Genomic DNA, 72,089 nt, shown 5'->3' with positions numbered 1-72,089 from the left:
GGGCTTGACAAAGCTCGAAGTATTTGACTCTATTGCAGAAAAGCAAAGGCAAAGAGGGGATGCCGTAGCTTCTTCTCATACTTTGTATACTCTTTGGAAGAAGAACTTTGGATATGTTAAAATCCCAAGGAGGCAAAAAATGTCAAAGTGCAATGTCTGTGATGATTTAAAGCAAGCGATTGAGAGTGCAACATGTCCAAATCAAAGGGAATTATACAAAAAAAACTGAAAATCTCATCATGACCTTATTTGACATTCCAGACAAAAATATGCATTTTGGAAGGAGCAAGCTATTTCGCATCCCGATGACTACATGTGCCTTATTGTAGATGGCATGGATCAGAATACAACAACATTGCCTCGTTTTGTTGCCACTCCACCTAAATTACAAGGAAAGCACTTTCTAAAGACACATCTATGTGGAGTGTTAGTGCATGGAATTAAGTTCTTTGCAGATATATGGATTGATTCCTTGCATCTACATGATAGCAATCAAGTTGTAACATCTATTATGAAGGCAATTCGCAATGTACATGCAGAAAAAGGTCGCCTACCACCGACTTTGAGAATACAAGCTGATAATTGCTGGCGAGAAAATAAGAATGTACTCATGTTTGCATTCTGCTCCATGCTAGTTGCTCATCGAATCTTCAATGAGGTCGAATGTGGATTTTTGTATGTTGGGCATACACATGAGGATATCGATCAGGTTTTTAGCACAGTCTCAAGGGAGCTTAAATGCAAGGATGTGGAGACAATAGATGACTTGGTAAGAAGATGTGGTAGGCAAGTTGGTGGTCGTAAGGAAAGTACAGTATGTGAGAGACTCGAAAGAATGTATGATTGGAAGAGCTTCATTCTACCTTTCATACAAACGGGTGGTGATGCATTGACAGGTCATACCAATCCACACTACTTTCGTTTTTTTTTTAAAGATGAAAAACCCGTAATGCAATGGCAACAGTATTCTCATGATACAAAATGGGAACCTGAAGAACCTTACGGTCTCTTAACTTCAATTCCCAGCAAGGAAAGGTATCCAACATGGGCTCCTATACAAGAATTCAATGAGAGGTCTAACTGTGAAATAGAAGGATTAAAAACATTTATTACATACAAAGAGGAAATGCTCCGGAGATATCCTGATTCGAAGCCTACTTGGAGAGAACACACTACCACTGTAATTAACAAGACACGAAATTTAATAAAGGACTTTGAGAGAATGCGAGGCTCAAAGGATGTCAAGGAAGAATGCAATATGTTTTGGCCAAATGTTCATAACGATTTGCGCCCAGCTCCAGTCTTTGAAAATGAATTTGTATCATTACTCCCACGTCCATATTGTGGACCGAAGAAGAGAGAGTTTATGCCACAAGTAGATATAGAGGTCGATTGTTTTGTTGTGGTTCGGCCATCGGATGATGAATATGAGAATGTGAAGTTTTGGGTTGCAAAAGTAGTTGATGTGCAAAGAGATGACCAAGGGAGAGCTACAACATTTATAGCGGTATGGTATGAACCAAAGGGCAGGAAGGAGAATATGGATAACAACACATTGTATACTAATTGTATAATGAAGGAGTGGGTCCCAAATGATGAAGCGGTCTCTCAAGTTTTGACGGAGACAATCATAGTGTCTTGGCATTCAAGGGCAAAGAAATCAAAGAAGCGCATGGGATATGAGGTAGAAGGAAAAATAAAAATACCACAGCAAACTATTTTGCATATACACGAATTTTTAAGGATGCTTGCCATGGAGGAAGTAGAAGGAGACAGCGCAAATGAAGAATGTCCATGATTAAAGCTTTGTATTGAAGTCCATTGAAGGATTTTATTTGGGTACTAGGCAAGAAGCCAATCCAAGACAATTATAATCAGAGTCATCACCTCCTATGTCAAATGAGAGTCAAAATATGCACTGGATGTCACCCAAGGGTCAATGCTTGCCAAGACAATAGGGAGTCAATGCAGATGGCACCTGGCAAGGGACTATCACATTGAGCAATAAGACACTGGGGAGTCAATGCACCCAAGGGGCAAGGCTTGGCAAGATAACTTGTGGGAGTTAATGCAGATGGCACCTGTATTTTACACAGGATGGCACCCAAGGGTCAAGGCTTGGCAAGACAATAGGGAGTTAATGCAGATGGCACCTGGCAAGGGACTATCACATTGAGCAATAAGACAATGGGGAGTCAATGCACCGAAGGGGCAAGGCTTGGCATGACAAGTGGGAGTCAAATTATGCAGATGGCACTTGGCAAGGGACTGTCATGACATTGAGCAATAAGACAATGGGGAGTCAAATTATGCAGATGGCATGAATTGAGGCTCTTTAAGAGCAACAATTTAAATTGTAAACATATGTTTAATCTATATCATTTTGGATATAAAGACTCTAGCTGAGAGCAACGTCTCTCAATGTAATCATATAATAATAGCTATAATTGCTATTATACCTCTTTGGTTCAATACAAAACTTGGGTCTTATGGCATCATGTCTTTTTTCTATTTATTAAAAGTTTTAAAAATTTTGTGCATATTGCGAGTGACAATGTTATTTTCATGAAATATTTAAGTCTCCTCCCTTGGATTTATAAATTTATCACGTCAAGGAAAAACGTCAAGGAAAAATATTTAAAATAATTAAATTAACAAATAACTTAGATATAGCTAGAATTTCTAATATAGGAGTATTTCAAATTCTTGCATGTTGGTACAAAAGTATAGATTGAAAAAACAATATTTTTATGTGAATATGATAGTGCCACAAAGTGAACTTTTGATTTGGGAAGAATATTTTCAGAAAGTAAAATTTTAATTTGGGAAGGATATTTTCACAAAGTAAAGTTTTCATTTGGGAACGATTTTTGGGCTTCGTCCAAAAACAACACAAAAGTCCAAAATTAATGAAATAGGTGTTATTTGAGGTTTTCCATTCTAATTCCTCATCAAAGATTACATCTCTAGAGATAATGACCTTTTAGTTGATGGGATTATACAACTTGTGTGCTTTGCTAACTTCACTATAACCAACCATTATGCATTTGCGTTACTTCGCATCCAATTTCGTGCAATGATTGTCATGTATGTGGGCATATGCTATGCAACCAAATATGCAAAGATGTCCAATGCGTGGCTTGTGTTCAGTGAATGCTTCATAAGGTATCATACCTTGAATGGGTTCGGTCAAAAGCCGATTAAGCAAGTAGTTTGTAGTGGCTATTGCTTCTGCCCACCAATACTAATTCAGAAGATGCTTCTCACTAAGCATTGCTCTAGCACTGTCTGCTAAACTACCATTCTTCCTTTCAGCTCTTGCATTCTGCTAAGGAGTATCTGCACATGTGAATTTTCTTCGAATGCCATGACTTCCACAAAAGTTCATGAATGCTGAAGACATGGATTTGCGTCCTCTGTCTGATCTCATGACTTTGATCTTTCTGCATGTCTGGTTTTCAACCATGGCTTTGAATTCTTGGAATCTAGAAAACACTTCAGATTTCTCTTTCAAATTTTAGACACAACAATATCTGTTGTAGTCATCGATGAAAGTCAAGTAGTAAAGTGAACCATTGATGCTGCGGGTCTGGCCATATCCCCATACATATGTGCGAATCAAATCAAGAATACCTCTAGCTCGAGAGGTGCTTCTGTCAAAGTTGGTTCGCTTTTGTTTGCCAAAGTAGCATGCTTCGCAAGCTTTTCCAAGAAACTATACCTTTGGAATTCCAATTGGCATATTCTGATTCGTGAGCTCTATCAAGCTTTTGAAATTGACATGTCCATATCTCTTGTGCCATTTTGCAAAAAGTGGCATTTGTCATGGTTGAGCTAACATGGCATGCAAATTTGGTATTGTAGCTAGCATTCTGAACAAGGATCCTTCCTTGACTGCTTTTCCTACTAGTTGATATCCTCTGGATTTGTCTCTGATCGTGCATTCATCTCCATCAAAGATGACTCGGTAGTTGTGTTCGGTCATTTGACCTACTGAGAAGAGGTTCTTGCTGAGCTTCGGAACATAGAGTACATCTTTCACCAATCCTTTCATACCAGTGAAATTGTTCATAGGGACAATGCCTTTCCCTTGAACTAGATTCAGTGTGTTATTTGTCGTGTAGATGACATTCTTCTGACCTTCTGATGGTTTCATCTCTATGAACCATTCCTGATGCTTTGTCATGTGAGATGATGTGCACCATTGTCAATGTACCGAGGATCTTGATCTGCTTGGTCGACGTGATAACTAAAGCCCTTTTTTGAATTGCAACTAGTGTCAAGATACACTGTATCAGTCTTTTGCATATCCTCGCTTGCAAGGAACATATTCTTAGGTTCATTTGCATAATGACTGTGACATAAATGCCCACCACGATGATTTCCTCTTTCGTGAGAATTTCCTCGTTGCTACTGGATTGACCGCCTTGTTTGTATTGCTTCTTGCAGCTATCTCTTTCATAGTGTCCAAACTCATGATAGTAGTTGCACTGAATGTTTGACACATTGGTGGATGCATTCCCTCATCCTTGGAATCTTCCTCAATTGGCATGATTTCCTCTTTGGGCTGATTCTGATGTTGCTGAGGATGATGCTGATGTTGATTCAGACTTTGATGCTGACTTTGTTGCTGATGATGACCACTTCACTAGAATGATCTACCTCTACCTCTACCTCTACTTCTATTTGAAGCTGTGAATGCTTGATCATTGGAATGACCTTTGTGTGCATGAATGACTTGCGTCCTAAGTTCTTCACCAAGTAAAACTGACTAAAGTTCTTCTAGTGTCAGAATTTGCCATTGGATGAAAATACTCTGGACTAGATTCTCGCATCCCTCTCCTAGTCCATTAAGGATGACTTGATCCGAGGAGGATTATTTTCTTTAGAATTTGGCTTGGGCTTGGAATCGAGGAGGATTATTTGGGTTGGGCTTGGAATCGAAGGGGATTATCCTTTATCAACCACCATATGTCTAAGTATGCTAGCAAGTTCATTGTGGTACCTTCATCACTATTGTTGTTGCCATGCAAGGAATCCGAATTCTTGGAGCCATAGTGTTTGTTAGTTTACTACTGCTTTCAAGAGTTCCTTACCTCGCCCTCCTTGTGATGAGGCATCGATTGAATCTCCACCTTGGGTTTCTCAATAGGGCCCTTAGACTTGATGTGTGGATTCTTTTGTGAAAATTAGGGTCAAAGAAAAGATGGCATTTTGTTTTATGGGTTTTGGGGAAGTAACACAGACTAAGCTAATGAATCCATAGGAGAAACCATATCAACACATAAGGGGCAAACAGAAAGACAACTTTGTCTATTCCAAACCATTGTAGGTAAAACATTGAAAAGGAAAAAGAACAACCCATTGCTTTGATGAGTGCTTAACCAAAAATTGAAGCTCAAAGTTGGTAATCCTCATTTCAAAGATTGTCAAAGCCGCCTTCCAATCGAACTTGCTAAAGAGTTGATAGGAAAATGCATAGGAAAGGCCATATTGAGGAGAGGGGAAGCAAGGTGTATTTGTGGACAAAATCTAGTTCTTTAAGCTTATTTTTGCAAGGCGAAGGTTAGGTTGTGTTGATTTGTTCCTAATGTTGCAGGTGATTTGATAGTCTATATGTAAGGAACTATTAGCCTTTGGACATTTTCTATCAATGCTCATCTTGTCTCCTACTGCTCCTACACTCATCTAGTCTTGTATTGCTCGTGACATTCAGTGTTCTTCTCTCAATCATCAACCTACAATTCTACCCAAATTTTCACCATCAATAACCCCTTGCTCGGCTGCATTTCTCCATAGAAAATGACGTGCACTTTGCATCTCTCCACAAAAATTTGCTAGGTGCTCATGAGCAACTGCCTTTGTTGACAAAAATTCTCCACAATTTCATGCTCTTATAGCCGCTGATTGAAAGTGATCCAAGGCTAAGCATTGCTACATTGCAAGAATAAAATCACCATTCGCCTTGCAAAAATCTTAGTATCAAAATCGCTATCTTTGCCTTTGAAAATTTGCTCTTCCTTGCCACAATTGATAGCCTACACAGCTTTTTCCTTCCCTTCCCGTATGTTTCCCTCCCATCTTGCCTCCCTTGTTTGCTCCTCACTACTCCAATTCCAAAGGTATCTACATCCCTATCACAACCACCGCATCCAGAGTGTTTCAAAGTGCCTCATTTTTTTTTGCACGGATAGAAAGCCAAAACGAAAAGTTTCATAGCCACAAAGTGTGAATTTTGGGAAGGGGAAGGGCAGGTACATTGGCGGAGGTCTCTCTATTGAAAGTCCCATTTGTGATCGAATCCAGTGGCTGATTTTTGTACCATCTGATTTTCGAGTCCCAGTCTCAATTGAACGCTTTGAAGTTTGCACATTCCTCAGGTCGCAATTGTCCCTCTGTTCATCTTTTGGACATAAACTTTGGACTTCTCTTAGCATGCATAAGTTTTGAGTGAATGAAAAGGAGGGTGTACACAAAGGTGTTGGTAGCAGCATAGGAAGTTGAGAAAGAGGGGGAGGGGGAAGGGGAGCGAAGGGATTGAGGGGAGTCAATGAAAAGCTAGCATTTTGGGCCTTGGTTCTCCCCTTAGTTGCCTACCTTACACCCCGCTACTCACATGCCATAACATGTCAAACGTCTTATCCCTCCCGCTCATGAATGGTGCTAGCATCTACTATGAAGATGTAGAGGGTGAGAGGGGGCTTAGGCGTGGCAAGGGTGGCATACCTAGCTTGATCTGTCTGACGAAGGATCTCTCATTTTAAGCTTTTTGGTGGGCAGTCTTCATTCCTCTGACGATGTCGCTCATCTAATGCTAGCTTGCAATAGGGCTTGCTACTTTCTATCTCGCTTGCCTCTTCAGCAATGCAATCACTATGGGTGCTTGGTTGTCATACACAAAAAGAATTGGGTTGATGTAAGAGATAGAAGGTAAGATGTGAGGCTTCAACGTGCCATGATGCTTCAATGCGCCATCATGTTCAACACGCCATGGTTTCAAAATGAAGCTCCACTCCACTCCCCTCCATTAATGATCCACTTCACTACCCTACAAGATCCCATTGCCTCCCAGTATTGGTTGCGTGACACGTGGCTTCCCTTCATCCATGACACGTGGTACTTTGTTCCTTCACACTCTGCTCATCACTCTCCAACCACGACATGTGACGCTTGGAGGTTCTCCCTTGAGTGACACGTGGCAACCTCTTGTGCCTCCCACCCTCCTCAATAGATAGTAAGAAGAGGGAAGCCCTCCACATGTGATTGTTCCTCCTTGAGGAGCTAATCTTCTCCTAATCTTATAAGAAAGACAAACAAATCATGCTGCGAAGTGATGTGCTTTCTATCTCCACTATCGAAATACCAAACATTCACATTTGAAACTAAACGACATACATCATGAATAGAAGGATTGTGATTGTATTACACAATATATGCCAGTCATCTTATGCATAATTACATGACTCCTCCTTTCTCCACTAGATGTTGCTACTTTGGTCATTACCAAGCCAGCATCCCTCTTCTCCTTTTTGAGCCTCTTTCTATACGCATTAAAAGGCATTCAACTAGGCTTATGATAGAAATTGCATTGTGCCTTTCTTCTTGACCTTCTCACCTCTTTCCTAGCATCCTTGAAAAAAGAATAGGCTGACTTACCCTTGGTCTTGCTCGCAACATGTGAATCCTTCATTAAATGCAAAGTATGCTTGGACTAGATATTTTTAAATATTTTTACATCTAATGTGTACTATCTTGGATTGATGTATTGGACAATGAGGGGGTAACTAGATATTGGAATTGACAAACACAACAAACATGAGTAGAAGACAACATTTTCAACTTGCATGTTGCAAAATACAATAGCTCAGTTTACTTAATGCCTTTCAAATGTTGTCCTCCATTTACTTGATACTAAAGTATTTACCCTCAAGATCTTTGCAGGGATTTTGTGTTTTTATGGACATGTTATGATTGCATGTTGACACTTACTTTGGTTTATAATTTTGGTCCATTTTTGAATGGTGAGAGTAAAGCTAGTTTATCACGAGTTCCTAGTTTAAATTTGGTTACTATTGTAGAAGTTTCATGGGAATCCAAGGGATCCAATATTTCATATATAAATGATATGCCAAAGTGTGGATTTTTGAATAGTTATGGATTTTATTACTCTTGCTTGCATAGAAGTAATTATAGAATTTATCTTCTAGTAACTCATGACATCATACATTTTAAAAAAGTAATAATGTAGGGCACTGGGATTGACTACATGAGTCGATATCCGGTCCTATTTGACCTTGAAGATGCTTGGAGTTGAAGACCTAAGGGGGTCTAAGCACATGGGAAAGTGTGTTTGCTCTTGAATCGGAGGAAAGTGGTGGAACCTACAAAATTGTTCCATGATGGGGAAATGTGAGAATGGAAGGCACGTGAAAACTTGTTCCATGAAAATCGGGGTCTAAAGTTATCTAATTTGCAAATTGACATGCAAATATTTTTCGGGGAGGTCACCATTGAACCTTGTTAATTTTGGTATTAGGACCTTGAGAATACATTATTAAAAAAACATCCATTATGTGCACCTAAAAGTTATTTGAATTTGATGAAAAAGGATTTTGTGAAGAGTGCTCTTATTTAGAAGAGTCTAGATTGGAATGTGTTAAGAGCTGATGCACACACGAGAGCTCAAATGAATTTAGACTCAATGTCAAATGCATAAGTGATATGCAAGCAAAATGTACCTTTTTGTCATGTGATCTAATTGGGCAATGCCAAGCAGGCTCTTAGAGCCTCATTAAAGGCACCCTATAGCTCTCTAACTAGTGATAGACCTCATTTCACTAGTAGTTTGCAAGAAGCTGCAATCTTCAAATTCAAGGCTTCGTTTCAATTTTTGTTGACTAAAGTGTCCTACTAACATGTCTGAACAAAGTTTTGGTGCTCTCAGAGGCATTCCCTTGAAAAGCTTGCAGAGCTAAAATGCCAAGATTTATTGAAATGTTATTGTTCCCACTCACGTAATGCTCTAAACCTACTAGTCTTGAGCAAAACCTTGCTTCATTGGAGATAGGAAAACATACCATGCTACCTAGGCACCTCAGTGCTCAAGCTTTTACAGAGCTTGCAAACGTGCCCCATCCCATCTCTGCTCCACTTTCCTTCCCTTGAACACTACCATTGACTGGCTACAAAGTGGTAGAGTGCAAGCTAGTTCTTAATTCTGTGGTAGATTCAAAGAGGTGGGACCCATAGCATTCGTGGGAACATTTGCTGGTCTATGTGGGCATGTTCCCAATAGATGGCAAGGAGCCTGGAGAACTACTGGTGGTGGGAAGTGCATCTAACCAACCACACTCTTAACACTTGGTATGTGGGAAGTGCCTTGTGGATGGCACGGAATGCTTGGAGAGCCACTCGTGGTGGGAAGTGCCTCTCCAACCATGCTCTAAACACCTGGTGTGATGGACCCGTGAGACCACTCAGAAAAAGAAAAGAAAAAAAGGAATTATAGAGTAGGTCCCGATGCTTCGAAAATCTCAGCATGGATGAGTGGAAATCACCAGTAGCCCCCTGTAAGAATCAAATTCTCACTATTGTAGAGGACAGTCCCCATAAATATTTCAACGTTGTAGAGTAGGTCCTCTGATAAGTCCCACCTTACCAATCCCTCCCCCAACGTTCACTTGGTCAATGGCTTGATGCATTTATTGCTTTGCTTTTTTTGAAAAAGAAGAGATGGATTCCAGATCTTTGGCTCACAGGGATGGCCCAACCCACCCCCTAAAACACCTTCAAATGGGCTAAAATCTCCGAAAGCGTGTCTCCTAAATTCACACAGTGGTTCAGTGAGCTCTTCCATGGGGCCCAATTAGAGGATCGAAATAACCAAACAAAGCTGTATCCTCATTGCATGTGGACCTGCTCTTGAGGAAGAAAGTAAGAGCACATTCCAGTGAAGAATCACGACGAACATCAGCTGAAACATAGCAGTAACCTTGTGGAAATAGCTTCGCGCAAAACAGTAGTTGCTTTGATGCAATAAATGCCCTATTTTGTTGGACTATTGGAGCAAGATGAAGGTTGTAGACTGCTGGCTCAAACCCCCCGGAATCCACTCCTCCCTATATTCATGGTTATCTTCACTCGCATTGCCGATGTTAATGGGTGCTTCCAATAAGAGGAAGGTGAAAATCTTGAGAAGAGACTATTCTTTGCCTATTTGCAAACTGTGGGCGTACATTTCCCGTAGGTGGGAATGCCTCTAAAAGAAAGATAGCCAAAGGTGTTTCCTCTGTCCCCACCCTCAATCTTGTTTCTTTAATTATTAATAACAAGATGAATTTCATTCATGTGGCCTGCTAAGAGAGAAAAAAGAGAGAGAGAGAGAGAGAGAGAGGGGACTCGGGAGGCCAAAAGCTCCCAAAGAAGACCGAGTCACTCAATGCATGCATTAAAAGCCCCTTAGAACAGCCTATAAACAATTCAATGGAGTATAAGTGGACCAATCACCTTAAACAAAATGAATTGTCTAAAAAACTTTTCATATCACGTGCATCTTGACTAAGGCCTTCCTATGGGCAGGCCAAAAACAAAAGGAAAAAACAAAGAGACTTAAGTTAGAGGAGAGGAGACGACAAACAAGGTATCAATGGGGATGTGTATGAGAGTTGGCGCCTATTTTCTTTTCAAATCTCTCATGGATTTCTTCATACATCTCTCTCAACTGGGAGGTCCTATTCTCTTTTCAAATCTATTTCATGGTTTCTTCATACGTCTCTCTCAATCTTGATTAAAGCATCCGTCCTTTTCAAATCTGTCATCTTTATCAATTTGAATTCATTTGGGACAGCTCGCTCAGCACTGGATTGAATTTTGCAGGCTTGCGTGATTCAATTTTTGAAGCTACCCTCTGCCTGCACAGCGAATCATTGATGCTTCCTTCCTTGCAATTCAAGCAATAGATCCCATGATCGAGTAGCTTCGACTAAGCTCTCAGCTCATCTGTTGTCACCTCCCTCCCTCTCCAGAGATTTATATCCTCGCTGCTCTCGGTTCGTTTCCGGTGACGGTGCATCTTTTACCGCGTTTTGGAGCTGCCTCTTATTCCTTTGCATTTCGTTTTGATCGCTGATAGATTTCACCAATAGATTCTGTCACTCGGCCGCTCGTTTCTAGAGCTCGGAGTTTGAAGCAAAAGCTCGACGACAAGTACGCAGACCTTCAAAGCTAAGTGCAGTTTGCTGTCATGGGTGCATCTGCGAGATGGTTCAAGGCGCTGGTTGGAACCAAGAAGTCCAAATCTAATTCGGGTGGAGCTCAAGACGATATTGTGAGTAGAAGCACTCGACGCATGGAAGAATATCAACTAAACTTCACACTTTTGGCTTTGATAGCAGTAAGGATCGATTGGCATTTGAAGCAATTCTTCATCCCCAATTTACTCTTCGTTTGTGTCAGAAAAGTTCCACAAACGGCAAATTCAAAAGATGGCTTCTTTGGAAGCCTGGATCGGCCAAGCGAAGAAAAGAGAGCGAAGAGAAGAATCTTACTTCCAGTGATGTTGGAACCATAACTCATCTTGAATCCTCAAACCAGGAAATCGTGGAATGTACTGACGTTCAAGATAAAAAGAAACCATGGGCTGCTGTGCTCATCCAGTCGGGCTTTCGGAGATTTCTGGTTTGTACAACTTCAGTTCTTTTTGTAAATTGTCATATAAGTTTTGTTCTCCAGTGTGGATGAGTCACGGACAGCATACTTTCAGCGCATCCAATGGGTTGCGGAATGAATCGTCTGAATGAATCCATGAGATGTCTGGTGGGTGCAAGCCCAACACAGCAAAGCCCTCTCTCAAAACAAAACAAAATCGTCTGCAGGAATTGTATTGCCTATTCTTTCAGGCGATTATTTTGTCCGACAAGTTCAATTGAGGATATAGGTACTGATATAGCCCTTTCTGTAATCATGATTTAGGCAAGGAGAGCATTCCGAGCCCTGAGGGCTTTGGTAAGAATACAGGCGATATTTCGAGGTCGTCGAGTGAGAAGACAAGCGGAGATTACTCTACGCTGCATGAAAGCTTTGGTGAAAGTCCAAGCTTTGGTTCGAGCTCGGTGCGTTCGTGTCTCCAGAGAGGGAGTAGCGGTTCAGCAGAAAATCAATCAACTTCGTCTGACCCAAGCTCAGCTGCAAATCTTCGAGGTGCGTTTCGGAACCCATTTTGCCAGTTCTTTCGTGTTCACACGCAGTTGCAGATTGATTTATGCGATGATGACGCAGATCGATGGGCTTTGCAACAATTTACGCATCGGAATGACGAAGTTTTGCAGATGGATGCTGATGAAATGGGTGTGAGTGCAGAAGAAGGCTTGGTGCGATTGTCAGGGAACGATCGAAGAGATCAAAGCGCGGCTGCGACAGAAACACGAGGCAGCCATGAAGAGGAAGAGAGCGATGGTATATGCGTTCTACCATCAGGTGAGCAAGCAAGCGAGCACAAATTCTCCATAATCGTCTTCTCCGTCGCCCATCTTTATCCAATCATATCACACATTCTTTCTGATCTCGCGATTTCGACGCAGAGCGCAAAGACGAGGACGCCCCGGAATCTCTTCTGCTCCAACTACAGCTTCTACAACGATTTGCGGCTCTGCTCGGCGGAGGAATGGAGCTGGCTGGAGCATTGGATCGCAGCGACGCCCAGCTGGGAGGAGCGCGCGCTGCAGCTGCAAGCATTACAGGCCGCCGCTTGCAACGCCAAGCTGCCGCCGTCAAAGAGATTACCATCGACGACGCCCCAGCAGCAGCAAATCACCATCTCCTGTTCGGGTCCGATCTTCTCGTCTTCTCCAGCGATGTGCGCGAGCGATCGTAACTACTGCAATCGGCAGATTTCTGGCGACCAATCTTTGCTGGGGTGCCAATCCGCAAGATGGAGATCCAACAAGCCGAGCTACATGGAGGCCACCATCTCCATGCGAGCTAAGTGCAGGAGCTTTAGCTTGAGCGCCAGCGACCACAGTCAGCTCCAAGCTTCCATAGCTCAATGCCTCCAGTCTGAGAGAGATGATCATCTTCGTTAGCTTCCACCATAGCTTCCATAGCTCAGTGCCTGCATTTCGTTTTTTGCATTCTGAGAGAGATCCTTCCTCTGATTTTGCTCCCGCCATATCTTCCACAGCTCGATCTTACCTGCATCCTCACAGAGATCACTCTACTCTTTAGCTTCTTTCCCCGTCATTGCCTTTCTTTAGCTTTATGTCTCGCTGCCCTTCTCATAGACAATCCCCATCTTTAGATCCCATCGCTCGACTCTATTCTCAACACTCGACTCTCCCCTTGGGCTTCCATCGCTCTCTGCCATTCTCAAAGATTTATTGTCAGTCTCTGGACCAAAGGCGATCCTCATCTTCCTACAGGGATTTCTTCTCACTCTGCTTGCATTTGAGGTGCATTACGGAATGCCATCTTAAGATCCATTTTCATCAAGACTAGCTTCTCCTTTAGCTTCCATCACCCAAGATTTTGCCTCCATCACTTTCCCAGAGGGACGATTCGTCAGTCGTGAATACTTGTAGCTACTGCGAGAAATTCTTCCGCTTTTGTTTCCACGATTCAGTGCCATCGTCTTAATGCTGTTCTGAGAGATGCGACTACCCCCTCGAGCTCCATCACTCGATACCAATCTGAGTATGAGAATTCCCCGATTGAGAGAGAATCCTCCTCGCTAGTTTCCATCAATTCCAAGATTTATCCCATCTCCTGTGACTCTCTACAAGGCTTGTTGCATCCGCCTCCTTACGTGAATATGCACACTAGTAAATGAGACTTTATTGTATATGACAAGGTTCCGTGCTATTAATAAGTGAACAATGACTACGCATAATAATAAATGTGTGTTTATAATAAATGGAACAAGGTGAATGATAATCATTCATAAGGCCTGCCCAAGATCAAAAAAGTAAACAAAAAGGAATTCACTAAATGGTGTGAGAAAGATTGAGAAGATAAAGGGGTGAGAGAGAGAGAGAGAAGGGAGGGTGTGGGAAAAAAGGTGAAGATCTTGTGTAAGAAGAGTTGAGGAGATAAAGAGGGGAAGAGAGAGAGAGAGAGAAAGTCAACCACTTTAAAGTTTTCATTGAAGTTCAATGATGAAGAGGCAATAGGAAAAATGCACTTCCAAAAAATTCAAGAAATGCTTAATTTTTGCTTTCCCAAAATTGCATTGTTGTTAAGGTTGCTCAGAGAGTGGGCCAAAAACTAGAGTCATGGAAAAAATCTCTTTTATAATAAATGTAAAAACAAGAGTCATGGGAATGATCTTTTATAAGAGCTTTTTGCAAATACATTGTTGCAAACTCAAAGAAGGAACAAATGCAAAACCTTTAAGAGATGTCTAAACCAAGGGGAAGTCTCAATGGAGAGAAAAATTTAGTTGGTCTTAAACATATGAGGGGAGATAGGATGGTAATGTATCCATCATGTTTGTGCTTACAAGAGTAAATTCCTCATGAAAAAGTACAGGATATGTGCTAGTGGATTATGAGGGATGCAAATTCTCATTTTCCTCCCCATATTTCATAAATCCACACTCTATTTAGGGGCCTTGGTTTAAGATGGATTACTAAAGTAGACAATGGCTTGTTTGTATGTTTATTTCTCATACAATAGAAAATGTTTCTAAAACCTTTTTCATGTATAAACTCAAAGTTCTTAAAAAGTGAACTTCAAAGATAAGCTTGTATTAGGGAGTTTAGTAAGACCCACATACAAAAAAGTGGTCAGCATAAGAGACTACATTGGCACAATTAAGTTCATCACCAAATTGGAAAATGCTTAATTGCTTGATGTTAGAAAGGAGTGCAATTTTTCAAGGAATCCCTTCTCATAATAGTTACACTCATGTTAAGTAATAAACTTTTACCCAATGATAGCACTTCCTTATCAACCAAAGCACCCTCACCACTAAACACCCATTGATTCCTACATCCTTAGATAGCTAGGAATGCTTATCACCTTAGATAACTAGATGTTAGCTCTTGATTAGGAGAATTCTTGTACATCCTTTAACTAAAAAAATTGCTAGTTTAAAGACTCCAAAAGCAATGCATAAGATTAGCTTATAGGCTAAATAACTCTAGACTCCTCTCATTGTAGCTCGAGACTCTATAGGGCAATCTAAGAATAAATGATAGATTTCAACAAAGTGTCACAAAGGGGCCATGAGGGGGACACTTATGCTTATGATATTCAATTATGTTACATGATGCTATGCTCTGCACTTATGCTTCTAGACACTTATGCTATGCTTAAAATTGAGCTTAGTGAGGCCCTTCTATATGGTCTCACATCTAATAGATTATACTATTGGGGCATCTCAATTGGTGTATCTCCATGATGTCCCTATTCTATTACCTATGTTTGTAATATCTGTTAGGCTTATTTATATGTGTGGTCTCTAATTTGGATTTTTATCAAACTTTTTTATGAATTTTATCACTTGCATTGTTCATACTTCCATGTGTGCTATGTGTTTATCATGTGCATGTATATCAATATGATTTAAGAAAGCAACTTAGTTGGTCTTTCCTTCCATTGCTTATGCATTGGGCCTTGCATGTCTTCTTTGATTTACATTATTAGCCAACATGTGGTGATTGGGCTCATGATTAAGGTAGGGTGATTGAGCCCACTCATTTGACATGTAGTCGAGGATGCCCCCTTAGCTCCATCTTATTTTTATTGTTACACATCAAGTCTTATCTTGAGTAGATAAGCCTAGTAAAGGATAGTGAAGTTGTAGGGCTTACAATTCTCAGTGGAGGGTAGATGATCGACATAGTCTTTTAGGTCTCTTAAGGCTTAAAGAGATAAGATACTTTTGCACGTTCTTTAGGCTTATGCATTAAGTACAAAAATCTACTCTTATAAGCTAACTAATTCTCTAGGTTTGGGATGGAATAAGCATGCCACCGGCTATTTGATTGGAGTTGACATTGATTTATAGGCAAACTTGTCATGAATCCTAACAAAAATCCATGCTAGTAAATCCTAATTTATCAGTCTACTAGCATGGATTTTTAAAGGATACATGACAAGTTTGTGTATTGGAAATCTTAGATTTGTCCTATGCATGTTCAGCTTAAAGTGGCAATCCCTTATGATTAGGATGGTCTCTTTTCTCTCGCCTTTATTTCCATGTACCTCCAATTGGATACAATAACCCATTCAATGCTATGGAAAAAGGTAGGAAATAAGCCATGGCAAACATGGATTTCTTGGGAGCATGTTATTAATCCTAAGAGGAGTGGGGGTGGCCTTATTAGATGTCCAGTTATTTTACTCACGTTTGTTAGGATATGGGCTTTACTCCAAGGTATACGTGATCTCAAGATCCATGGGTGGTAATGGCTAAAAAATTTAGCACTCATTGAGGAATTTGGACTTGTGCATGGTAAACCTAGCATTGATGGTACATGGTCTTGGCAATGGCTCTCAACGAGTTCACACTTTCTCCTTTCTCATTTGATGGTCTCATGAAAGGTGTTGGAACATACTAAATGGAATCTCTCTAATAAATTATTGTATTTGAGTCTATGGAAGGTGAGCTTCTATCCACTTCCTGACTTTTGCAATGGCTTAACAAATAGGTTGATAGGCCCAAATTCAATTCAATGGCTTCATAAGACTTAGTGGGAATTTAGGATGCTTTGTTGCCTCTTATTGCAACTTTAAAAAATCCAACATACTTTGAGGTTCCTTGTGGATATGTACAATTATGGGAGCAAGTGAGGGCCTCCCATACATTTTTTGGTGATATTCCTCAAATGGAGGCCCAACAACCTTGGTTGGATTGTGGACATTTAGCACGGCTCAAGACATAGTCCAACATACAACAAATCAATTGTACAATATCATGGTAAAGGAGAAGCATTGGCTCAATCAAAAGGCTAACCAGGTATGGAATACCCACAAGAGTAGGGCCCATTGGAAAGTACTTTTGCAAGGATAGTTCTCTAGGCTCCCATATCAAGGGAAGTTGTTTATTTGGTTCATGCTAGTGGGAGGCCTACCCATGGGAAACCAATTGTTGCAAAAGTGGTGGCTTGCTTTTGGTAATTACTAAATGCTTAGAAACTTCTGTACATATTTTCATTTTATGTCTAATGGTAGCAAAGTTATGGGATTTCATCTCTCACATTTGGAATCTATTGACCAATAGACATGTACCGGTTTAGATGATATCGGATGCGAACAGAGAATGTAGGTTAATTACTCTATTCTATGCCACAGTTCTAACGTGTGGTTGGTGGCCTATTTTGAGACCGACCTCCAGTCGGCCGGTTTTTTTTTTAGGCCGACTGGGTCGCTCCCCCAATTGTGTCTAATCGACTACGTTTGGTGGCTATATAAGAGCAAGCCCGTGAAGCCTAGCATCATCACTGGCTACAGCAACCCTGATTCCTTAGCATCCAGCCTCCATCCTCTACTGTTTCTAGCATGCCATCGAAGCTTCTCACACAGGAGCACACGACTGGGAGGCAGTGCCATCTATTTATCAGTTTTACAATAATCAAATTTTTGATTCTCCATACTATCTGCTTTTCTCTCTTGCATACGAGATCCTGTTATCTGTTGAGCATAGACGTTGTATTGTTTTCTTACATGGTATCAGAGCTTGGGCTCTAGCAAGAAGATTTGGTAGTGTGTTTCTATTTGCGAGCAAATTGTGAGAGATGGCCTAGCCCCCAAGATTGCGAATCCCACTGTTTGGCGAAAGCGGAAAGTTGGACAGCACTAACTATCCACTTTGGAAGTTCAAAGATGAAGACCATCCTAAGCACATACGAGTTTTGGGATACTGCCACTGGGGTGGACGTGAAGCCAGTTGCAAGATCGAATCTAGCCAATGCAGGACAACAAATAGTACCAACTGCGGATGAGATTCTCGTGTAGACAAGGAGAAATGCAGATGCGCTGTGTTCTATTGTCTGCAACGTAAGTGATTCTATCATGGCATTAATTCAACATTTCACCATAGCGGAGGAGGCATGGACAGTCTTGAAAAATCAATATGAGACCACGAATCAGACACGAATTCAGAATCTGGAGACTCAATTCGTGAACGAGAAACTGTCTGAGTCTGAAACGGCAAAGAAGTTCATCACCAGGGTGAAGAATTTGTGTGATCAAATGACTGCGATGGCATCACCATCACCAACAAGAATCTAGCACGAAGGTGCATACGGATTCTCCCACCAAAGTACGATGGTCTTGTTACAGTGTTGAATACGCAGAACAAAAATCCGCCCCTCAACTTTGAGGATTTTAGTGCAATGCTTCTGGAGAAGGAGATGCGTCAAAAGACGAGGACTGGAGAAGATTTGGCTTTCTAGACTGGATCAAAGAAAGGTAAGGGTAAGGACTCTAGTAAACCATCTTCTTCTAATGATAAAAAGAGAAAGAAGAAGATCAAGTGCTTCTATTGCAACAAGGCAGGGCACAAGCAGAATGAGTGCCGGAAGAAGATTGCAAATGAGAAGAACAGAGTAAAGAAAGAGTCCAACAACAGCATGTAGGTAGTACCAATAGAGCTGTTCGTAGCAATTGAGGAGATTTGCACGGAGGCAGTTCATGTACCTATGGATGAACCTTGGATTATTAACAGTGGTTCATCGTGCCACATGACCAGTTGTAAGGATTGGTATACCTCTCTACATCCGATAGCGAATGACATCCTGGTAGCAGTCGGCAATGATGCAAAATGTCTAGCAAAAGGAAAAGGTACAATTGCTCTCAAGTCAGATGGAGTTGTAAAATAGTTGTTAGATGTTCTTTATGTGCCAGATATCAAGAGGAACTTGTTGTGTCTGTTTCTGCGATCATGGATTGAGACCTCAAAGTTCACTTCGATAAGAATGGCACACAGATTTTGGATCTTCAAGGGAAGGTCATTGGTAAAGGTACAAGGTGCAACATCTACAAACTCTTAGCTTTCAGTGCTTGAGCCGATGTGAGCAACACTAAGCTGTGGCATGAGAGTTTTGGTCATCTAAACCTTAGTTCTTTAAAGGAGATGCATAAAAGTGGAATGATTGCAGACCTACTAGAAATTACAGATCTACTTGATGTATGTGAAGTTGCATGATGGGCACGTAGCATCGGCAGCCCTTTCCTAAAGAGGCCAGTAGGGCAAAGGCTCCTCTAGAGCTCGATCACACAAACCTCTATGAAAAGATGGAGACGGAAGATTTGCGTGGTTCCTACTACTTCATGACGCTGATCGACGACTATAGTAGAAGGATATGGATATACTTCCTGAAGACTAAAGATGAGGCTTTTAGTAAGTTCAAAGAATGACATGTAATGTTCGAGAAAGAAACGGGGAGGAAGGTGAAGAAGTTGAGATCAGACAGAGGTGGAGAGTTCACATCAAGTGAATTCGAAAGTTATTGCAAAAGTCAAGGGATCAAGAGGCAGAAACCCCCACCACATACATTACAGCAAAATGGAGTAGCAGAGTGCAAGATGCGCGTCATATGCGAAATGGGTAGGAGTATGATGAAAGGGAAAGATTTGCCAAAGACTTTCTGGGCTAAAGCATGTAACACGGTAGTTTACATTCTAAATCGTAGCTACACAAAAGCTGTGAATGGGATGACTCCACTACAAGCCTTTTCTAGTAGGAAACCTTCAGTTGTACATTTCAGAGTTTTTGGATGTGACTGTTTTGTGCATGTCCCTGATGCTAATAGGACCAAATGGGAACCAAAGAGCCGAAAGTGTATTGTCTTGGGCTACAGTGAAGAGGCGAAGGGTTATCGTCTCTATAATCCTGTTTCCAAGAAGGTAATAGTAAGTCGCGATGTGGTCTTCTCAGAACATCTGCATCAATTGGAGAAAGATGCTTCCTTCTCAGACAACCAGGACTAGGATATCCATCCAGTACAACCACCGACAGCAGACCGAACTCCCCCAACGATGCTTGGGAGGATTCAAGATAAAGAAGAGGAAGAAGAGCCTACAAAACCACAACAGCAATGGCCATTCCCAAAGTGGGTAAAGTAGCTTTTGGACGGCAGAGAACCTCTAGCCATTAAGGAGGAACCATCCGAACAATGCCGATCCAAGAGATTAGAGGAGCAAAGAAGGGCGCAGGAACACTTGGTCAACTATGCTTTGATGACAGAGGTGATTCGTGCTGAAGAACCCAGGTGTCTTGAAGAGGCATAGGGTGATGATACGTGGATGGAGGCTATGCAGTCGGAGTATGGCTCCATAATGAAGAACAACACTTGGGACCTTGTGGATCGACCACTAAAACGCAAGGTAATCGACACCAAGTGGGTGTATAAGACCAAGTACAAGTCCGACGGCACAGATAAGTACAAGCCTCGGCTCGTGGCAAAAGGATTCACACAGGTACATGGTTTTGATTATTAGGATACTTTTGCTTCCATAGCTCGACTAACCACAATTCGCAGTGTTTTGGCTTTAGCAGCACAGGAAAGTTGGCCCGTGTTTCAAATGGATGTAAAATCCACCTTTCTAAATGGAGATCTCAAGGAGGAGGTATACGTGGAACAACCACCAGGTTTTGTGATCCCTGGTTTAGAAGGTAAAGTCTGTAAACTAAAGAAGGCACTTTACGGGACGAAACAGTCCCCACGAGCATGGTACCAATGGATTGATGCCTACTTTCTACAAAACGGGTTAAGGAGGAGCCCATCTGATGCAAATTTGTATATCTACAGAGAAGGAGGCAAGTGTATGATCGTGGTTCTTTATGTGAACGACCTTGTCATAACAGGGAACCATGAAGAAAAGATCTCACTGACAAAGCATTTGCTAGGAAGAGAGTTTGAAATGACAGACCTGGGACTGATGCATTTCTGTTTGGGGATTGAAGTTTGGTAAGAGCCAAAATAGATCTTCATTTCATAGCTAAAGTATGCTGGAGAGATACTGAAGGCATTTGGCATGGTTGAGTGCAAGACAGTTGGCACCCTATGGAGGTTGACGTGAAGCTCTCAAATGAGGATTCATCACCACTGGTGGACAAAGCAAAGTACAGAAGGCTTGTGGGCAGTTTGATTTACTTGTGCAACACATGGCCAGACATCAGTTTTGCGACTGGTGTACTAAGCAGGTTTTCCAATAAGCCCCGAGAGAACCATTGGAGGGCAGGGATGCAGGTCCTGAAATACATCAAAGGCACACTTGATTATCGCATCACCTATACCAAGGGCAACACCTTGACTGGATTCTATGACTTGGATTGGGTAGGAGACGTGGACAGTAAGAGATTAGTGACAGGTTACTGTTTCTCACTAGGATCTAGAGATGTGTCATGGGTCAGCAAGAAGCAACCCACAGTTGCTCTTTCTTCTACCGAGGCTGAGTACAAATCAGCATGTTTTGCCTCTTGTGAGACAGTGTGGTTGAGGAGGATTTTAGGGGACATGGGTGCAATGCAGAACAAGCCTACGCAGTTATCATGTGACAATCAGAGTTGCATGGCAATTGCCAAGAACCCTATGTACCACACTCACATAAAACACATTGAGATTCAATATCACTTTGTACGTGAGCTCATCATGGATGGAGAGGTCGACTTGGTGTATTGTCCGACTATAGAGAATGCTGTAGACATCTTCACGAAGGCTCTTGGAAGAGACTTGCTAGAGAGGCATCTTCATCGACTTGGCATTGAGCCGAAAAAGTAGTTCACTTACGGGTGGACATTAAGGGGGTGTGTTAGATATCAATGCTCCACTCTCGTGTAACTACGCAGGAACCAGCTAACTCTACTTGTAAGCCTCCCATATGAGGAGAAGGTATTTGAGTAGCTAGGTTATCCGGTGCTGGTTTGGACACCAGATGGGGGCCATGTGTGGCCTGATGGCTGGATGGCTTTAGATAGAGTTGGCACACTGCCAACTAGGTTACATGCAAGTGCGGGAAGGCATCCCATGGCTGACTGCACTGAGGGTAGATGGAGCCTTTCCCAGGGCAGCAGCCCACTCTCGGGCTACAGGGCCCGTTTGGAGCCCCAAATGATCCCGGATGGCTCTAGGCCGAACAGAGACCGTAGGTTAGTTGCTCTATGCTTTATCTCCAGGAGCTCTCTTAGTGCTACTGCATCTGAGTTTTGAGCTGTTCCAACTTGCATTGCTCTATTATATCTTAAAGGCTGTTGGCCCTGCAAGGATTTTAGGGATTAATGGTGGTGGGTTGGGAAAAGGGTGGCTTTTTGTGTTTGTTCATTATAAGTGGGGAAAACCTTTCTGTTTCTGAATGCATTGCACTTATTTCATGTATGCTTGCTTGTACTGCACTGGTGTATAGAATAGATTGTGTGATTTGGTATTCTATGTTTGTATGTGAGAGTATAACTATGTCTTCCAGAAACTTTGGGAGGCATCGTTAGTGGAAGGCCCAACATTTTTGGTTCATCCCAATGCTGCCATGGTTCTAACATGTGGTTGGTGGCCTATTTCAGGACCGACCTCTAGTCGGCTATTTTGGGCCGACTAGGTCAGTTTCCCAATCGGGTCTAACCGACTACGGCTAGTGGCTATATAAGAGCAAGCCCGTGAAGCCCATCATCATCACTGGCTACAGCAACCCTGATTCTTAGCATCCAGCCTCCGTCCTCTACTGTTTCCAGCATGCCATCGAAGCTTCTCACATAGGAGCACACGGCTGGGAGGTAGCGCCATCTATTGTATTAGTTTTATAGTAATCAAATTTTTGATTCTCCATACTATCTGCTTTTCTCTCTTGCATACGAGATCTTATTATCTGTTGAGCACAGACGTTGTATTGTTTTCTTATAGTTACATGATTATCTAGGTCTAAAACATTGAACTATTTGTAGCTTAATTCACCTATAAATGGATGCACTAGAACAAACTCAATTCATACATGTGCAAGCAGTGTGATAAGTACATCATATACATGCTTGACAAAACATAGGTTAGTGGTTGGGCTTCCAATGCTATTAGTTTCTAACTTTGGTCCTCCCAAACTAGTATCCTAGTTAATTTCCATTTTCATCTAATAAAATTCAAAGAAGAGAGAGAGAGAGAGAGAGAGAGAGAGAGAGAGAGTAAGAGTATTCTTTTGCAAGAAACCAGCATGATTGGAAACAACCACCACCATGCTAGTTCAACCAATGTGTTGGTGGTTCTGTCTTCACTATCTTTTTTTCTTTCAAATCATTATGCTAGCTATTTTTCATTTGCATCTTATGAAATTGAGTTGGGGCAGAGAGAGAGATAGAGAGAGAGAGAGAGAGAAAGAGAGAGAGAGAGAGAGAGAGAGAGAGTTAAACTAGCATGTTGGTTGAAATAACAACCACCATGTTGTTTGTAGCCACCGTGCTAGTTGTGTCTACTACTACCTTTTCTCCTTGCAAATCATTATGTTGATATTCATTTGCATCTTATGAAATTGGGGGGGGGGGAGGGGGAGAGAGAGAGAGAGAGAGAGAGAGAGAGAGAGAGAGAGAGAGAGAGAGAGAGGGAGGGAGGGAGGGAGCGAGGGAGGGAGGGAGGGAGGGGAAGAGAGAGAGAGAGACAGAGAGAGAGAGAGAGAGAGAAGCAATGCTTCTCTGTTCACTCCCTCATTTGTTGCTTTCCAATTCAAAGACCATAGAGATGCCCTATGCATTTACAATAGCTTGAAGTTTCTTTCATAGTTCTAAGGCATGCTTGGCACATGCGATTTTAGAGGAGGCAATCTCAATCAACAACAATTTGGTTCAACATTTTTTTAAAGTCGGGTTTTTAAGCAACTGCATAAAAGTTTTTAGAGGAATGATGGTTACAAAATAAGAAGGATGACAAAATATGAAGAGGGGAGAGGAGAAGAGTGAAGATGAAGAGAGAGGACACAGTTAGAGAGCACACCAGAAATGACTAGATGTGAGCTAGATGTACACTAGATCTAGTTGAAAATGTAAAATATGTACAAACCCATTTAGGGTTAGGGTTAGGGCATCTAACCCTTTCCTTTATAGCACTCTATTGGGATAGTGCTATGCACATATGATCACATGATGGTGCTATGCACACATGATCACATGATGTTGAACCTGAACTCTCAACACCTTCCCTCAAGATCAACATCATGAAGTAGGCCTTCCCTCAAGATGATGATTCTGGGAAATCGAATAAGGACTGAGCATTACATTCCATCACACCCCTTTAATGGGAATGTCGAGAATCAAAGAATGATTGAGCATTACATTCCATCACACCCCTTTAATGGAAATGTCCTTCCTCTACGTCAAACCAAGAGCTAGTCGATTTTTCTCAAAAAGCTCTTTACTAAGTGGTTTGGCAAAGATGTCTGCAACATTTTCTTTGCTATCACAATGCTATAGTGTGACATCACCAAGTAACACTCTTTCTTTGATTAAGTGCTCTGTGACATCAATGTGCTTTGTCCTGGAATGATATAGTGGATTCTTGGCCAATGCTTGAGCTAATTGATTATTACAGTATATTGTTGTTGGCTTTGACTCATCAAAGTAATTTGTTTCTGACAAATATAGCCTCGCATGCACCTGTAGTGAGTGCCTTATATTCTGCTTCAGTCAAAGACAAAGAAACAGTTGATTGTTTGTTTGACAACCATGATATAGCACCTTGACCAAGGAAAAATGCATATCCCTGTGTCGATATCCTGGTCTCATGATCTCCGGCATAGTCACTATCACAGTATCCATGCAACCGTGAATGACTTCCTCTGTATTCTATTCCAAACTATCTCGTACCTCTTATGTATCTCAAGACTCTTTTGGCTGCATTCTAGTGAGACTGGTTTGGATTTGCCATAAATTGTGCTAGTGAGCTTACTGCATAACAAATATCTGGCCATGAGTCAAATATATAAGAGATTGGATGAGCTGCATGTAGTACCTGTCATTGACTATAGGATTTCATGAATCTTTAGTCAGTTTCAAACTCTATTCCATGGGAGTGGCTACAATCTTGCAATCTACCATATGAAACTTCTTTAGTAGATCGTCAACATACCTGAGCTGACTCAATAAATGTGCTATCTGAATCTCTCCAGAACTCAATTCCAAGACAATAGTGCATAAGTCCAAGATCTTTCATGTCAAACTTTGCAAATAAGTCTTGTTTTAGTTTTCTAATGAAGCTATCCTTGCTTCCAGTCACAATCAAATCATCTACGTACAAAAGTGCAATAGTAATGTCTTCCCCTTGAACTTTGTAGTAGAGAGTATGATTTGCATTGGATTTCATGTATCCCAGATCAGCAAAACACTTGTCGATTCTACTGTACTAACTTTTGGGTGCTTGCTTTAAGGTGTAGAGACTCTTCTTAAGATGGAAAACCTTATTCTCCTTTCCTAGTTCAACATAACCTGTTGGTTGTTGCATGTAGACTTCCTCGTCTAGATAACCATTGAGAAATGCATTCTTGACATCGAGCTGTTACACATTCCATTTGCTGAGTGTCACTAGTGATATCAAGAACTATATGGAATCCATCTTTGCTACTAGAGCATAAGTCTCATCATAAACCTGACCATATTGCTATGCAAATCCTTTTGCAACTAGTCTGGCTTTGTATCTTTAAATACTACCATCTAGATTGTACTTCACTTTGTATACCCATTTGTTTGCTATGGCCTTCTTTCCTGGTGGAAGTTCACATAATTTCCAAGTATTATTTTTATACAAAGCATCCATTTCTTCATTCATAGTAGTTTACGATTCTAGTTTGTCTATTGCATCTTCAAAGTACACTGGCTCTTCTGTAGCCATGATGATAGTCATAAGAGCATAGTTGGTGGTTTTAACCTGAATTGCTTTGCCTTTCTAAGCATATGTCAATTGGCTGGAGGTCTACTTTCCCTAGTAGACCGTTTGAGCTGTTGTGGCTCTGTTTGGGGTGTTACTGGCAATTCTTGCTCTTCTTCATCAACCTTTTCTATAGATGACTGTGAAGGTGATGCTTCCATCTCCTGTGTATATGAGGTTTTCCATTCTGATTCCTCATCAAAGATTACATCTCTGGAGATAATGACCTTGCGGTTGATGGGATCATACAACTTGTATGCTTTGCTTTCTTCACTGTAGCCAACCATGATGCATTTGCGTGACTTTGCATCCAATTTTTTGCAATGATCATCATGTATGTGGGCATATGCTATGCAATCAAATATGCAGAGATGCCCAATGTGTGGCTTATGTCCAGTGAATGCTTCACAAGGTGTCATACCTTAAATCGGTTCGGTAGGAAGCTAATTAAGCAAATAGTTTATGGTGGCTATTGCTTGTGCCCAATACTGATTTGGAAGATGCTTCTCACTAAGAATTACTCTAGCACTATCTGCTAAAGTACCATTCTTCCTTTCAACTCTTGCATTCTGCTGAGGAGTATTTGCACAAGTAAAGTCTCTTCGAATGTCGTGACTTCTACAAAAGTTCATGAATGCTGAAGACATGTATTCACCTCCTCTATCTGATCTCGCAACTTTGATCTTTCTGCGTGTCTGGTTTTCTACCATGGCTTTGAATTCTTGAAATCTGGAAAACACTTCAGATTTCGCTTTCAGAAAGTAGACCCAACAATATTTGTTGTAGTCATTGATGAAAGTCAAGTAGTAACGTGAATCATTGATGTTGCAGGTCTGGGCATAACCCCATACATCTATATGTATCAAATCAAGAATACCTCCTGCACGAGAGGTGCTTCTACCAAAATTGGTTCTCTCTTGTTTGCTGAAGTAGCATGCTTCATAAATTTTTCCAAGAAACTCTAGCTTCGGAATCCTGATTGCCATATTCTGATTCTCGATGTCTAACAAGTACTTGAAATTGACATGATCGTATCTCTTGTGCGATCTTGCAGATAGTGGCATCTATTGTGGTTGAGCTAACATGGCATGCTTTTCTGGTACTGTAGCTAGCATTTTGTACAAGCGTCCTTCCTTGACACCTTTTGCTACTAGCTGACATCTTCAGAATTTGTCTCTGAGAGTGCATTTATTTCCATCGAAAATGACTCGATAATTGTGTTCCGTCATTTAACCTACTGACAAGAGGTTCTTGCTAAGCTTCGGAACATAGAGTACATCTTTCACCAATCCTTTCATACCAGTGAAATTATTCATAGGGATAACACTTGTCCCTTGAACTGCATTCAGTGTATTATCTGCTGTGTAAATGACATTTTTCTGACCTTCTAATCGTTTCATCTCTATGAACCATTCTTGATGATTTGTCATGTGAGATGATGCACCGCCTGTCAATGTACCAAGGATCCTCTTCCACTTGGCTGACTTGATTAGCTGAAATCCTCTTTGGGATTGTAATTAGTGTCTAGGTACATTGTATCAGTTTGATGCATTTCCTCGCTTGCAAGAAACATATTCCCATGTTCATTTGCAAAATGATTGTGACTAGAATGTCCACCATGATGATTTCCTTTGCCGCGTAAATTCCCTTGATTGCTACTGGATTGACCGCCTTGATCATACTGCTTCTTGCGGCAATCTCTTTCATAGTGTACAAACTTGTGACAGTAGTTTCATTGGATGTTTAACACATTGGTGGATGCATTCCCTTGTCCTTGGAATCTTCCTCGATTGGAATGATTTCTTGTTTGCTGATGATGTTGTTGAGGATGATGCTGATGCTGATTCTAACTTTGCTGATTTTGTTGCTGATGATGACTACTTTGCTAGTATGATCTACCTCTGCCTCTGCCTTTGCCTCTGTTTCTATCTGAAGCTATGAATGCCTGATCATAAGAATGACTATTTCGAGCTTGAATGGTCTGTGTCCTGAGTTCTTCACTAAGACTAACTGACTGGAATTCTTCCAGTGTCAGTATTTTCCATTGGATGGCAATACTTTGGACTAGGTTCTCGTATGCCTCTCTTAGTCCATTCAGGATTACTTGAACCATTTCTACTGGGTTCATAGTCTCTCCTGATAATGCGAGTTGATTGTTGTAGTCATTGATCCGAAGTACATAAGCATGACTGGTTTTGCTGCTATTGCGAAAACTCTGGTTGATCTGGTTTCTCAGTGTGAGAGTCCTAGATGTGTTCTTGGACTCGTAGAGAGTTGCGAACATATCCCATGCTTCTTTCGATGTCTTGACTGTGTTGAATTGTCCTAGCATGACATCTTGCACATTTTGCTTGATCAAATGATAGGCGTACTTGTCTTTCTTTTCCTATTTTGCTCGTGCTCGGGCAATGGCAGGATCTACTGCAGGTGCAGAAACTGTTTGCATAGCTATAGATCCCATTGTAGATCCCGTTGTTGGTGCTATGACAACTGGTGGAGTAGAGCTACTGGTAGCTAGATCGTCCAATGGTCTAGGTGTAGATCCATCGACATACTCCCATAAATGGTCTCCATTTGGTATTTCCATGTGCCATAATTGGAGTTGTCTAGCTTAGTAGATGCCTCTAGATTGAGGTTGCTAGTCATAGACATGGTGCAAGGAATGTACTCAAAGTGTCGTAAAAATCACTGTATGAATCAACTGCAAAACATTGACTGTGCTACTTAATGGAATCTAAACTGTCGGTGAAGATAGAACTGCAATATATAAATTCTGATCTGTGTTACAAGGCTTGTGGTGAATGATGCCGGGAATAGCCAAGAGGCTTTACAAGGCTGAAATGATGTGCACAATGCCGTGAAATAGCCGAATAGGCTTTACAATGATGGCATGTGTGTGTGAAATCAAATCATGTGCTATTTGCCCACTGAACAATCGGCAATGCCTCTGAACACTCTAAAGTCTGCTCACTGAACTGATGAACATCAGGTTTTAGGTAATGTGATGATGTGAAACCGCATGTGAGCATATGGATTGACTCCGAGTAGGTACTAGTCAAGAATTTCGGGCATGGCTTAGATTGGCAACTTGGGAAGATTCAAAGTGTCCCCTCTATGGCGATCTAGTCTACTCTAATCTAGATCTATACCAACCATCGATCAATGAAAGAACAACAAATAATTCCTTTTCTTTTGTTCTTTTTAAGTGATGGGTCAGATGTGTCAATGTAGAGGCAGATGTGCACGTAGGAAGTGGTTTTGTTGGGCGAAGCTCAAAAGGTGAGTGTAAATTGCACCAAAATGTGCATATGATGTGACGAGCATGTAGAGCACAAAAAATTGAGCGACTTTCCTTTTTGGAGCACCCTCAAATTCTTCTTAGATCAAGAGATACGGCTTGATCTAGGTGGAGGGGAAAAAGGAGTAATGATGATGTGTCACTGTGGGTCACATGCAATGATGATGTGGCATTGTGCCTAGCAAGAGGTGTGCTTGTGGAGCAGTGTGCTGAGGTGGCACCTGTGTGCACATGCAAAGTGCACAATGTGCGTGCAGAGGTATAATTGTGCCTACGGGTCAGAGTGCCACATGGCAATTTGACTGGTCAAAGGATGACTAGGCACTTTGACTTTGACTTGCTGACCTGGCAGTTGAGGTGGCAAATGATGATGTCAGCAAAGGTGGCATGGCAGATTATGTGGCAGGTGTGACTGGACTACTGATGTGGTAGTCCATATGGACCTGTTGATGTGGCAAGAGGATAAGATCTACTAATGTGGCAAATCAAATGATGTGGCAATTGGTGCCATGTGTCAATCGGTGATGACATGGTAGTAGGGCCAAGGTACTGATGTGGCACTTATTGAGGTGGCAGATAGGGTGCCACATGGCAGATCACTTAAGATGAATGTCTCCTTAGATCCTCACTCCCATCTTAACTAGCTTGATGGTCGAAGTCGAGTTAGCCATGCAGGGATACGAACAGGTAGAAGCAGAGCTGGCTAGAATCAAGAGTTGCCAAATGTGGCTGTTAATCAAGGACTACCCCACCAAGTACTTCTTTTGGGTAGTAAAGAGGAAGTAATAAAAAGAAAGCATAGACAAAACAATGGATGCTCAAGGCAATGTGGAGACTGAATCATGGAAAGCCACACTTGGGCACAAGACACATCAACTAGGCATAGTATCAACAAGATCTATGTGCTCATGGAACTGTTTATCCAAAGGACTGGTTGGAGGCATTGGTGCATATGATGGGTAGATCCAGGGATTCAATCTATTTTATGATCTACTTCTCTCTCAAAAGGTAAACCATCAGGTAAATCAGATGAAAAGACATCTTTAAATTCAAACATTAAATCATTGAAAGAAGATTTATATTTTTTAACATTATCAAAAACAACATTACTTCTTTCCAATGTAGAAGACATAAAATCACCAATAAAAGTAAGTTCACAGAGATATACCTCACATTCGTCTTGGTGTAGGAGTTGTTCCAATTCCATCGAACAAATAAGAGGAGAGTTAGTCACATCATGTTCTCCTTGAATCTGGAAGACTCTACCCTCTTTTTCAAACATAATGGAGTTATTAAGATAACTCCGCTATAAGCTATGCCTAAGACTATACAGCCAATCTCGACCAAGCACTACATCTGTTCGATTGACATGCATGATTTGGAAATCCAAGAGGGGAAACTCACAAGATCGAGGCGCTTGACACAATATCCAAGAGGAGGGACTTGGATGTGGAGTTTTAGATGCCATTGAGCCTTTTTGATTATCTAGTTCTATAGGATAGGAGTTGCTGTCATGCCCTTTTCACAACTTATCACTTCAAGAGGTGCTAGGATGGGGGCTAGCATGACATGCCCTATTCGAGCTGTCATGGAAGAATCACTAAATCTCTATCCACCCTTTTGCTCAACCTCTCAATTTGACAATCTATCTCAAGATGGTACAATGTACTTGGAGTGAGTATAGTGCCTACAACTATAATAACTCGTTTTTTGAAAGTGACTCATAAACTTCACAACCCTCAAGGATCGCACAATGCCTCAATCAAAGGCAAGGGGCTTTGATACCATGACAAAATATGAAGAGGGGAGAGGAGAAGAGTGGAGATGAGGAGAGAGGGCACAGCTAGATGGCACACCACAAATGACTAATTGTACACTAGATTTAGTTGAAATGTAGAATATATACAAACCCATTTAGGGTTAGGGCTAGGGCATCTAACCCTTTCCTTTATAGCACTCTATTCGGTTAGTGTTATGCACATATGATTACATGATGGTGCTATGCACACATGATCACATGATGTTAAGCATGAACTCTCAATAAAGGAGTAGTGATTCATTGCAATAACAATGATTTTGTATCACTAGTATAGATGGATGTAACCTAGACCAAAACCTCAAAAAGATCTAGCAATCCTAAGTGTAGCGACTGCTTGCAGCCTCACATGAGAAACCCAAATACATCCTTGTTGTATATTCACTGTTATCACACAAAGAGTAGAAGCAACTCTACCTCTATAGTTTCCCAGTGCTGCTGTAATCAACAAAAGATGAATTGTAGATCTACCCAAAGCTATGCTATGATCAACAAAACATGAACCTTGGAGCTATGAAAAGCACATGAACGGCTACTAACAAGAGTGTAAAACACTACGAGTCCTTGTTGAATTTACTATTTACAATAACAAATAGAGAAAAACTAAAAGCCACTTCTAAATTTTCCTGAAAATCTCCTCTATAATAATATGAATCAGGTTAGTATCAATACAAGTTTCTCAAGGCACATATTTCACTCAATGATACCAAAGCGTTGATGATAGAGAGTAAGCACCAATGCTCAGTGATCATGCTAAGCATGCTGCTTGATAATGAGAGTGATGGGAATTAGGTTGGTCACCCTTTTAGGATAACTTGATTCCAAATGCACCATAAGCAAAGAATCCTAAGGTGGCTCTATGTAACTTCAAGTGCAAAACAGAATCAAACTTAATAGCCATGTGTGATGGCAAAATCCTATTAAGGCTTCCCAAGCTTAGGTTGAGGAAGTCATTGAGGCCCAAGTTGAAAAATTGGCAGTTTGGAATTTTCTTCTTTACTGGGTGAATTTCAATTCAATAGGATTACAGGCTAACTCCATGATTTAGTAGATGTTGATTTTGTGGAGAACACCTTTGATAGCAACAAGGGATTCCATGATGCTCCATTCTCATCCAAAGAAGTTCCAAATTTGGTTTTGTAAAAAGTTCCTTTTTTTTTTAATGGATTGTTGGTGCATGTGATATCCTGGCACCCTATGGTAGAGTATCAAGATAGTTGGTGCATGTGGTACCCTGGCACCTTATGAGAGAGTATTAAGATATAATGCGCCAGGCTTGCCCTATTTGGATAGAGTTGTAGACCTTTTATAAATGATGTGGGGATCGCTACCATTGGCTATCCATACTATTGGGAAGTTGTTGGTAATTTCCAAAATTTTGTCTAAGAATAAAAATAGGGTTTGCATGTTGTGGGATATTGGGAAAAAAAGACCTCGACAATTGAGGTTATGTATGGATGGTTTTTTATCTTTTTTATTTGAATAAAATGAAGACCATTTGTAGCCCATTCTACTCTTGTGGGGAGATAGGTCACTTTGTTTCGGAGTGTCCAAAGGAGGTAAATGCTCAACCACAACCAAAGGTTCCCATTAGCCTAGATTCAAAATTTTCCATTAGATCTTATATTGCCATGAGTTTACCACCTTGGTTTAATCTTGAGAAGTGAAAACAATAAGACACTCTTGAAGGGAAAGAGTGATAGAAAAGGTCAACAAGTTTTGACATAATTAGGATAAACATGATTTGGCAAATCCAAATTATAGAGCTTGGATTACGGTGGAAAAGATAGATTCTCATCAACTAGTTCCTTCTAGTGGCACTTGCACACATGTCAAATGGCAATTGGATACCCTACCTAGTATTTCCAGCCAAGTAGGTATGAAGGATTGGCTAAATGTTTTGCTATGAAGATTATGGAAATAGATGGAGGAAGATGGCATCAAGTATTCAATGCAATATTTTAAGGAAATAAAAGTTGAGCATGATACCTCTCAAACGATAGGACTTTTATTTAGTTGTATTATGAATATTTCACTTTGGAGTGTCAAAGGTGTGTGTTCACCATGCAAGAATTATCACATGATGTATAGCGTTTCAAGGTTGATGGGACAACATTCCATAGCCTAATATGTGTATGACTCATGTATGACTACAAGGAATTTTGTGTGTTTTATAGTGAGCATCCCATAAACACTTAGGGGTGTTGATCGCTATGAAATATTAATTCCAACCATCAATTATAGCTATGCAGGATGTGTGAGGGCAAATCCTTGTTATGGAAACATTAGGGCTAGTGGGATTGTAATGGTGTGGAAAAACATTCTAAATTATGGGACAATTTATTGTGCTTACACCATGCTAAGCATGGCTTTTGTTGGGCGATTTTAATGCACGTGAAGTCTTAGAGCATGAGAGTGCTCTCAATGGAAGCAAGAATGGAAGAAGGAGAGAGACAGAGACAGAGAGCCACACAAGTTTTGGTGGGTGCAGAACCACCCTAATCTTCTTTTTCATTCATTTATATATGTGTTTGAGTATTGTACATAAGCGGGGTAAAGGCACAGTGACCTTTAACCCCCACAACCTCCCACTTAAAGGACAATGTGCCTTTAAGGGAGAACAACCAGTGAGCATACTATCCAATGCCCATCAATACACAACAATACTCAAACCGCTGACTAGGTAGACTCTTCGTCAGCATATCTGCAGGGTTATCATCTGTATGAACCTTGACAAGCTCTATGCGCTTGTCCTCAAGTACCTCCCTGATGAAATGGTACCTGACCTCAATGTGTTTGGTCTTTGCATGAAAGACCGGATTCCGTGCTAGCTGAATAGCACTCATGGAATCACTATGCAATGTCGGTACGCCTGTATGAATCCCCAAATCTCCCACTAGCCGATCAAGCCATATAGCCTCCTTGCAACCCTCTGTGGCTGCAACATACTCAGCCTCTATGGTAGACAAAGCAACGCACTTCTGTGCGCGAGACATCCATGACACTACACCACCTGCAAAGGTGAACACATAACCAGAAGTGGATCTCCTACTATCCACATGCCCTGCATAGTCTGAATCTGTGTATCCAAGTACACGCATGTCTCCTCTACCAAAGCAGATGCACATCTCCTTGGTACCCTTCATGTACCTCATGATGCACTTAACTGCCTCCCAATGCCTCTTTCCTGGATTAGCCATATACCGGCTAACAACTCCCACTGCAAATGCAATGTCTGGTCTAGTAGCTATCATAGCATACATAAGACTCCCAACTGCTGAGGCATAAGGAACCTTGGCCATCATGGCCCTCTCCTCATCTGATTTGGGACTATCTGTATGACTCAGTTTCACATATGGAGGCAATGGAGTACTCACTGCCTTCCCCCCCTCCATATTGAAACGTTGCAATACTTTTGTAACATACTCTTTTTGTGAAAGCCAAAGGAGTTTCCTACTCCGATCACGCGTGATGCGCATACCAAGAATATGACCTGCAAGTCCCAAATCCTTCATATCAAAGGCCTCATGCAACTTGGCCTTTAATGCATCTAGCTCATAAGTATTCTTGCTAGCCAATAGCATATAGTGCCAAGATTATCAGGCTATTATCCTTAGCTCTTTTAGTATAGAGGGAGTGATCAATTTCACTCCTTCTAAAACCCTGGGACCGAATGAAAGCATCAAACTTCTGATACCATTCTCTAGGTGCTTGCTTAAAACCATAGAGACTCTTCTTTAGCTTGCAAACTAAATGCTCTTTGCCCTTTTCTTCAAAGCCTTCCGGTTGCACCATGTAAATTTCCTCATGCAAATCCCCATGCAAGAAAGCTGTCTTGACATCCATCTGCATAAGCTCCATATCCTCTGATGCCACTAGTCCAAGCATGCATCTAAGTGTGGTCATCTTCACAACCGGAGAGAATATCTCATCAAAGTCCACACCCTTCTCTTGCTTGAACCCTTTAGCAACCAAACGGGCCTTGTACCTAGGCACATCATCACCTGTGACCTTCATTTTGTAGACCCATTTGCATGGCAATGCTTTCTTTCCATGTGGCAAAGAAACCAAGTCCCAAGTCTTATTCTTCATAAGTGAACTCATCTCTGATTGCATAGCATACTCCCACTTGCGTTGATCCTCACGCATCATAGCCTCTTTATAGCAAGAAGGCTCCCCGCAATCAGTAAGCATCACATAGTCTACCCCTGGAACAAACCTATCAGGCGGTCTAGACACTCTAGATGATCTTCTCAAGGGCATTTCAGCTTGCTGTCCCACTTGCATATCAGCCACATTTGGCTCATCATTTCCACCAATAGATGATCCATCATCTACCCTTGATTGTATACCTGTGGGAGTACTTGGTTGTACCATTTCTTGCACATTTGGTGCATGGACAGCTTGCTGTCTATCAACATATGCAGGTGGATTCACATCCTAGAAAGTGATTCTCCTCTTTTCCACATCCCTCATGGGTGCCTTATGCATCTTTTTCTCATTGAAGACCACATCATGCCTGCGTATGATCTTCTTTGCTTCTGGATCCCAGAGACGATAGCCCATCTCTCCACTTTCACCATAACCCAGAAAGATGCATTTCCTAGACTTAGGATCTAGCTTCTTTCGAAGCTCTTTTGGCACATGTGCATATGCCTCACACCCAAATATACGCACATGAGAGTAAGAGGGCTTCTTTCCACTCCATGCCTCTTCAGGAATACCACCATCCAAACTCTTACTAGGTGATCTATTGATCACATGCACTGCAGTCTTCATTGCCTCAGCCCAAAAACTACCAGAAAGACTTGCATTGGAAAGCATGCATTGCAACCTTTCTTGAATGGTACGGTTCATCTTTTCTGCAACTGGATTTTGCTCTGGAGTACGAGGGGATGTGAGCTCCCTCTTAATCCCACGTGTATCACAGAAATGCTGAAAGTCATGAGAGAGATACTCTCCACCATTGTCAGTCCGTAGGCATTTAAGCGTTCTACCTGACTGATTCTCAACCAAGGCCAGCCATTTCTAAAATACCTAGAACACATCACTCTTTCGAGCTATAGCATAAGCCCACACTTTCCTAGTTGCATCATCAATGAATGTCACATAGTATTCAGCCCCGCCTAATGACCATGTAGGCATGGGACCACATACGTCTGAATGCACCAAATCAAGCTTTTCAAACTCTTTCTTTCCCCTTCTTTTATGGGCTGATTTAGTCTGCTTCCCATAGAGACAATGCTCACAAAATTCAAAATCAGAGAAACTCAAATGCGGTACATAACCCAAACGGCATAAGAGTTTCATTCCATTCTGGCTCATGTGCCCCAACCTGCAATGCCACAAAGAAGTGCTTGGCTGCTCGGTTATTGCAACAACATGATCAAATACCCCTGATACATGTAAGGGATACAAAGTCCCACACTTGGCACCCCTGGCCAAAAGCATAGAGCCCTTCTGAATTTTCCAACTCTGAAAGCCAAAAGTGGTGTGAAAACCAGCATCATCTAGCTGACCCACTGAAATAAGACTCTTGGTCAGCTTAGGCACATGTCTCACATGTTTCAAAACAAATGCAGACCCATTTGCAAAAGAAAACTTTATGTCACTTGCTCCCACTATGTCACATGCATAGTCATTTCCAAGATGCACACAACCTGTCTTTCCACTATCATAAGTGGAGAACCATTCCCTATGGGGAGTAACATGGAATGAAGCACCAGAATCCAAAATCCAATCCTGGGAATATGCATCATCTGAAGTGGTAAGCAACTCTGCAGATAAAGTAGACATGAAGAGAACATCATTGTCACTATCATGTGTGACTGCATTGATCTCCTCGATCTTCACTTTTCCCTTGGACTTTCTTCCTTTTGATTTGCACCCCAATTTGCATTCTTTTTCTTATTCTTTTGCTCTCTTTTCAACTTGTAGCAATCCTTTTTCATATGGCCCTTCTTGCCACAATGGTAACACTCAATGTTCCGTGCCCTGGATTTGCTACGAGACTTCCCTCTTTCTTGGGACTTCCCCCTGAACTGTGATCTACCCCTTTGCACATTTAAGGCTGCATCCTGCTTGTTGCCATCCATAGACTTCCGTCTAATCTCCTCGGCCAACAAGCTACCCACAACATCATCAAATTTCAGTACTCGACCAGGTGCAGAGTTACTGACAGCTGTACAGAAGGTATCCCATGAGGATGGCAATGAACATAAGAGAAATATTGCCTTAGTCTCCGCATCAAAATTCATCTTCTGAGCCTGAAGCTGGCTGAAAATAATATTGAATTCATTCAAGTGAGAAGCAATGGAGACCCCTTCCTTCATCTGCAGCTCAAACAACCTCTTCATGAGGTAAACTTTATTAGAGGCAGTTTCCTTCTCATAAGTGGCACACAGTTTCTTCCACAAATCTTCCGTAGTCTGCTCATTTACTACTGTGAAATAAACTGACTCTGCAAGATGAAGTCTAATAGTAGACTTTGCTAATGCATCCAACTCATTCCAATCATCCTCAGACATATCTGCAGGCTTAGCTTCAATCCCTGCCAAGGGTTTAATCTGCTTCTTTTGAATAAGCACATCCCTTATTTGTTCTTTCCACAAAGAAAAGTTTGTCCCATCAAACTTTTTAATGCTGAAAAACTCCTTTTCAGGCATGGAAGAGGATGCCATGATGCAAATGAAACAAAATCCCAAATGCTAGTCCCTGCAAGAGAGAATCACACCAAATACCAGGTGCACCCAAATGTGTATGCCACAATAGAGTGAAATATCACCAAAACTCAAAGCTCAAAGCATTTGACTCATGTGCATATACTATGCATCCATATGAGCAAATCTGGCCCAAAAGAAAATGCCAATAAGTGCCAAATGACTCAAGCATAAACACCGTCCACTGGCATATGCATCAATAATATCTCATCCAAGAGAGCATAGCACTATTAGTGCATCACCAGCAATGTGTCAAAGCTGTCCCTCAGCATAAAATAGCATCCATGTGCAAAGCGTCCATAAAAAATAGCATCCCACAAGGCAATTTGGGCCTATCAGCGCATCCAACAAGGACCGCAATGCATCCAAATGGCCTATAAATCATCCACTGCAACCCAATGCATACCACGAATGAGCGCACACTGCTCAAACTACAACCAGAGTGATCTGCATTAGGTATGCTCAAGAAATCATAGTCCCACGGTAATGAGCGCTACTGAAAATAGAACCTGAGATGCTTCAAAACATGGGCGCCATTGCATAATCGGACTCAGCAAGAAAATCTACAAATATCTCTCTTCTGCCAGAACTCCAAAATCCCAACCGATGAGTGAGAAATGGGAGTCAACACTTATCCACTGCCATGTGGCATAAATCTAAGGTTTCAAAACCTTAGAAAGAAAAATGCATAAAAGAGAGACGAAATCGAATACACAGAGATCTATAACTCTGAAAATCCTCCACCGAATTGTGCAAGAACTGACAGGTAGGGGTTTTTGGGCGTCCGAAATGCAATGGGACAGACGGTTTTGGAAACCATGGTCTCAATCACTGGGTCCAACACACGGACTGAAAAAAGTTTTTGGAAATAGAGCTATCTGTAAACTCCACCGGAGTGCGAATGATGAGCAACATAGAAGTTTTAGGACCTCCTGAGTCCACCGGAACTGACAGATCTACAAATGGTTGCTCCAAACTTGAGTTCCAACACCCGGGCAAAAAACGCAGGAATTGACACAGTGAGTCAGAAATCCAATGAAATGATCCCAGATTCAAGAATGAAGGTGTTTCCAAGCTCCTGAAGTAATGTGGACACCAAAAGCAAGCAATAGTTGCCTCTACAAGTCAATATGGAGTCTCTGTCATCGAACGGAACAGGGAAAAGCTCAAAAAACGACTTTTTCTTTGAAAGCTCTTAACAGGCTCTCAAAACCACTTCGCAAAGCCAACGTGACTTTTCCAAATGTTCCTCCAAGGTCTCTGAACACTCGGATGCAAGTAAAGTCACTCACAAAGCTTTCCACAAAGCTTCTCCTTCCTCCCACAGAGCTGCTGGACTTCCAAGCATTCACGCACGCTCAGCTAGATCACCCGGGCTCTGATACCAGTTGAGAGTGCTCTCAACGGAAGCAAGAATGGAAGAAGGAGAGAGAGAGAGACAGAGAGCCACACAAGTTTTGGTGGGTGCAGAACCACCCTAATCTTCTTTTTCATTCATTTATATATGTGTTTGAGTATTGTACATAACCGGGGTAAAGGCACAGTGACCTTTAACCCCCACAGAGCATGCCTCTACACCTCACCCTATTATAAATGGACTAGAGTGGATCGACAGGAATGTGTTTGCAAATCAAGTTTTGAAGTAAGATATGTGGTCATGGATAAACACGCATGAAAGAGGATTTATATGTGGTCATGGCTAAGATATGTGGACATGGCTACACCACATGAAAGAGAATTTATATATGTTTCTCAACAATATGTGGGTATAAGAGCTCATCTATGCCAAATGTATATTTTCCAACATGATTTGTTTCTACTAAGGATATTGTGCATACAAGTGGAGTAAAATCATATTTTTCTAGATAATTTTCCTTTGGTTTTAGATATCCATATTCATTCTTTGATGCTTATCAACCATTACTAAGCAAGGTGCCTCTTAAGGTTAACCATAATTTCTTAAATCATATTCTAAGGATAATTGAGATAGCCTACCATCCTCACCCTTGAGAAATGATAGCCTAAAATGGGAGATCATGCTCTTAAAATTAGCGATAGCATCTAGATCATGTCTCTCAATTTGATTTTACATGCTAGATGACCCAATTTGGATTTTTAATCAAAAGATATGTGTTGTCAAAGTTTGGTAGCTATTGGTAGTCAAGATTGACTTTTCAAAGAAAAACTTATATGCCATAGTCGCCCTTATTTTTGTCCCAAACCCAAAATTGTCTAACTTTCTAGTAGTTGCCTAAAAGAAAAACACTACTTTTTGTACAAAATACCTCTAACCACTACTTTCCACCCCTCATAGTCGGATGCCATCCACCCTTTGTTTGGGTTTGGTACATTACAACACAGTGAAAGGGTCATCTTCCTCCTTATCCCTAGAGTAATGAGGATTGCAAAGTTATCCCCTCTTCTAGTGCATCAACGAGTTCATTGAATCCCTAACCAAACTATAGTACATTACTTGTCTCTTTGACATAGACTTCATGTAGAGGGAAAATATAACATAGCCCTCATTGTTTCATAATTGTAATGTCCTCATACTTCTTGTGATCTCCCATGATGCATGCATTGGAAAAATAGAAAAGCAATTGTTGAAAGGTGGTTGCTTGAAAAGATCCCGTGCTATGCAAACTTTGTGTCCCATCAATGGTGTCATAGTCATATCTATTGGGTATCTATTCCCCCTTCATACTTCGTCTCATTTCAACTATGGAATACTCATGTACTAAAATGTTTTTTTGAGAATTTTTTTGATGTATGTCGACTATGCCCCTATGTAGAGGTTAGATGCAAGACATGTTGCTACATCATGGGAATTTCTATTTGGATGGCATGTTAATTAATGTCGGTAAAGGGATCGCATAATAAGGTCACCACATCCATCATATTCCCAGGATTTAAACCTTGCAACAAGTAAATCCACAAGCTAATATAAATCAAGAGGAATCACCCACCATCAAACCACATCCAACGTTGTTCTACTGCTTTTATACTTGGGTATAGCCTTTGGTTTACCAATCCCAATGCATTGGAAAAACACGATGGGGAAGCAAGGTGTCATGTTCCATGTCTTTTAAAATGTTGAAATGGTATGTGTGCTACACTTTCTTAAACTCCGTGGAGTCTATTGTTAGGTTGGTATTAGTCATAGGGTTAATAGATGGTGGCTCTGGATGATATGCACCCATATTTTTTACTTATTGTACCACTTTGTATTTCATCTTGTTGTGCCAACTCTATCTGAAGCCATCTAGCCATCAGGCCACACATGGCCCCCATCTGGTGTCCAAACCAGGACCTACCGGATCACCTAGCTACTCAAATGCCTTCTCCTCATATGGGGGGCTTACAAGTAGAGTTAGCTGGTTCCCGTGTAGTTACACGAGAGTGGAGCATTGATATCTAACAGTGACCTAAGATACTCATGCTATGGTCCACAATAGATGTTGGATACATGGAGAAATGGAAGAAAGCTAGAATTAAAGAGGAGACAAAAAGTTAAAGGAAATGAAGCGTACTTGCAAATGCATAATGAAGAAAGTACAAGAGCAGCCAATATACAACCCTAAAGTCAACTTATCAACTAAGGACTAAAATGTCCTAAGCAAACTAGGACTATATGTTCTAACTGGCTGCGAGGACACACTAGGACTGAGTGCTAACAAAACCCCATCCACGGTATGACTAAAATATCCTAGACACATCTTAAATATACCAGCAAGCTATATCATGGTTGCACATGATTGTCCAAGATGGATATATTACAAGGAGATCAACATCATGTAATAAATTGTGCCAAGTGTAAGGCATGGCAAAAAGCATCAAACTTGGGTCATGATAGAGCTTTTCGAACAGATCTACTAAGTTATCCTCCATGTATATCTCTAGCTAATAGTTTCTCTCAAACATAATGATAGTGTATGTCCACGTGCTTTGTGTGCACATGAAATAATAGATGGCCAAGGCACTCTCGCGGTTAACATAGATGATAGTAGTAGTGTTCTAGTTGACATGAATATCTAAAAGTGATTTATGTATCTAAATACACTCTACAATAGCTATAAAGGTTGCCTTATAGTCAGCTTTACACTTGGAACTTGTAGCAATGGTAGGTTGCTTCTTGTTGAACCAAGATATGCAAGAAAAGCCAAGCATGAAACATTTGCTACTGTGTGACACATGGGTGTCCTAAGAACTTTCCCAATCACTGTCCATGAATGCATGCAAAACTAGTGAAGATTGATCCATAGAATAGTGCCAAATTCTATGTGGCCTTCAAATAATGGAAGACCTGTGTATGTAGTCACTTGGCTGGGAAACAACATACTACAAATGAGGCCTGGTATGATATAAGTAAATAAGGCAACCCATAGCAAACTAGTAAAGAGTGGCATCAATCAAATGGGGCACTCTCATCCTCGAAGGAGAATAAAAGCTAGGTTTCAATGGAGTAGAAATCGGCTTACAATCCTTGAAGTGGAAGCATTTCAAGATATTTCCAATATATTTGGATTGACTCATCATATGCCCCCACTCAACATTAGCAAATTGGATGCCTAAATACTAGTGTAACCTACTCATATCTAGCATTGCAAATTATTTCTACAAATCAGCTTTGAAATCTACAATTTTCCACATATCGAGCCTAGTGATAAGCATGTCATCCACATAGAGAATTAAAATTGAAAAATATGATTCACTTTTCTAGACATAAAGCATGGGCTCTGCAGGTTATTTTGAAATTCAAGGTACAATGAAAAAGAATGTATCTTGGCATACCATGCCTGTGATGCTTGCTTCAAACCATGGAGGGCCTTTTTTAGTCAACAAACTTGATTTTTAGAACCTTCAACCTCAGATGTTGGAGGTTTGGTGGGGACAGACACTCGACATCAGAGCCCGCAACATCAACAAAGTCTGACACAAAGGTGCCTCTGGCATCCAAGGTAAAGAATAAACTGGACACGTACTCTACATGGCTCCTTACTTGCTATGTTGCAATATGACGTCCGCCTCCACCACATTCATCATAATCATCATGTCTAGGTCTAGGTGAGTCAGTATGGTAGGCATCTCACCTGACGCACTAGTAGCATACTAGTCTTTTTCAAACACACAGCACATGCACACAGGGTCAGCACTAGGTGACTAGAGTTTGTTCTTGCATTTTTACAAGTGCTCATGTTCTCGCACGCTGACCTCATTATCATGTTGCACAACACAAGTGCACTCCGCTCTGTCCACATTTCCGCCACCCCACTCCTCCTTCCTTCTCTTTTTTTCCTATTTTTTACATAGTCACTGCCCCACCATTTCCACCTAGTTTTCTAGTATTTTTTCATTAATTCTAAAATGCAAAGATAGCCACATGCATGTTTCTCACATTCCTACTTGAGTTGTTGACGTTGCACACACTTAGTGCTTTATTTGAAGATGGAATGGTCTCAATATGTATCCAAATTTTGTTTTATCCCTTTAAATTAAAATCGAAGCCACATCCTACATAATAACATTGCCTTTTGACCCTTTTCCCTAATTCATTTTCGATGTATATTACAAAATAAAATGTCATTTGGAAAATATGGGCATGGTTATAAATAGACCTGTGTTTTAAATGGTCTGATAAAATAAATAACAAGGACAATAAAATATCGGTGTGCATGGACAATTTACAATATATATTAGCCCTAATAACATGTTGGGTTAAGGGTTTTTATGCAAAAAAACAAACTACCCAGGTTAATTATCATAACATTTTATGAAAATGTACTATTTTTAACCCCTAAAATGCTTAACAAAGTCTTTTCTCAAACAAAACCAATGACCTCAAGAGCTCACTAGTTTTGTGGAAAGAAAATGGGGGAAAAAGGTGGGGAGCACATGCTACCATGGTATTAAAATTTTCATTTCTCACAAAACTACCACAATGATACTTCTTAGATTATACACCTCACAACACAAAGTACAAGTTTTAGCACATACATATGAGAAAATAGGATGGGAATGAGGAAAGGTGGCCCAATCTAAGTTCAAATGTAATACTATCCTATCCCTATCCCAACATGTGCTAATAGTCGAAAGAACTAGCTGGGAATGGGTTAAGTGGGAGAGGACACATGGCATCATTTCATGTTTAATATTTGATCATGATTTCGTAATGGGAATGGGTTAAGTTGCTATAATATTTGATCACGATTTTGTAAAAGTTTAATACAAAACTAACATTCACTTTCCATATGAATTGTTTTTAACGTGTCAATTTTGAAATGGATGGCGGTACATGACAATTATAAATGTCCAAAGAAATCAACTTCTATATGGTATATTTATTGAGACCACATAACCGTAGAGATTTGGAGCAAATGCAATCTTATTTTTGAATGAAAGACTTGAAAATCACCTTCAATGATTTTACATGTTGTGTCAATCCGCACTTGTTATTTAAAGTGAAAAGAAACTTGTTCACCACGGAATGTCGGCATGTTGAGTTGATGTTCATTATATTAAGAGAATCTGAATATAAAGGGAGATTTCAACCAGGAGCTCAGACAGAGAACAAATTCTTTTGGAAATACTATGCGGGCATTCGTTTGTAAATTTCTATAATTTTGCAAGGTATCCGAGCAATGTCAAGCCAGAAGCTCTCGTCCTCATATGTATAGGCCCTAAGCAAGAGCGAATCTCTTCTTGCAAGGTTGAAGTCTACATGTCAAAGAATTCATGCTCAACATTAATTTAGGCCTATGTGTTCGAATACTATGCCGTTGTACAAAGAAAATTCTTTAGCAGAGTAAGAATGCCAACAATCAGCAGGAGCTTAAAGGGTTATGCAAATGAAAGAGCATTCACCATGTTGAAGTCACAAGCTGTTGGCGCGGGGTGGATTTGTAACGACGGGTCCGTAGCTGCTTTGATGCAGGCTGCTAGAGTCCTTATCCTTTGCCAAGAATTTCAAATATATTGGGTACCAGTGCCACCATGTGCTCAAAGGTGGAAGCAAGCACAATCAATTCCTGGATGTAGAAATGTTTCAGACTTTAGGCAAGCTGCTTCATCAAAATAGCTACCGTACACATATTACCCTGGTCCCTCATGCCAGCAGACATCGAAACGAGAATGCGACCCATCCGCAAATTTGAGACTGACGATTTTCAACATGAGGCGACGGTAAAATACCTGTGTTGAGTGGTCACTTGTGGAGATGGCGTCCTTGCGTCGCCATCTTCGACCGACCAAAAAAAGCCCGTCCCAGAAAGGAGCACATTGGCTGCAACCTCATTATAATTAGGTGATGATCAGGGTAAGGAAGCGTCTCTGGAAGACCTCCAGAACAAGAATGGATGATTAACGCAAAGGAAAAACTGCCGAAGATAATAAGAACTTTACCAGACAAGCAGTCGGCCTGACACTGGTGATACTATCCGCGGCCTGCTTTCTCCGAGTGTTATACCATTGCTCCTCAGCCTCTGCAAAACGTAGCAACACTGCAGAGATTTTTGGGGGCCCCGACTGACCCATCTTCTCCTCCAATTTACCTGCTGCGGTCGTGAGCTCACAAGGATAATCTCCTGGACTAGATCTGCTTTTCTCGAGAATGGAATTTGACTCGCAGCGTTGGCCTTGAAGATGTCGGGATGGTGTAGTGCAACGTGGAGGACCAGAAGCACTTTCACTTGCTCCACGAGGGGAGAATACGAATTCCGATGCGACTGGAGAGTAAGCGAACCTGTTTCCATCATTTCCTTCGATCACCTCTTCTGCGGGCCTTTCGGTGCTAGCACGGTCATCATCATTACTTTCTTCTTCTACCGATTCAAAGCTGCTTTCTAGTTTATCTTCCGCATCAAGATACGTCTGCCTATTATCTGGGCTTTCCGCTTGGTTTGACGGCCTGGTGCTGAATGATCTCGGGCTTTTTAGCGGAAAAAGCTGCTGGAGATCGCGACAGGTGGGATCTTGCGTTGCTAAGGGGTTCGTTTGGGTTACGAAAGTAAACGACCGACAAACTTCCGGGGTTGAAGAGGGTCTTTGAGGTGCGGTGGAGGAAGCTTCGTAGTTTTCCACGAACGAATTAGCACGGGTATAAGAAGAAGGAGATTTGCTCAACGCTGCACGGTTAAGGAATTCTGACATCCCGTCTGGCTGGCTGTTGGTAACACCTTGATGAGTTCCGACTTCAGGAGATGGAGATTCCAGAGATCTACAGCCGCCCTTCCCATCGTTTTGCCCTGCGGGAGCGTCAGACAAGGAAGCAATGGACAGAAGACAACTCGCAAGCAGCGCAGGTCCGGTCGTAGAATTTGTAGAGCCAGAGACGTGGGAGTAAGTGCTAGCACCAGAACTTCGAGTGACTGAACCGGGAGACAGCGGGCAGAAATCCTGGCCGACGGATTCACAGGAAGACAACGGGGAGTAGTAAAACGGAGAGGAGGATGAGGAATACCATTCACTATTGTAGTCCAAAGTGCTTATGGGACAGACTTCGTCAGTAGCTTTTGCATTCCTTGGAGGTAGTGGCGAGCTTCTGTTTCTGTGTGGACTGTTGTAAGAAGCTTGCATGAACGGTGATCTTTGTTGCCTTCGCTGACGTGCTTTGAAAGAGCTTTTGTGCAAGGAACTGTGATCGGGGCTACCACGGCCTGGAGATTTCAAAAGACTTCTCATCTTCTCTGTCAATGATCTGGGCGATTGCACTGCGGAAGATGGTGTGCTATTCGCGTGTCGAATCGGAGGTAAACGCAAAGGAGGCAATTGCTCATCCCTCATCGTAGGAATCTTCGGCTTTCCAGGCTCCGCCTCCCACTGGAAAGGAACGCCTCCTGGTGTTGTTGATGTATAGCCAATCCTGGAAGAATCGCCGCGGTTGGAGAGCTCTCTCTTGAGAAGACGGTTAAAGAATTGCTGATCGTCGTCCCAAAGAGACACGGGGTACTCACCTTCACCTTCGTCATCAGAACTGACTTCTGGATTGATAGGAGAGGTTGAGCTAGTCGTTGCAGTCTGAGAAGCCTCAACGGTAATTGAGGCTTCATTAAGCAGCTCAGCCATGGCTGCCTCTAGCAGCATTTTCGCTTGGAAGTCTTCGTGCCCACAGGACTAGAGAATTGTATTAGGGAAGATAGATCCAAAATCAAGATTAGCTGACAATTCAAAGGTGCGCTACCATTGCACTGGAGTTGTGGCCACCAAACATGCAGCACATCGCCTGATGAGCGGACAGAACCTTGAGAAACAGAGTACCTGGTCTAATGAGGTGACTGCAAATGCCTTTGGAGAGAGAGGGGGGACCACCACTTTGTCTCTTCACAGTTGTGAGGAAGCTGAGAGGCGGTTCAGAATATTAGGAATTATCGGTAGCAAGCGAAGGAAGACGTTCACGAAGGAAGTATCCAAATATTGAGGCGGATGGAGGAACTACGAGACTAGGAAGCTTGGGCGAGTGCTCCAACGTGTGGTTCTGGGAAGGAGAGGAGGGGAGGTTTCGATATTTGAGAAGGATGTACAGCAACAAACTAGATGGGACAAGCTGGGATCTCAAGGGATGGATGCAGGGATGTTGTCGGCAAAGGTGGACGCAAACTACATGATCTCCTGCAGCGGAGCTACTTGCGAGTCCGAGAGAACTGCAGGGAAAGCAAAGGTACTCATAAGTGCACTCTTCCCGGTTAGCTTCAAGAACACTACTATTGCACCTCCAGTGGCTTAACAAATTCTCATAGTCTCCCCTGCTCTATGCTGCTATCTGTTGTCTTGTGGATGCTGTGATGCCAAGATAACGGCAGAGAAGGCAAAGGTGCTTCCTGGTTAGCTCCAAGAATTCACTATAGTATTTCACCTCCACAAATTCTCATAGCCTCCCCTGCTCTATTTGCTATTTGTTGTAGGGCGCGTCCAATCTTGTGGATCATGCTGTGATGCCAGCCCATGTTTCTCGCGAGGAAAGTAGATGTTCCTTTCAGGATGCAAGCTCTAAGTGTCAACAACCGATACAAAGCGTAGTTGAACGTACAAGAGATGCATCTGGCATCGCAGGTGGGTGTAGAAATGTTAGGAAAAGCAGGGCGGGTAGATGGGGCGATGAAGGAATGCTAACAAAGAGGGCTAAAGTATCACATGCATGGGGATTTGAGGAAGAAGACAAAAAATGTGGAGCGTCGATTATCACGTGCATGAGGATCGACGGTCCAAAGTGGTTTTCACGTGCATGGGGAATCGTTTTTTAGTTAGGTCCAAAAAAGAGGGTGCGGGACGTGCCAGCGTCGTGAGTCGTGACCCCCCACTTTTCTTATTTTATCCCTCGTTTTTAAAAAAAGCTTCCTCAATTTCCTCCATCTCCCTCCCCTCCCGCCACGTGTCCCCTCGCCCATCCCCACCCTCCACGTGCTGCCTTTTCAGCGCTGCCTCTCTCTCTCTATTGCAGACTGATGTCCCCCATATCTCGCCCTTGGAGATGTTTCCTTGGCTCGCATTTGGGCCTTACTCTTCTACTACTACTCCTCAGGACTCAAAGTCCACTCGCCCATGGATTCGCCATTCGGTGAGCAAATCAAGGCATCACAATAGGAGCACAGCAAGGGAACAACACTCCATCGGCTTTCCATCTTTTTTGGCGATTCTGAAGGTGCTTCCCTTCAACCTTCACCATTGCTTGAATCAAGACTAAAGAGGCAAGCATCCTACAAGTGCGGCTACCTTCTACAAAGGTACCCATTGAACAGTGGCCTTCTACAACCCGGTAAACAAGACGAGTTCGAGTTTTTGGGGATCAGCCTATTTTATGGTCACCCCCAATTTTGAGTCATTATAAGCTCCTTCAAAGGAATCCCTTTTTTAAGGTTGGCATAAGAGCGCATTCCCGCGATGCCCAACTTAAGGTCTAGCTTGCAAGATCAGAAGCATTGCAAGAACTAAACAATTTTCTTATCTACAAATTTCCTGACAATAGCAAATGCATTTGAGCTGAAGCAATATGTTTCTTTTGGCTACAATGTTGCAAAACCTATTTCCACGCTTATTCTCTTCAATTTCTGCAATGTTAATAGGAGCTCCTGGAACGATGGTGCAAAGGTTGGAAAGGATCATTTATAGCTAATTAAGAATTTTGGAAGATTGGGTTCAGTATCGTGGGAATGCTCTCTAACGAAGGTACTCCAATATGGACTTCCATCTCAAAAGCGAAACTTTCATTCCCTTACCTTTTTTGTCCATGTCCCTCTACTTAACAAAAAGGGTTATTCCCTTAATTAGTTGGACACATAATGAGTTGGAGTGAGCACATTACAAGGGGGGGAAAGCACTATAGAGCCATTAATAACCATAGTACCCTCTATGTTCTATCCAATACATGACCACCAAAAAACAGAGTTAGAACGAATATGTGTTCGAGATATCTCCAAACCACAATAACATTTCATCTACAACATGTAACTTGGGAGCAGTTGTGCTCAATACACATTCCATCTATCATTTGATACTTACACCCCAATACTCATGTAACTTGGGAATAGTTGCACTCGATACTCATTCTATCTATCATTTGATACTTACACCCCAATACTCAGTATATCAAAGCTTGACCTTCACCTCTTGTCAATATTTCTTGACCTTTTTCTACATATCATGCATTTTAAGCATATCAAGCACATACATTAACCTTGGGTAATAAAGAGAGCAAGACATCTACCTAGCCAACCATGCCACTCTTGGATTTGTAAAATATAGAAAGACATGAAACTAAGTTTACATAGATGCACATCTCTGGAAAAAGAAACCTTGCTCTCTAAGAGATTATCCTTAGGTTACAATGACAAGACATGGATATATAACTAGCATGACAATTGTAATTAAAGACACCCACTATGAACAAAATGATTATGGATTGATCTTTGAAAACAAAAAGATTATGCATTGAAGACAGTTAAATGTCTATAGAAACACAAAAATAAAAGGTGCATCTCCTAAGGCATGGGTATATCTTTAGCACCATATCCATTTCCAACTAATGCTTTGATGACCTACATAGCTAGTTATACCAATTGATAAATGATTGGACCACGGTAAAATCATGTTAATCCACAAGGCATTGCTACATGAAGTTAATTTAAAGACATTTACCCATGGGGCTTAAGGAGTATTAATGACTACCATGCAAATGAGATCTATTCCAAGGGGATTCCAAGGTTATAGGCTAAAATTTCTCATTCCCATGATGCAAAAGAAGTATTATTCAAACCCATGCGAATGAGTATTATTTTCAAATAATCTCTCATTCAAAGATGCAAAAAGGATAGGAAGTAGGTCCAACACAATGCATTCCAAGATCTCTTCCTAGATGCAATAAGGATAAGAGGTAGGTCCAACACAGTAGTCTTTATTTTATTGTAGCACAATATACTACCTCTATAAAGGTTACATCTTACATAATAGGGTAACACCTTTCAAAAACATTTTACATTTAAGTCAAGCACAAAAAAGATTTCATATATGTGATACAAATTATGATATTAAGTAAATATAGAACCTTGACATGTGCCTTCCCTTGTCGAATATTATATTTTATTAATTGCCTTTCTCCTTTAATGGAATCTAGTAAAAGATGTTCATACCTTGCTATACGCATCTAAATACTCAAATATTTTGGACGAACTTGTATCACCATTTAATATATTTTTTGGATGTCATTGATCTTGTATTGCCATTTAATAAAAATCTCATAATAGGTGCCAATATGAGCAAATTTCAAATATCTCTTATGTGGATTACATTCCTTGAGCAATTAAAGTCTACAACCTTGACCAACCAAATGGAACTTGGCTAGAAGCTAGGAAAGACTCCCTACTTGTCAAAAGGATCTTGGGAATTCCAATAATAAACTAATTCAGTTCAACAAAATAGATGTCCTTGCATACTAGTATCAATGTTGAAGCACATCACTACAAGAATGGGGCTGCACTACTAGGAAAATCAACATAAAAACCTACTTTACAACATGCCTTCAAGGGGTAATAGTTAACCCCTAATTACATACAAGTCCTACATTACTTTCCCTTCATTAAAATATAAATTTTATGACTTGAAGGGGGATTGATAAACCCCTTCCGTATGTATATTTTGGTGAACTTGTTGGATTTCAAATGCCGTTATGTTGAACCCATGCCGTATGGTTACATTTTTTTAGGTATACCTAGGCTACAAGATACATAGCTTGATTTTTTCTTTTTGTTAAATACTTAGTCCATATCCTAATGATTTATACCTCGTTCTCTCAAACCATTATACCACATGTCCTTTATTATTGAATATGTTAAAATTAGGGTCATTTTGGGTCCCTATGATAAGCTTTCCTACATTGGATAATTACATGTTAGTACTCAAATTGTATTTTGAACACCACTCAAGGTGGGAAGACCCACCCTCATATAAGTTTATCTAGATTTAAGATAGGACCATTTTTTTAATTTAAAAAAAAGATAGGACCATTTCAATCTAGCACATTATTTAACACACCAAAAGTCACCACCTTTGACCCATCTCCATTTGTGATTAGAAAGTCCTTTGTGCCAATAGTAACTAGTCACAAGTGGCTCATGCAATTCCACATATGATATTTCTTGGAGGCCACATTATTAGTGGTGGATGAAAGTATTAGTTGGCATGCAAGTAATCTCTTCCTCAAAGCCCCTAATATTGATTGGCCTTAAAGAACTCTAACAAGATGTTTCCAAAGGAACATAAAATTTTGATATAATCAAGAAGTAATCGGATAAGTATTTCACCTTGTTTTCTTAAACGTCCCTCTAGCTACAAAGGAGGTGGAAGGAATCAATTAATTGGGAAATGGAGAGGACGTGTATCTGAGGCGAGGACCTTCTTGAATGTCTAAGGATACAAAGAAGAAGCTCCCTCCATAGAACATGCATTACGAGATGATCACTACAAGACACGAGCCACTTTCCAACACCGATACTGATGCTAAATGCAAAGATTTTTTTTAAAAAACAAGTGGAAAGTGTTAGAATGTATGTCGGTCACAAAGAAACCATCAGTGCAGGAGTCGGTGCCATCATCATAAAATATGCTCGGCAGTGTTGGTATGGTTAGTGTAGGAGTCGGTATATATTGACACTGCAGTGTTGATATGGCATCGGTATATATCGACATTTTTACAGAAGGTAAAAATAAATTATGTGGGGCAGGATGGGGCTTGTTTCAGTCCCATCCTACCCCACATAATTTTTTTTCCATTAAAATCATGATTAAATGTTACAAATGCGGAGGTGTACATTACAATTTTGCAAAGAAAGTCTACAAAGTAATGGCAATCTGCCACGAAATGGCAAATCCGCCGAAGTACTGTGCTAATATGCTACAAAATGGCAAAAGTTCCAAACTCCAAAATGGCAAATCCGCCAAGGCAATCTACTACAAAAGGACAAAAGTGCCGAAATATTGAACCACTAAATGTCCTATCCTACTATTGCTCCTCTTCATCCTCAGTCTCTCTGCATGCTCCCTCCTCATCCTCCTTGCCCTCCTTGCCCTTGATCTCTCTGCATGCACCCGATCCCTCACCCTCCTCTTCTATGTACGTAGCTGCTTCTTCCTCAGATCCTGTCTCTCCGTCCAGATCTCCAAATGGGTCAAATGCGCCTCCCTAAGAATGAAACAAGTTAGAAAAACTAAGAGCATTAATTGTAAGACAATGGTGATAGTCAAGCGATAACAAAGAGGAATAGGGTATACTCATATGAAGCGCCGCCAACCTTTCCCAATTGATGTGGACTCCTCTCTCCTTCTCGTTAAACTCTGCCCTGGCTCCCAATCCTGAAGGCCCTTCTGTACTCCCCCTTGTTTGGAGGCCTTCCAATCACAGATTCTTATGGATCCAAATTCAATTAGTTAGATATGAATGAGAAGACATTTGAATGATTGAACATATTAGAAATTCAGTAGAAGATAAATATATACTTACTACCCATGCCTCATTGCCGAGTCTGCCACCTCTCCGGAGGTGCGAAGGGCCTACGATCCCTAGGCGTATCATCGCTGCCCTCCATTGAGGCTCAAACGCATCTGGATTCTACCTGTAAAGCTTCTTGCTCTCTTCCAATCCTTCGAGTCCATCCACCCTAGCTTTTGCTTACCCCCCTTAACAACCTCCCTTAGTTCGTATCTAGGAGACCTAAGGAGCTCTCCCATGCAAGTAAGCATGGCATTTGTTTCAATCTCAAACCCTTTAGGATTTGGAAATTGTCTCTTGAGGGCTTCTATGCAGGCATCCTTGGCTTTTTTATCTTGTTGGCTCCAAGGTCTAAATATATCATTGGGGAAGTGGGTGCTCGCTAACCTCCTCATGTATCTTGTGATCGCCTTCCCATCCTTGTCCTATATAACCTCCCCAACAATGTTCACTCTATAGGAAAGTTCCTCGAGCAAAACAAAGTCCGAAGGTTTCGCGGTGGATGGAGTAGCATAGTTAGAGCGAGGGGTGGAGGGAGCGCTTAAGGAGCAAGGAGTAAGGGACCAAGTGGTCTCTGGCGAGTGGAGAGGACAAGGGACTTGACTGGTAATGCGTCTCATGAGGAAGGGTAGACCTGTAGGGATGTGAGTGCGCAGACTCATCTACATCCCTTGTGCCACCATAGCAACCTCGACCCTTACTACTCTTTTTGAACCTACAATGGGTATGCCCAAGTGATGACCCCTAAGAAGGGGCTATACGGGATAGCTGTCGAGTAGGTAAAGTAGTTGATGTTCTTGTGTAACTCCTTGTGGGGTGGAATTTGGTTCCTGTGGGGCTCCTCAACTAGTGGTGGCAATGCTCATGTTTAGTCGGACCGCCCGTGGACCATTGCATATTTGGTACCTTGAGGCTAGCCTGCTGTGTTTGAATCATTGGCAGGTTCTTGTGATGTCGTATCCAAGGAGGCCACAGGTTCTTGTGGAGCCACCTTCATCACCTTCGGGGTTTGTGATGTGTTCTTCTAGATCCAGGTGACTTTGTTGCCTTGGTCGCTCGAGCGAGCGATGTTGCTTGAGCTGTTGGTGATACATGGCGGTATCTAGATGAGGCATGAGCATTGGGCGTGGCTTTCATCGAGTAGTGAATGTATGAGGGGGAAGCGATCTTGAGGTGATCGGAGCTGCTGTTGCTATGTGACTGTTCTCGGGCTTCAATTTTGATCAAAGTGACATTGGGTGAAGAGGATAGCATCTTGTACTTGTAGCTCTCGAATTTCTTGGGCAGAGGATGGTAATATGGGTTGAGCATGCAATGGCATTGGTTTACCACTACGGCGAGCTTTGTGCTCCTTTTAAGTATAGATCTCTTCCAATAAATCCCCATGAAGGAAAGTGGTCTTAATGTCTAGTTGGCTACCTCCCAATGCCTATGCCATTGGGATGCAAGAGCAATGATGCATTGAATGGTCATGATGCAAGAATGGGGGGTGAATGTCCCCTCTAAGTCAATGCCATGTTGATGGGCACAGGCTTTTACAACAAGGAGGGCTTTGTAATGGTACAACATTGCCATCAATTTTGTGTTTGAATTTGTATATGTAGTTAGTTCCTATGGCAAACACTTGTTGGTAGGCAAGTCACAGAACTCCCATGTGTCATTAGCATGATCGGAATCAATTTTAGCTCTCATGGCTTGCATCCATTCATTGCTTGTAAATGCATCTCAGTGACATATAGATTCCTCTTTACAAATAGTGGCAATCAATGCAACATCAAGAAAATTGCCATGCATCTAGCTTTGCACACCTCTGGTGCAAGTAGCCAAGGGCTCAGCTTGCTTGTTGTCACATAAACTATCCAAGAGCCACCTTGGCATTAATTTTTGATATTGACAAGTTTTGATATTGAATGACATACCTCCCCTCTTGAATTTCTTGATCATCATGTGGATTCAAATTAGGCTAAGCATGTGGAGCCAAAGGAGGCTGAGAGCTACTAGAAGTAGGTGGAGGTTGACCCTACAAAATGTGATTGGAGTCTGCACCAGATTGAAGGAGGGATAGTTAGGTATTAAACACATATGAGGCATCCATATTAGGTTGTCTTTTTCAATCCAGCCAAGGCAAGGTTGCTATTTAACAAAAATGACATCCCTAGTGATAATAATGTTCCTTGTAGTGAGCTAATTCAACCTCTAACCTTTGCTTTGTGTGCTATATCATGTGAAGATGCATTTGATAGCCTTATCCTATAATTTATGCCTCAACTAAGAGGGAATATGAGAAAATGACAAATATCCAAACATCCTCATGTTCGAAAGCACTAGTTTACAACCGGTCCATGCCTCATAAGGTGGAATTGTCTTCACCACCCAATTGGTTTCCTATTCAGCACATAGTTTGTGCACATGAGAGCATATACCAAAAATATATTAGCCAAAGACTTGACCTTAAGCATACACCTAGCCATTTCTATTAAGGACCGGTTCTCCTCTCTGCAACACCATTCTATTGTGGGGTACAAGGAGGAATTCATTGAGCCACGGGGCTACCAAAAATTTAATGAATCCTTGAGACATATACTTACCCCCTATCTGTACGGTGGGTCAAGAGTTTACATCCACTCTCATTTTCAGCCATGGATCAAAAATTCTTCAAGCATGCAAAGACATGAAACTTGGTCTGAGATGAATGACCCATGTGTGTCTGGTATATTCATTCACAAAATTAACAAAATAATAGAAACCCCTTATCATCCCATGTGTGTCTGGTGTATGCATTCACAAAATTGACAAAGTAATAGAAACCCCCAAGAGAAGTTCTTTGCACTAGACCCCTAAGGCACCAACTCAATATGTATTATGCTACTACCCTCGTCCAAAATATAGGGTATGTAGAGACAAGGTCCATATATAATATGCATGGATTTCCTACAAATGTTTTTAATATGCAAGGGAGAAATATTACAATCTCTAGTCCTCCCTACCACAAAGAATAAGGTTTATACTTCAAGAAATATGAAAAAAAATAATCTTTGTGCATATTTTTCATGATATGTGAGACCCAAGGCTGGGGGCGGGGTCTTTTGGATGAGGGGGATTACAACAAAAAAAAACTAAAATATAAAAACCTAACTCCTTTAAAAGTCATGTAGCTTTTTCATATGTTACCCAAATTTCAAGGTGTAAAGACATGTTTGAAGCTCTTTAAGTGTAGAATACAATCATGCTAATTTGATTAACTTTTACTCATGGCATATTGTTAAATTCATTTCATACTCAAAATTCTCATAGGTATTTTTTTAAAAGGGAGTTGGGGCCCCAAGACTGGACCACAGACATCATTGTGCACTAAGTGCAAACTACTAGATGCAGCACGGGTCCCATCTCTTGGGAATGAGAACTAATGCATTTTACCCAACAAGTAGCCCCAAAAATCTAATATTTAAGTGCATTCATCTTTGGAAGATCCAGAACCATGTCCTATGAATGAATTTTTACTAGATTATCATAATTGAGGTGCCCCAATATCTCATGCCATAAGTGTGTATCTAAAATTAAAGATTAGCAGCAACATAGGTAAGTGCATTTCAATAGTTGGCTAATTTTCATATGCATCTCTATGATACAACCCTCTAGAAAGTGTCCTAGTATAAGTACTATGAAATTGTCATGCCGATTGTTATAAATAACACAATGATAACCATCAAAGACAACCTTGAAGCCATTGGTAGAAGCACAAGAGATAATGCAAGTGAAATAAGAGGAAAAAATCAATTTCTTACAAGAGAAACATGAGAATTTGTGGGACAATTTCATGCCAAATACCCTCTACGGAAAACAATGCAAATTTGGCAGACGCCCCATTTTTGAATAGGGCAAATGTAAAAAATTTCCAAAACCTAATTGAACCAGGCCAATGTCATTGCAATGTGAGAAAATGTGACTCAAAAACCCCAAATAACTTTATAGACAACTTTGTAAAAGCTGTAATGATTGCAAAAATGTGTATGGACTATAGGTCACCTATTATATAGATGATGGAATGTAAGAAAATGAAATTTTGTAGAGTGATGCAATCCCCTGATTAACAAGAGACTCAAGGTGGCAAACTTGACAATGCGGAACTCAGCTCAGCAAGCTAATATGGTAGACAATGTGGAAGTAGACAAATTCAAATGGTGCAAAAAAAAAAGGGCTACTCAGATTTTCAAAGGAAGTAAGATTTTAGTAGTAATGACCAATGGTGGATTATGGTCCAACAAGTTAGCTAGGGATAGAATTAAAAGTACTAGAGATAGAATTAGCTAATGACCAATGGTGGATTATGGTCCAACAAGTTAGCTAGGGATAGAATTAAATGAGCTAGCCCTTATGTAGTCACAAGGATCCTATTTAGATTCAAGATTCAAAAGCACTAGAGAGTAGTAATAGATTGTTGACAGACTATAGAGAGATCAAGGTAGCACCAAGCTAGAGGGTCTAGATTGGTTTGAGGGCTCATATAGTTTCCAGTCCAGTTGAGGTGAATGGAAGGGAGTCTTAGTCAAGGTTTGAGTGGAGCTGATTATGCATCCATCAGATATTGTAAGAAGGAAATTTCTACTATAAAACAACTGGCATTTGCTTCTCTTGAATTTTCTATCTCTTTCCATTTGAGCACTCTGTGCCTACCATCATACAATTTTTCTACTCGGTGTGTCATCTCATGTTAGTTATTTCAACATCTCTTTTTGTTTGTTGTTGTATTGAATTGCAGCCTTGCATAGCAACCCAAGGACTACAAGAGTTTTTCTATGAGCATTAAACTTGACCAAGGGTGAATAGTTAATCAACTTGGGATTAGGGAAAATGATTGTCAACATTTGGTGATCCTATTGGGAGTGACACATTGAAAGTGTTGAGTGGGAAATTGAGAAAATTGAGGATAGAAGTCCATAGGATTAATACACAATTTCCACCAGCATCAGCAACAGTGTATGTTGGCTCGAGATGAGATGCAACAATTGCTCGATTTAGAAAATTACTACAAAAAATTTCTTTCAAGATAGTGTGAGGCTCTCAGCATCTTGTAAGATTGCTTGGAGACCGGTGACTGGATTGAGGAGTGCCCTCAAGCAGCTCTTCAAATAATTTAGAAGTTGCAAGAATGTTTCACATGCTCTCAATGAGGAGAGAAAGGTATGTGGCAAGACAAGAGAAATACTTGCAAAGAGGCCATAGAGGTTGTAGAATATGGAAGACCAATAAGCTACCATGAATTAGAAGCCAATACAGGATGACCAATGGTATTGTGTGGAGGATCCAAGGAACCACATGTGATGACAAGCTCAAGAAAGACAAAGACTCGGTCTAGGATGACTTGAACCTTTGAATAGAGAGAAAGTTTTAAGGCACTAACAAGAAAATTTTGAGTAGTCATACACCATTCTAAAGAGTCCAATAGGACACAATACCGACCAAGCTACGAGCGTGGTTCTCTAAGGTGCACTATAAATCTAGTTCTGAAGTTGGACATGTTTCTAGTAGGGAACAATGATAGAGGTCCACACATGGGTTAGAGGTAGAAGAACGAGAAACTCGACATAGTCATAGCCAAGCTTCTAATTAGGATTCAAAGCATAGTCATAAATACGGAGAGTCATGACATTAGTTGCTACATGCATCATGAAATATTGAGGCCAACAATACCAAAGATTCCAATGCCTAGTAGGCAGATGCCAGCATCTTCATCAGTGACAAAGGGATATCCCCTTGAGCACGTCCACATAGGGGAGTGTGACCATGAAGATGACACCTAAGGTGAGGAAGTACAAATAAAATTGAGTTGCCTATTGTCAAGGTCAAACTAGTGGTTGCAATCAAAGTCAAGTTCCAAGATTTCAAAGGGTCTAAAGACCAAGATACTTACAGTCACTTTCATAATTTCCTATGAGTTTGTCATATCACTGGTGTAGTGAAAAAGGAGGAGTACATGAACTACCTCTTATGCACATTGGCTAAGATAGCTTAGGGCTAGTTCAACCAATTTTCTATTGGTTACTTTAAGGATTGGAAGCAAATGTCTGAAGCTTTCCTTAAGAGGTTCTGACAAGAGATTAATGAGGAGGATGTCTGCACCAAACTTAGTGAAATGAAGCATAAGGAACATGACTCCGTTTAGGATTTTGTGCTCAAACAAAGGGATTTGATCAATAAGCTCAATTCACCTATAGATGACAAGTCACTACAAGCTTGGTTGATTATGAAATGTACTTAAATTGATCTCGAATCCCTGGAGATAGTCAATCCAACAATGAAGTATGAAGACTTATTGAATCTAGTTGTTTCACTAGAAAAGAGTGTGCCTTCCAAGAAGAATTCAAAAAAGAAGAGTGATATAAGTGATGAAGAGAATGCCTCAACTAAGTCTGGCAATTCGACGTCAACTATGAAAAGTCCCTTAAAGGAAATGGGCTATTGAGAAAATCCAAGTTAGGAAGAAAAGAAGTGTAGTAAGTGCTCCAAGAAGGGACACACATAAGATGACTACATGACAAAATACTATTGGATTTTTTCCAAGTATGGGCATGATGAATCTACAAACTAGTATGCTAAAAACTAGACGTGAGAATCGAATCAGGTGGAGTTCGAGAGCAAGAATAAGGATGCATGACAATCAAAACTTGAGCAAGGTAGGGGTAAAGTAAAAGATGGGAAAGATAAGAATCAAGGGCCTTCACAAATTTGTTGTTACTTCTCTAATAGTAACCACAAAAAGGTGGAATCCCTTTGTGGCAAAAGCATTTGAAGTTACTCCAAAGCAATGGAGAAAGGCGAGAAGTCATCCCGAGATGGTAGAAAAGTTTAGGCAATCTTTCGAAATCAATTGATGCCAATGCTCTAACTCATTCATAACTAGTAAGGAGGGATCAACATCTCCTATGGGTGATCTCAATTGGAAAGCATAGAAGAAAACTACCTCCCAAATCACTTGAGAATTGAAAGGGTAAGGCTCTAGTAGTGGACCTACCCCTTGATTTGAATAAGGTGCCACTAGTAGACAACTTGGTAGAGGCTTCTACTAGTTAAACTAAAAAATACCCAAGTTTTTAAGGAGACTCAAGTCTTGAAATGGAAAAAGCATGGGAAATTTTCCAACAAATGGAGGTCATTCTTATTGTAGAGACTTTCTATTGCAACAACTTCAAGGTGAAGAACTAGCTGTTAAGACTATGAATTCATCAGTTACTCCAATGGTAGATGACCAAGTTCCAATGATTGCTATTAAATTAAAAAAGCAAAACGTTTTAGGAGTTATTATGGATGGTGGTTCCAGATTCAACATCACTTTGTAACTATGGTGGATAAGCTGCAATTGAAGAATATCCAGTTTGAGTTTGAATGGCATATTAAAGACCTGTGGAACCTATAAGTATGATTTCTAATGTTGTTCTTACTATTGGTGGTGGTAATCACCATACAATGAGTCCGTTGGTTATTCCCATGGAAGAAAATGCATATCCCTTGTTGTCAAGAAGATCCTAATTGAAAAGTGCCAAGTTGTTGCATGATTTGATGACAATAAAAATTGGAGATAATTGAAATCCTAATTCCAACCAATCCAAGTATCACAAGATGTGGAAGTCAAAGATAAGTTTCCACAAGATGTTGAAACTTGGCTTATGTAGTTTCTTATCTTATTAGTTGGAGAACTGTATATCTTCCAATAGTTGCTGATCTTAAACATAATATTAAGGAAGAAAAGATTGTTGCACAACAGTATTTGTATCTTAGTAATTTCACTGAAGATGTTGTTGGGGAAAGAGAAATTGAGAACCTCAACTCACAATCACATGACTAGGTTTTGGACAACTATTTCCAAAGCCAACTCAAGAACTAAAATTGGGATCAACATAGGAGTACAAAACAATGGTCATCAGTGCTTATGTTGTTTGATGATTATTTTAATGAAGTTAAAAATTTGTTCTTTCAATGTAAGGATGTTTTTCCTTGGACCTATATAGAATTGAAGGGGTTCCTGTAGTAATTTTCTAGCACAAAATTCCCTTGATACCTGATGCCAAACCTATTAAGGCAGCAGAGGTATAGAATGAGCCAAAGTTGAGCTAGATAACCTCATTCAAGAAGGTTCCATTTATTTTATTGTTGGATCTTTCCTATTGTGGTAGTACCTAAGAAAATTGGGAAGCTCCGAGCTTATGTGGATTACAAAAAGCTAAATGCCCACCATCCACAGATGGTATACTTGACCAAGTTATAGGACATGAGATGTACTCATTCTTGGATGGCTAGTATGGCTACGATCAGATTTCTATTGCACCAGAAGATTAGGAAAAAAGTGCTTTTTTTAACTGCATGGGGTGTGTATATTAATAAGGTTTTGCCCTTTGGACTAAAATATGCACCATTACCTTTCAAAGGTTCATGGTTAAAACCTTCAAGGACTACTTGTTCAAGTTTATTTGCCATATATTTGGATGGTTTCTGTGTTTTTGGATGTTTCTACTCTTTTGCAATATTTGAGTAATGTATTTGACAGGTGCATACAAGTTGGTATTTCCTTAATCTAGAAAAAAGTATTTTCTATGTTTGAATTGGTGTAATTCTTGGTCATGTAATATCTAAGGATGGAATCAAGATTGATCTAGGCAAGATTAAGGCTATAGAATCTACGTTGAGCCAACTAATTTGACTCAACTAAGATATTTTGTTGGATTCATCAAATTCTACATGCATTTTATTCGATACTTTGCTAAGTTTTTTTAATTAAAAAAATGTGGGTTTCTATTAAAAAGAAAGAGTGAGTATGTAGATAATCCAAACAGTCCCTATGACTTAAAAAAGGGACATCTTCAGCTGACCAAAAGTAATAACAAAAAAACAAAAAACTGCTAACTCCATCTTCAGCCGACCAGTACATAGTAGTATCTTGAGGCTCTTCTTTAGGGACAGCGTGCGCCACCACTTGAAGAATGACTGTACCAAGAATTTGAGGGTAGGGACATGGTTTTCTAGCTTTGACTTTCAATCTTGGAGTGGGAGGCTTGAAATCCCCTTTTGCTCTTCTAGCATCAATCTCAAATTATTTGAATTCCCTCTTATGTTCTTTTGTAAGGAGTGATCAGGGTTAGGACTCCGCATACACAAAAAGAATGATTCAAGAGATTGAATCGCTATGCCACATTCTCTCTTGCCTCTCTTTGCTACATAAACACCACTATAGATCTTCAAATCTGATAACACCTACCGAGTCGTTTCTTGGGACATGCCTCTTAAACACTAGATGAGGTTGAGGGGGAGAAATTGCAAGAGGCAAAGTTAGAGAGGGCACAATATAGGAAGGAGGAGGCAGAGGAGAGGGAACCTTGTGGTTGATTGAATCTCCTCCCCACAGAAAGGTTGTTGATTTGTCTAAGGAATTTCTTTGTTGGGTACCAACAAGAAATGAAGTAAATGATGGAGGGATGAATGTAGTGATTAAGGACAAATTTACGTCTTGTTAATGTTGGTTGTAGGCCTTGCCATCTATTCACCTTGCTTTTGACCCAATCTAGGACCCAATCCCACCTGTCCTTCATTGAACAATCGAAACCCATAGGAATTCCACGGAGTCTGGGCACCTCTCCTTCTCTGATCTCTTTACAACCTTTGTTAGAGAGAAAAAGAGGAGGAGGGCTCCTAGTGCCATAAATCCCAATTTTTTTTCATGGTTTCATGGTTAAGTTTAGAACCAGAGGCCAAGGAGAATGTATTTAGACACTCCAAGGTAACCCTTACTGACTCTTCATCATTATGTGGAGTTAGATTTGTGTCATCTGCAAATTGTTGGCACATAATATGTGTACCCCCTTCCATCTGTATTCCCTTTATGTTTCCTTTATCTAGCTCATCATTTACCAACCATCCTAGTGCTTGTGCAGCTATAGCAAAGAGTAGAGGAGCTAGCGGGCATCCTTTTCTAACTGATCTTTTGAGCACAAAGGGTTGAGATGTTCTGCCATTAACCTTGACTTTACTTCTAGCTTGACACAAAAGTAATTCTACATAAGAGCTAAAACTAGGGCTAGCTCCTATGTCCTTGAGGGAAGACAAAATGAAGCCCCATTCCATTCTATCATAAGCTTTGTCAAAGTCAATTTTAAGGAAACAAATGTCCTACTGTGTTTTTGAAGCCAACTCAAGTCCTTCCCACAGAGTGAGGATAGCTTCTAAAATATGCCTCCCTTGAATGAAACCCTTTTGATCCTCTCTTATCCAACATTGCATCTTAGTTTTCAGCCAAATGGCTAGGGCTTTAGCAAAGATCTTGTAACTGCAGTTCAGCATTCTCAATGGTCTCCAGTTCTTAAGTTCCTCTTTTGGGCCACCCTTAGGTATGAATTTTATCATTCTTGTGTTTATTCTTGGGTCTAAAAACCCTTTCTCTTTGGACTCTTGCCATAACAACAATAGATAAGGACCTATTGTTTCCCAAAAAACTTGATAGAACTCTACAGGAAGCCCGTCTTCACCAGGTGTCTTACCCTTCCCCATTTGATCAACTACTCATTTTAGCTCCTCTAAAGTGAGGTCTCTATCCAAATAGATGTTGTCAAAGGTGAAAACGTTTCTTTCTCTTACTTTAGAGCATTTCACTTGAGCTCTAGCATTTTCTGTTGTGATGACCTCCTCCTCTCTTAACAGCTATTGAAATGTCTAGAGATCACATCTAGGATTTCCCCCGAGTCTTGAATGAATCTATCCTCAATTTGAAGAGCCTCTAAGGATTCTTTAGCATGCTTTTTTCTAAGGCTTTTGAACATATCATCATTGGCCTTATCTGCTTTTCCAGCCCACCATTCATGAGTATAGACCTTGGCTTGGTTAGTTGCTATTTCTACTTCTGCTCTAAGTTTCTCTCTGACAATCCTCATCTATCTCTGTCCTTGTTCAGTATTGTCCCTCTCAAGAAGAGCTAATTGATCTTCTAGGTTTTGAGTCCTGAGGGTTCTGGCTTTGTTGGCTCTGCATTTAACTGCTTTTAGAAAGACTCTTGTCCTATCTGTGGCTCTGATCCATTTATCTGTCACACTAGCAGTCCCACCAAAGGAACTATTCCAGATTTTAACAATCCTAGCCTTAACATACGGAAGGTGAAAAAAGAAAGGGTTGGCTTTAAACTAGGATCGGCCAATGACCCCCTCTTCCTTTTCAAGGACAATTGAAATAGGTTTGCAGTCAGAGAAAGGGAGCATTACCAAAGCTCTACTCTTAAAATAGAATAGATCATCAACTATTTTCTTGGAACAATAGGCTTTGTCTAGACCTAAGTAGAAAAATTCAAATTCGTGATTCAAAAAATTCAGGAAATTCGGATGAATAATTCGTTTAGGGAAAAAAACGAGCAAAATTTTACTGCCATGTCACATTTTTTTAATAATTCGCCACATCATCCATCAATATTCATACGAATAAAAAGTATTCATACGAATAGATTATTTGTACGAATAAAGCTAATAGTATGAATAATTTCTCCTATATAGGCCAATAGTTGTTTGTACCTTGCACTTGGTTCTCTAGCTAAGCAATAGAGATCAAAGAAGGAAAAGAAAACAAGGAAGGTCTTTTAGATTGCTCAAGCAATCTCTATGGTCTAAAATAAGATGAAATTTTTGTTTTTGTATGTGTGAGTTCTTAGGAGCTTTTCTGAAAGCTCTTAAGATCTCTTGTGTGAATTGTTTTTGTGGTTCTGTTTGTTAGAGTTCATAGGATCTCTCCTGTGATATTTTTTTGTGTTTTTGTTTGTTAGAGTTCTTAGGATCTCTTGTGTAAATTGTTTTTATGTTTTTGTTGTTAGAGTTCTTAGGATCTCTTGTGTAAATTGTTTTTGTGCTTTTGTTTATTAGAGTCCTTAGGATCTCTGGTTTTTTATTTCTTAAGATCTCTTATGTAAATTGCTTTTGTGTTTTTGTTTAAAATTTCTTAGAATCTCTTGTGTAAATTATTTTTGTGTTTTTATTTGTGAGAGTTCTTAGGATCTCTTGTTTGAGATCTTCATCTCTTGTTAAATTGTAAATTGTGTATTTATTTATATTAGTTTAAGTTATATGTGTGAAATGTGATTGTTTGTGTTCTTTCTTTTGTTAAAAAGTATATAAGCAAATTGTTTGGGTTGTAATTGTAATTCTCTTATGTGAATAAATACTAGTTTATTTCTTATGTGAAAAAAGTTTACGTGAATGCATTTTGTGAAATAAATTTATTCCTTATGTGAGTAAATTAAAATTTATTCTGATGTAAATAATTTTTTAATGAATAAATTCTATGAAATAAAATTATAAATCATTAATGTTGATAACTTGGTAGTGCATCATTTGTATAAGTCTATAGTAAATGCCTTAGTAAACACATTACTAAATAAATATCATAGTAATTATAATATAAAATATATTAATATAAATTCAAATATTTTGTTAAAGTAAAATAACTTCATTGAATAGATAATAAAAAGTTACACACTTTATCCTTTTGCAGCTCCTTGATTCGAGTTGTAGATCACATGTTATGTCCATGGATATCCCGATGGCCATAACTTGAGATCTGTAGCTCGGATTGAGGAGCTCTAAAAAAGGAAAGTGTGTGGTTTTTTATTATCTATTCAATGGCCAAATATATGATCCAATAAAAAATTACCTAATGTATTCGTATGAATAAGTTATTTATACGAAGAAGTTCTTCGTACGAATAAACTAGGAAAAATTATTGGATTCATTTTAAATCGGGAAAAGCATGATTTTTCAAGTTTTTTCGAATTGGGAAAAAAATTCAAGCGAATTAATGCAACTTAGGTCCAAACACCCTTTTCTGTGAAGCTGTGCTATCTGGTTGTTAGTCCAAGTAAAAGCAGTGTCTTCTGAAATGTCAACCAACTCTGCCATTTCTTTGAAGCAAGTCAAAGCATTCAGTTCATTCCCTCTGATCACATTGCGTGTCCCAGTCCATCTGTCATTCCTACTCTCAACCATCTTGAAATCTCCTAGTAACAAAGAATTGTCTAAAATGAAAACACTTTCCCAAAGAAGTGCTCTGTGTCCCTAGCCAAGTTTGGAGCATAAACCCAAAAAATTTGGCATGAGAGGTTTTTGTGAACAAAATCCACCCCCACCTCATAGTTGCCAAATATAGAAATTACTCCCCCACCCCTTGGGCAAGATGATTAGCTGCACCTCCTCTCCCTTCTTCATGGTTATTTATGAACCACAATCTCTTGTCATCAATCTGCTGTAACTACCAAAATAGCTTTGCTCCTCCTACTTTGACTTCTTGAAGAGCTAAGAAGTCAGGGGAGAGCTTATTTGTCCTTAGCCATGTCTTGAAAACTAGAGGCTTTAAATCATTAGATAACCCTTGAAAATTAAATGAAAGACAAGATTTTTTTTTTGGGTTTGGCTCATTATTGAGGAGAAGTTTTATTCCTCAATTTCTTAAAGATAACCAGGCTCATTTGAGGAGACAAAGCAAAGCTTCTAGATAGTCTTATCTTTTTCCTTTCTACTAAACTCTTCTTAGTTGCATTTTCTAAGTTGGAGCTATTTAACCTTTTTTCAAGCTGGATTGTTCTTTTCCCCTTCACTAAGGTGAATGGTTGTTCCTCATGTGAGATAGCAGCATGTCCTTCTTGCTCTAATTAAGCCTCAAAGTCCTGCGTGTTAGGGACAAAATCCTCTTCTCCTAAGCTATCTTCCATGATCTCTTCATTGACCATGGCCCCCTCTTCCTCTTCACACTTTCCTTTCATCGTTTCTCTTTCTATCTAACTCTCTCTGGTCTTTCTCAACTTCTCTTCCTATGGGGTTTGAATTGGTTCATCCACTCTTGTCTTCCTCGAAATATCTAGATCTTTTTAAACCTCGGCTTGTTTCTTCTTTCTATAACTACTTCGAGAGGGACAGTCGTTTATGAAATGACCACTCAAGCCACAAAGGAAGCAAGAGTTGGGAATATTTTTGTAGAAAACCTTTTGAATAATTTTAGATCCATCCCCATCTAGCACTCGAATGACATTGGGAGGTCCAATAGCTAAGTCCATTAGCACACAAGCTTGAGGATTACCTCTGGGGTTGATGAACCTTTCCATCTCTAATCCTAGAAACTGACCTAGAGGGAGACATAACGCTTCTAGTTGGGGGAAAAGGGATAGAGGAAGGTCTAGAAATTCAACCCAAATGGGCGCTTTGGAAGGTGGAGTAAATCAGGATTAAACGATGGGTCCCAACGCTGGACAGAGAGGGGCTGGACCTTGATATTCCACGTCCCTCTCTAAATGACCTCAATTGCCACCTCAGGCTTCTTGAATAGAAAAACAATGTATCTGTTCCTAAGGAAACGAATACTTGTAACATTTACACCTTTACACGTCCAAAAGTTTCTAACCCAACCCTCTAGAAATATTGCAGGAGGACGGGGGCCATGAATATATCTGACAATAGCACAAGAGCAAAGCCACTTGGTCGTTTCATTCAATAAGCCATTGTGAACCTTCATGGTAGGCAACTTACCTTTGAGAGTGCTTCCATCATAACTAGGGAGTTTCTCAGAAGGTCTAGGGATGGAAGCGTCACCAAAGATTCTCTTAGACTTCGAGGTAAGCTGCTCCCACATAGTTTGTTTTGGGGCTTGTGACTCTTTGAAGAGGCTCCTTCCTCCACCTTGGACAACTTCAATGTAGGAGCCTCTCGACAGGTCCTGCATGCTCGTCCCTGTTTGGGCCTGCTGCGCTGTATCTTGGCATGGAACTCCATTGGTCTAGTATGGAGATTTTGTCACTATAAAGGTGACTCCTTTTGATTTTTCTATCCTATTTTTCTTTGAGAGCGACGGGAAGTTGTCGAGAGTAGTTGAAGGCACTTAGCAGTTCTCTGATAGCTATAGAACCATCAGCATTTTGCCTGTCACCATCTTCCACTTGGAAAGTGAAACCTGTTGTCGTACCTTCTCTTGCATCATCCTTGGTTCGTACATAATCTTACATGATATCATCAATTTTGCTGTGATCTTCATGATTCGGGATGGGAGACTCAAGTTCACTAGAGGTGAGGGGGCTTACTTTAGCAGGAGACGATCAAGCCCTATCTCTACTGCCATCACTGCAGGATGCCATTTCATCGGTATTTTTTATTTTTACTTTGCTAAGATAGCTCCTCCATTATATGAACTCACCAAGAAGGATGTAAAGTCCCAATGGACTTCTGAGTTGTCCATGGTTTTTCATTCAGTAAAGCAAAAGGCCTTTGAAACATCCATTCTCATACATCCAACATGGGATGTCATATCCCATGTGCATGTGGATGCTTTTGGATATGCCAATGAGATTATTTTAGCTCAACCAAAGGGTAAGATGGATTATCCTATTTATTATGCTAGTAGACGAATGATTGATCTCAAGTACAATTATAGCACAATTGAAAGAGAAGCCTTGGGTATGAATAATCAAGACCCATAACTTTTCAACTTTGGTAGTATTTTTATATTGTGTCATAAGACATGTGTATCTCCATGTTTTTTATCATGTACCATGCATAATTGCTCCAAAAAGTATTGATTGTTGTGCTTCTATGATCAAGCATATGTTTCGATCACTATGATACTTTGCACAAGTCTTGAAATAACTAAGGTCCATGTGATCACAAAGTTTGGTGTTATTCGAATATCGTTTGTGTTGTAAGACATGAGCATCTTTGTGGCTTTTATCAGGTACCATGCATAAGTGCTCCAAAAAATATGCATTTTGTGCTTCTACAATCATGTCTATGTTTTTGAAGGCTATAATACTTTAAAAAAGTCTTGAAGTAACTAATATTGATCCACTCACAAAGTTTGATTGGATTTTGATATCATTTGTGTCATAAGACATGCACATTTCTATGTTTTTAAATTACTCTCCAAAAAATATGCATTGCTATACTTCTACGATCATGTGTATGTGTCTAATGGCTATAATACTTTATATAAGTATTAAAATGACTAAGATCCATGTGATCACAAAATTTAGTGTTATTATGATATCGTTTGTGTCATAAGACATGCATATCTCTAGGTTTTTTATCATGTACCATGCATAAGTGCTCCAAATAGTATGCATTGTTGTGCTTCTACAATCATGTGTATGTGTCTGATGACTATGATACTTTATACAAGTCTTTAAATAGCTAAGAACCATGTATTGTGAGAGATCTTATTTTAACACATGCTTTAAGAGTGTGGAATAAAAGTGTATGGCACAATTATTCATGCAATTGACTATGTGTCTAAGCAAAAGCATGTGAGTGCATGTGACATAATCTCTAGGTAGGGACTAACTATATGCTTTTTGAATTTGGTTGGGATTTCATAGGGTAGCTAGGACTCATGCATCACTTCTGAGCCCTAGGTTGAAATCGGTTGATGCTACCTATATGTGTGAAGACATACATATGCAAGTGAGTTCTCGTGATATAATCTAATACTAACAAAGGAAGACTTGGGGTTCCTAAACCTTCATTATTGTTGGGGATGGCTTGCATGTTGATGTAGTAGCACTTCAATCGGCTCCTATTTATAGTTGTGTTGAATTGGGCTCCATCCAATGTTTCTAGTAGTGTAGCTCCGATGGGATTCATTTTTTTAACTCTATAAGGTCCTTGACCTAGATATTTGTGTTTGCCCTTATGGACTTTGGCATTGTATAGCAAAACCAGGTTACCTTCCTTGATGTCTTTGGCTTTAAGGTTTTTGTCAAACCATGCCTTCCTTCTGCGTTTTTTTGTTGTCATGGCATGGTAGATGACTAAGCTAGTCTTTGTATGCTTCTCTAATTGATAGAGTCTTTCTTTCATGGATGCATGATCTCCCATGCATTCCTATACTATTATGCATAGGCTTAGTATTACAAATTTTAGTGGGACCACAGCTTCATGGCCATACACCAATTGAAAAGCTGAATTCCCTATACTAACATTGAGTGTGGTTCGGTATGCCCATAAGGATGCATTTAGTTTCTCTGCCCAATCAGAACGCTTTGGTTCTACTACCTTTGTGAGGACAATGCATAATGTTTTGTTGGTGGATTTGGCTTGCCCATTCCCTTGGGGATAGTAAGGTGTGCTTTTTTAATGGATGACCTAAAGCTAGTAGACAAGAGTTCCTGGATAACCTCATTGACAAAATGCGTGACTCTATTCGACACAATTTCAATGGGATATCCAAATTGGGTGATCACATTCTCATATAAGAGCCTTGTTGTGCTTCTGGCATCTGCCTTTCTGACTACTTTAGCTTCAGCCCATTTGGAAAATTAATCAATGGCCGCAATCATGTAGCATGTGTGTGTTCCCTTTACTACTGGATGGATGGGACTCACATAATCAATCTCCCATTTTTCAAATGGTTTTTCTGCAATGGATGTTATTAAGGGATTGAAGTCCGTGTGTTGTGGTTTAGTAGTTTGTTGGCATACATAATAGCTTTTGACATATTCATAGGCATCTGCCCAAAGTGTTGGCCAACCAGTAGCCTGTGACGAGGAATTTTCTTGCTATGGCTTCCCCTTGGAAGTGTCCTCCTACAATGCCTTCATGGACTTCACTAAGGATTGGCATGATCTCATGTGGCATTACACATCCCCTTAAAACCTGGGCCTTGCCCATCTTGTATAGTTGCCCTGCTATGAGTTGATGGGGTGTAGCTTTTAGAATTAGTTTTCTAGCTTCCACTGCTTTCATTTCAAGGGGTGGTCTTCCTGCCATTAAGTACCCAATGATATCTACACACCAATCTGGAATAGCATCTATTTGAAATAGTGTGGCATCTAGCAAGTCATCTTCTCCTGACTTGACACGAGACGTGATCGGCAATGTTGTGTTGGACACCTTTGTGGACCACTATTTTGAATTCTTAATACAAGAGGAGCCATTTGGTTATTCTTCCTATTGTACATCGATGGTTCACAAGATAAAGCAATGCTTGATGGTCAATGTAGAACACAAAATCATTTGCCAAAAAACAGTGTAGAAATTTCTTAACACTATACACCATTGCCAGGGCTTCTCTTTCTGTGATGGTATAGTTTATCTCTGCATCTGGCAAAGTAGAATGAGTAGTCTTTCTTATGTTCACCAAGTTGGCAAAGCACACTCCCAATTTCATACTTGGAGCCATCAGTATGAACATGAAAATAAATCTCCCAATTGGGAGATATAAGGATGGGTGCTGTGATTAGGTGCCACTCTAAAAGCTCAAAGGCTTGGTCAAAGTTTTTTGTCCATAATAATTTCACCAGCAATTTGTAAAGTGGTCTGGCTATCATGGCATACCGCAAGATAAATCTTCTATAGTAGCCAGCATGTCCCATAAAGGCCTGCGCACCTTTGGAATTTGTAGGAGGCTGCAATTCCATGATGATTTTGATTTTTTCCATGTCAGTTGCAATCTCATGTTGATAAATGATGTGTTACAAAACAACTTTGTGGGTGACCATGAATTGGGATTTTGTTGGATTTAGAGAGATGCCATACTCCTGCATTTGATTAGAACTGCTTCAAGACATTTCAAGTGGTGTTTCTTATTCAATTGGATGCACAAATCATCCAAGAACACCTATAGGAACTTATTCAAAAATGACTTGAAGGCTGTGAACATGACTCTCTGGAATGTGGTTGGGGCATTACATAGGCCGAAGGACATGAATCTATAGGCAATTAGGCCCCATTCTATAGCAAATGCTATTTTTGATTGGTTAGTTGGGGCAATTTGCACTTGGTTATAGCCACTAAAGCCATCAAAGAAGATGTATATCTCTAATCCAGCCACCTTTTTTGACACTCTTTCTCTTAAGGATAGGGGATAGTGAGGGGATAGTGATCCTTGATTGTGGTAGCATTCACATTCTTTAAGTCAACATATATCCTTAGCTTCTTGTTGTGTTTAAGCACAATGATGATGGGTGAAACCCAATTATTATGCTCTATCTCATACATGAATTTTGCATCTAATAGTTTTTCTAGTTTGCCATAAACCATGGTGCCATATTTTAGATTTTTTATATATGTTCCACATACCTTAAGGTGGGCACCTTCCCTAATAGATATCGCTTGTACTACCACTTTTGGTAAAATTTCCTTCATTTCCTTACATGACCATGCTAGGTAGTCTCGGTATTCCATTAGGAGTGCTTTTGGCTTTGTTTCCTCTTCTTGTGTGAGCTATTTGCCAATGAATACCAATTTCTCTTCCTTCCCTTCAAGGGCAAGGTTTATTGTTCTAGTTTTGGCAAGTCCCTCATAGATTGGGGTTTCTCTAATGTTATCGATTTCTTGCACTTCAAATTCTCTTACTAGTCTTGGCATTGCTATGGGGACACTACCATTGGTGTAGTTCTTGAAGTACTCTGGGACTTCATGAAGATCAACCTCTAATGGTGTTGAACTAGTCA

At 40.5% G+C, this 72,089-nt stretch overlaps 2 protein-coding genes across 5 annotated transcripts; one reads left to right on the top strand and one right to left on the bottom strand.

The window, feature by feature from the left end:
* Positions 1 to 10,838: 10,838 nt before the first annotated feature.
* On the top strand, positions 10,839 to 13,798 carry LOC147894720 (protein IQ-DOMAIN 6-like). 2 transcript variants are annotated; one of them, XM_087385228.1, is made up of 5 exons: positions 10,839 to 11,326; positions 11,455 to 11,676; positions 11,971 to 12,198; positions 12,358 to 12,474; positions 12,579 to 13,798. In XM_087385228.1, the coding sequence occupies exons 1-5, from the start codon at positions 11,243 to 11,245 to the stop codon at positions 13,077 to 13,079; spliced, it is 1,152 nt and encodes a 383-aa protein (XP_087241354.1). In that variant the 5' UTR covers positions 10,839 to 11,242; the 3' UTR covers positions 13,080 to 13,798. The 2 variants fall into 2 exon arrangements, with proteins under 2 accessions (XP_087241354.1, XP_087241355.1); XM_087385229.1 differs by having other exon boundaries at positions 12,327 to 12,474; positions 12,579 to 12,954.
* Positions 13,799 to 44,152: 30,354 nt separating this feature from the next.
* On the bottom strand, positions 44,153 to 47,477 carry LOC147894719 (uncharacterized). 3 transcript variants are annotated; one of them, XR_015542112.1, is made up of 4 exons: positions 45,067 to 47,477; positions 44,857 to 44,947; positions 44,530 to 44,693; positions 44,153 to 44,382 (listed from the first exon to the last, which is right to left on the bottom strand). XR_015542112.1 is itself a non-coding variant. In XM_087384835.1 (4 exons), exons 2-3 carry the CDS (start codon positions 46,444 to 46,446, stop codon positions 44,870 to 44,872), a joined length of 1,458 nt encoding a protein of 485 aa, XP_087240961.1. In that variant the 5' UTR covers positions 46,447 to 46,525; positions 46,617 to 47,477; the 3' UTR covers positions 44,153 to 44,693; positions 44,857 to 44,869. The 3 variants fall into 3 exon arrangements, 2 of the variants coding, with proteins under 2 accessions (XP_087240961.1, XP_087240960.1); XM_087384835.1 differs by having other exon boundaries at positions 44,153 to 44,693; positions 45,067 to 46,525; positions 46,617 to 47,477; XM_087384834.1 differs by having other exon boundaries at positions 44,153 to 44,693.
* Positions 47,478 to 72,089: the final 24,612 nt, after the last annotated feature.

Source organism: Dipteris shenzhenensis, chromosome 14 (genome assembly GCF_047967505.1).
Source record: "Dipteris shenzhenensis isolate YYH24624 ecotype China chromosome 14, Dip_SZ_1.0, whole genome shotgun sequence".
Classification (NCBI taxonomy): Eukaryota; Viridiplantae; Streptophyta; class Polypodiopsida; order Gleicheniales; family Dipteridaceae; genus Dipteris; species Dipteris shenzhenensis.
The sequence above is the reverse complement of the archived record's forward strand: the minus strand, read 5'-3'. Positions and strand labels throughout refer to the sequence as shown.

Bases quoted from the DNA above. Each gene is read 5' to 3' on its own strand.
- LOC147894720 (XM_087385228.1), top strand. From the start codon at position 11,243: ATGGGTGCATCTGCGAGATGGTTCAAGGCGCTGGTTGGAACCAAGAAG. The intron at 11,327-11,454 runs GTGAGTAGAAGC...CGTTTGTGTCAG, and splicing joins GTGGAGCTCAAGACGATATT to AAAAGTTCCACAAACGGCAA. The intron at 11,677-11,970 runs GTTTGTACAACT...ATCATGATTTAG, and splicing joins CGGGCTTTCGGAGATTTCTG to GCAAGGAGAGCATTCCGAGC.
- LOC147894719 (XM_087384834.1), bottom strand. From the start codon at position 46,746: ATGCTGCTAGAGGCAGCCATGGCTGAGCTGCTTAATGAAGCCTCAATT. The intron at 44,948-45,066 runs GTAAAGTTCTTA...ATGAGGTTGCAG, and splicing joins TCAGGCCGACTGCTTGTCTG to CCAATGTGCTCCTTTCTGGG.